The following is a 72089-nucleotide window of genomic DNA, read 5'->3' on the forward strand; positions in this document are numbered from 1 at the left end:
AGAGACGCTGGTGGTTTTGAACTGTGGATCTTGCAGAGCGCAGCCCAATCCATAACCACTGCACCACCAGTGCCCCTGTCATTGTTTCTACACTCTTCTTAATTATATTAGCTTCAAACCATCTTATTTTGTATATTCCTCTTATCACAATGTCTATTACCTCTACTTCTTAAAAATGAGCATCTTATCCAAAATGGCCTTACCCACATCCTCTCTACCCTCAACATTCAAAGACTATGAGTGGTCCCTCTGAAATAAGCACAATATTACCTCTGTTGGAAATCCTTCTGAAGATGATTTGAAGTTTCTACACCTTTTTTTTTAATGTAGTATGTATGGACTGACATCTTTAATCTTGAATCTACAGTGTGGTAGTTTGGCATTCTACTTCAACTTATATATATTGATCTTGTATTCTGGAATTTCATCTAGGCTGCTTAAAATCAAACAGTTTCCTGCCTAATTCTCATCTTGTCTGCTCTCTACTTTGATATTATACCTTCAAAATAAAATGTTATTGTTTAACACAAAACAAAAATACCTTTTCATCAGTTATTAAATCAATGGAATTGACTCATCTTGGTTATTATTTGGCCCTGTGTTTGATAAACCAGGGTTGAAATTTTGACTAAAGACACCTAAAGCATTACGAACTTCTTCCTCAGTATTCAGAATGGAACAAGCTAGACTAACCACCACATGGTATGTAACCACTTTGTGCCTTGAGCCAAATGAGTGCCCAACCCTTTCATTTTTCAAGCAAACTTACTATCAAAATTACAAAACCAGAACTGAGAGTAAAGGCTGAGAGTTGTACCTCTGTCTCCTTTCCGCCCATCAGTTTTCTGAGTTGGTGACAATGACAGTATGCTGGGCCACAAATGGTAGTTGTGCATCCTCATGCCACAATCCCAGTCATTTCCAAGCCAAAAGGGGGTTGACAAGGCACCCCCTTTACAAGTCTAATGTTTGTAAATATCCACCTAAATGATTTAATTCCGTCAACCACTGCTAGAGAAAGCTGGCAGAAAAACATGGCAATTAAACTGAGAACTGACAGAAACTGTTAACAGAATTCTTTGGCCCAAGAGTGTTCTATTAGTGCTTTATTTTAAAAAACAAGATTTCAGTACAATTAAAAATTATTTCTTAATTGAGACATATTTTATTTTTTTCTGATGAGGAGAGTATACAGAAAAGGAAGGAGGTGTTTAGTTTACCAGCACCTTCTTAGGCTCCGCATGAGTTCCTTATTTTCAGTATTATGAATTCTGAAATCAAAACACTTCCTTCTTCAAATATAAGCACAAATGACATCCCAAAGTTCCAGAACATCATGTAGTCAAGACTCAACTGTTTGTAGATCAATTGCCTGTAGGACAACAGTGCTGGGTTTGGGGTAAACCTTACAATGACAGGACTACATGAATATAACAGAAGAAAAATCCCATTTCCAAACAGGAGGACCTCCACAGATCCAAGAACCAGGAATTCAATACATTTAAGAGAACACAAATTCAATCCATAACCACACAATACAGAAGAACATCTACATAAGACTGGAAGTAGGGCCTAGTTTCATCATTTTGATGGGAACAATTTAATAATCCACAGAGCACTTAAGTGAGAAGAGTCATGTCTCAATGGTGTGAAACAATTAGCCTTTGACTTCAGCTTTCTCTGGAGCTGGGTGGTATGAGTCAGAATCAACTTGGTGGCAGTGGATTTGGGCGTTATTGGTTTTGTACTTAACCATTCTGAAAGCACAACTCAAAATGAGCTCTATTTCCCAGAAACTTTACAGATCAGAACAAAACTCAAAAATATTTATAGGAAAACAAAATAACTAGCACCCAACAAAGTGATAATCACAATTAAAAAACCCTCTCACTGCCATTGAGTAGATGTCAACTCATAGGGATTCTATAGGACAGGGTTGTACTGCCCTTGTGTGTTTCTCAGACTGTAACTCTTTACAGGAGTAGAAAGCCCCATCTTTCGCCAGTAAAATCACAAAGGCATGCATCAAATAAGAAATTACCAGGGATGTACAGAAGCAGGAAAATATGAACCACAGGAGGAAACATTAATCAAATAAAAACTACTGGAAACTTGGCCATCCGAGCCACAAGTGACCTCTATTGACCCCGTACAACTGAGGGAGGAGAGTCAGCAATCAGAGCAAGACAAACAAACAGGGAAAGGGTCTTTAAATCCCTCCATGAATGGCTGCTTCCTTTGCTGTGAGACCAGAACTAGATGGTGCCTGGTTACCATTACTGAACATTTTCCCCAAAGATGTTACAGAATAATTCTGATCAAAAAGGAAAAAGTACACAAAAAATTAAATTCTTCTGATATTCAGAATTGCTGGAGCCATGGAGGCTAGGTGAACCCCTGAAATTTTTGTCCTAAAATTATCTTTAAACCTTAAGTCAAAAATACTCCCCAGAGTCTTAAAACCAAACAATGCTTTATTTTAACTAGTAAAGAATGTTTGCCTTGAGCATCATGCCCTTTTAAGATTTATATGGAATCACAGTGACAAGAGTAACTTTATTAGAATAGGAGCTAAAAACCTGAGGGGACATTGAATTTATGTTAATGGGGAAGGACCAATTCAGAAAATGAGGAAGAGAATTATTGCACAACTTGCAGAATCTAAACAATATCACTAAATTTACATGTAAAAACTTGTTTGTGATAGCTGGGCACCATCAGCTTTCTTCACCACATTTTCTTATGTACCCATCTGGCTTCACCAATCATATCCGGAAGGTGAGTACATAATGATATGCTATTTTGTTCTTTGATGCCTGATACCCAATCTCTTCGACACCTCATGATCACACAGGCTAGTGTGCTGCTTCCAAGTGGGCTTTGTTGCTTCTGAGCTAGATGGCCACTTGTTTATCTTCAAGCCTGTAAGACCCCAGAGACTATATCTTTTGGTAGCCAGGCACCATGAGCTTTCTTCTTCACATTTGCTTAGGCACCCATTTGTCTTCAGTGATTGTGTCGGGAAGGTGAGCATCACGGAACACCAATTTAATAGAACAAAGTTTTCTTGCATTGAGGGTATCTGGGGGTCTTAAAGGCTTGAAGGTAAACAAGCTGCCATCTAGCTCAGAAGCAAAAAAGCCCACATAGAAGAAGCATACCAGCCTGTGTGATCATGAGGTGTCAAAGGGATCAGGCATCAAAGAACAAAAAATTTGTATCATTGTGAATGAGGGGGAGTGCATATTGGGGACCCAAAGCCCATCTCTAGGCAGTTAGACAGCCCCTTACAGAAGGGTCGTGGGGAGGAGAAGAACCAGTCAGGGTGTCGTGTAGCAATGATGAAATGTGCAATTCTCCTCTAGTTTTTAAATGCTCCCCCACTATCATGATCCCAATACTGCCTTACATATCTGGCTAGACTAGAGGATGTACACTGGTACAGATAGGAACTGGAAACAGGGAATCCAGGATAGATGATCCCTTCAGGACCAATGGTGAGAGTGACGATACCAGGAGGATGGAGGGAACGTGGGGTAAAAAGGGTGAACCGATTACAAGGATCTACATATAACCTCCTCCCTGGGGGGACAGACAACAGAAAAGTGGGTGAAGGGAGACGTCAGACCATGTAAGATATAACAAAATAATAATTTATAAACTATCAAGGGTTCATGAGGGAGAGTGGAGTGGGAGGGAGGGGAAAATGAGGAGCTGATACCAAGGGCTCAAGTAGAAAGCAAACGTTTTGAGAATGATGAGGGCAGCAAATGTACAAATGTGCTTGACACCCAATGGATGGATGTATGGATTGTGATAAAAGTTGTATGAACCCCCTGATTTTTTTAACCAAAGGGAAAGAAAACTTGTTTGTTCATTTTTGTATATGTACAGTCTCAACAGCAACAACAAAGTAAGCTAACCAAAAAGATGACCTAAAAGTAACAGATGTTAGAATCAGCAGACAAGGACATTAATATTTGTCATTAGTATACTCTATACATTCAAAAAGTAAGATATAAAAGACCTCAAAAAAGCATTTAATGAAAAAATTATCTACTTCTGATAAAATATTTCAACAAAACAGGGATAGAAAGGGTTTCATCAACCTTGTTAAGGGAATCAACAAAAACCTAAAACATCATACTTAATGGTGAAAAACTGCTTTTTCCTTAAGAGCAGAAACAAAAGAAGGTGTCTGATATCACACTTCTATTGAACATTGTATTGGTGTGTAATAGAGTAGGCAAAGTGGGGGGGGGGGTAGGAGTACATAGATTAGAAAGAAACATGGTATTCCCAGACAACAGCATCATTTATTTACATTTATGTAGCATAATCTACCAAAATACTACTATAATTAATAAAGGTGCTTAATAAGATTGAAGAATATAAGATAAATAAACATAGGTCAATTTTATTTCTATGTACTAGCTATACAAAATACAATTAGAAATAGAATTCTAAAACTATCTACACTAATGTCAGAAAATTTGAACTACCTAGGGTTACATCGGACATAGATATGTAAGACCCACATCTTGAAAATCACAAAACATAGCACAAATACTAGTTAAAACTTTACAAAATTCTAGAACGACATCCTGCTACACTCTCAAGCTACTTCTTTTGCTATTTTAATGCTGTTTTAATAAACAATGTATTCGTAGCTGCAGATATCAATAAATAATAAATGAGGTTAATATTATCTACCATTACAGAAATTCATGCTAGAAACTCACTCACTCATTGCCATCTAGCTGATGTTGACTCACTGCGACCCTACAGGACAAAGTAGAACTGCCTTGTGAGTTTCTGAGACCATAACTCTTCACTGGAGTAGAAAGTCCTGACGTTCTACTGAGGAGCAGCTGTTGGCTTTGAACAACTGTCCCCGAGGTTAGCAGCCCAATGTGTAACATTATACCACCAGCGCTCCTTCATATTAGAAAGAATTTTCAAAATGTAATAGGTATGGGAATGTTTCAAGTCAACACACAATTCAGTTAGGTTTAATTCTTCAATGAATACTTGGGTGACAAACATCCTATAATACAATGGGTAAATGAAAGATGCAGTGTCTAATTTCATAGAGCTACTATGTAGTAGAGAGAAAAATAAGCAAACAAACAAATATAAATCGTATAGAATGCATAATCAGTGCCATAAGAACAATACAGAACAGAAAACAGATGGTAGGCATGCTATTTGATTTAGAATATGACTGATCGAATGTCTAAGTGGATATTTAGACCCAAATCTGAGGAATCATAAAGAACCAGCTTGATAAGGGAATTTTGCAGTAGCCAAATGGGACATTTGTGAAAATCTTGGGTAGGAGGAGATGGGGTAGAAGTGTTCTAAAATCCAAAATTATGTCAATTTGGCTGGTGTTAGAAAGTATGGAGTATAGGGAAAGAGACCCTATTAGTCATATGGAGAAGTCAGCGGGGGAGGGGGGGTCGGATCATTTAGACTCGGGATTGTATTCAAAGTATGATGGGAAGCCATTTCACAATTTTATCCAGGTTACTGCCGTTAGATTTTAATTTTTTGTGTGAAAAGATTACCCTGGATGTTCTGGTGGAGAATCAACTGGAAATAACAATCCAAGTAGTCATACCCATCTTTTCATAAACATAAATACTAAATACCTAGTACTTTTAAAAAAAAGCATACATACATCAAACTTAAAAGAGATGCAGAAAGTAAACCCAAGGGCTGAAATTTTGAAGCATATGTGAAGATAAGATCCCTGAAATAAAATTCAAAGACAGGAAAGGATTATCGAACAGATAACCAGATCAGAACAAAACCGTGGCCTACTGATCTGGGAAGCGAAAGCAATAAGGGACCCTGCTATTTATAATAGTAAGCAGGTCTATTCTCTTTTTTTATTAAGCAGGTATATTCTTAAAATTACCCAAAAACTGGCACCTGAGGCCTATAACATATATGAGGGTGGGAACCAAATTTATATATTGCACGCTGGAAAATGTTTCCTAAAAATGGCTTAGGGCAATTGTAACTTTTAAGACCCAGCAAAATCATTCTGTAGAGCAAGGGTGAGGAATGTCTGACCCAAAAGGTGTCCATGGCCCACAGAATGATCAATATCAGCTCACATCACACACCTCCCTGAAGAGAAGTCGTCATTCCAATCATCACATTCAGGGTGAGGTAATTAAATGTTTGATCAAATAGAGCAGGCTCATTTTTCAGTTGATAATTTCATATGGCCTGTGAATGGTGATCATTCAAATGGCACTTGGTAGGAAAAAGGTTCCCCGTCCCTGCTATAGAGACATGCTCTTAACCAGGCTACCTTAAACACTCCTACAGAATAAAAATCCCTTTAAAGATAAACCCAGAAAATAAGATTGCTACTATGGAGTCAATTCCAATTCATAGCAAGCTTATAGGACATAGAAGAACTGCCCTACAGGGTTTCTAAGAATGACATCTTTACAGTAGTCCGCCACATCTTTCTCCTATGAAGAAACTGAAGAAAAGCTCCCGATAAAGCTTTATACAATATTTGAAGAAACTACTCACCATGAAGGAGTGCCAACAGAAACAGCATAGGAATCTTTTTTTTTTAAGTAGTTAATTAATTTTATTATTCTTATTAAAAGATCATTTTATTGGGGCCTCTTACAGCTCTTATGACAATCCATACATCAGTTGTATCAAGCATATTTGTACATATGTTGCCATCATTATTTTCTTTGTTCTTTTTATTTATTTATTTTTTCACCATTGTTTTCTAGACATTTATTTTCTTTTTTTTTCCTCTTTTCTTTTTTTTACATTTTATTAGGGACTCATACAACTCTTATCACAATCCATACATATACATACATCAATTGTATAAAGCACATCCATACATTCCCTGCCCCAATCATTCTCAAGGCATTTGCTCTCCACTTAAGCCCCTCGCATCAGGTCCTCTTTTTATCTGGAAATTATAATTTTATACAGATGAGTTTTATCATCTTTCACTTTATTTTGCCAATGCTTTGGTTTTCTTTTAAGGCCAATACAAAACATTTAAACACCATAATTTCCAACTTTGTTAAGATTACTAATTCTTGAAACTCACCTAAACTGAACTAAAGAAAGTTTATGTGTAAAATTCAACATAGGGCAGATAAGGTAGTTCAACATTACCAAGTAAGCTACATGACTACTGTTATCAGTGGGAAACTGCACTAAGTAAATGCCTCACCTTATGTGTGGGTCTAATCTATACCTTTACTATGTTTTGTCTATGTTCAAAAACTGGATGAGCCCTTCAGTCTTTTTGGATGGTATTTTAACTTTAAAATGCTGTAAGAAATGCGTCCACATTGACAGTAGAGTTTATGTGGCATCCCCAAGTTTCAGAAATCACTTTAATAGCTCAAAACTTACAAGGAAAAGTTCAGACTTCATTTACCTTTTTCACACCTAATTTTATCTTCCTTTTATTTCTCTTCTCAGGTATGGTTTGCAAGCAATCTTAAAGTCAGAGACACTTGTTATGTGTAAACGAACAGTCTGGAAATGGAGCCATAACTCCATTTTAGTCTTGTCATGAGAGTTGAATTTTAAAAGTTTCCTTTTCCAATAGCAGTCCCTCGAACCTTGATGCCGATCTAATCTTTTACCCTAAAGAAGACATTCCTTTTTCTGAGGTCCATCAGGCGCAGAAAATACAATCTATCTAAAGGATCTCTAAACTATGGTCAAACAGGTGCCAAGATGTGAACTGCTTGCCCAAAACATAACAAATGCTGGTGAGGCTGTGGAGAGGTTGGAACTTTCAGACACTGCTAATGACACTGTAAGTATGTGCAACCACTTTGGAAAATAGCATGATGTGACCTCAAAATCCAAGAATAGAAATTCAACAGGATGCAGTGTGGCAGTTACATAATCTGTCAACTTGAGAAGGAGTAGAGTCTAAGTTGTCCATCAGGGTACAGCTTAATGACCTCACTGAAGGCTAGACACACTCTCTCTGCTACACATTCCTGTTGACAAGCCATATGGAGTTATGCTGAAGGAGCTGGAGGAGCCACGTGGAGACCCCTGCCAGCACTGACATGCTTCCACCACCACTGGATTCACTACCTTCCACTTTTGCCCTGTGATCTTCCTGCTTTCAGCATCATTGCATGTGTTGTGTGAGTCTTGAGAGGAATTTATACATTGGTATTGGACATACGGGCTAATATTGGACTATGGACTTGATCTGGACTGGGCTGGGATGTTTTCTTAATATGTAATTATTCTTTATATAAAGCATTTTCTTATACACATGAATGTCTATGAATTTGTTCCTCTAGTTAACCTGGACTAACACATGCAGTATGGCCAGACCTATACACACACCCATGTTCATGCACATTGCTCAAAATAGCAAGGAGATGAAAACAACCTAAATGTGCATCAGTAGAAGAGTGGATAAAGAAACTTGAGTAAATACACACTAAAGAGCGCTACCTGTAGTTGCTTCACAGCATTGATGGACCTGGAGAACATTATGCCAAGTAAAATCAGCCAGTCACAAAAGGACAAATATCATACAAGATCATTGTTATAAGTAGAGAAAAAAACAACAACAAGGGAAAGACTTTGATATCAAAGGAAACAGACGTTGGAGATTTCCAAGTGGGAGAGAGAGCAAGGAGGAAAGATTTTTTAAATGGATTGAACTGTTGCCACATATTAACTTGGGTGGAATAGTCAAGAGGGAGAAAGGAAATTAAGGGTTGGGGAAGGGTAAAATATTGGGAGGTTTGATTAGTAGTTTAAACTGTTGAATACAAAGTGGATGGTCTGAAATATAACCCCCAGCTAAATTACAAAAAAAAAATTAAAAACCAAAAAACTTAAGGTACCACAGTTAACACTGTTTCACATTGTTATATTATCATTAAAATACATTTTGAGAAAAAATAAAAGATGTGAATGTTGTGCTAAAGGTTGTTGATGCACAGCATTATCAACATATCCTTATATTGGCCCCCAGAGACAGATGGAAGAAGAAATTTTACTAATTGGCATCAAGAAAGAAAACCTGTCCTGCCTCTTTCCAGCGGCTACCCTATAATACACGAAGAACCTTTAACCAATCACATAACACCAATTATGCATTATCTACCTATTGGTTACATTCCTGCTTCTACATATTTCACCTTTGTCTCCACTGATTGTCTTTTAGCCAATTATGATTTTGTAATATTTTAGTTGTTCCTCAAACTATACAGAAGTATGTTGTTGATTTTTCTCATTAAGGGGTGGAGGGGAAGGAGCAGCCAACACCATCTCTATCTCTCAATAAACATTCTACAGTGTTGTTCTACAAAATACTTATCTTCCAGCCTATTTCAATTTGTTGAAATACAAAATTACATATTCGAACTCAAAGTCACCAACGATAAGTACCAGAATAAAGAAAATGTTCTAAAATTGATTGTGATGGTGATGATTGTACAGCTCTTCTTGATGTGACTTGTGAATTTTATGATATGTGAATTATATGCCAAACTGTTGGGGGGGGAAGCTACATCTGAGATTTGCAGATGGACGCCCCCCCCAAAAATCAATTAAAAAATGCAAAGTGAAAACACATGGAAAAGGCCGCTCGAATCTGAATGCACTTTGGGAAGCCTCAAGTCTTCCAATCTCTGCAGATCTTGAGAGGAAAGAACAGAAGTCTTTGAGAGGGCGACCGTCTACAGCTGAACCAGAACCTCCCAAACAGGTTCCAGGCAAGAGGGGAGTGCGTTCGCATCTACTTCTCGATACAAAAACAGATAGGAGGGAAAAGGCTAATAAGATCTGTTCAGAGAAAGGCTGCACATTAGGGAAAACCATTCGCTAAAGAAACAACCCACAGAGAACACTAATCTGTGGGATTCTGTGGCTCTTCAGAGAACCCCTGTTAACTGTACAGGTCTTCTGCCCATTTGGTGGTGCATGTCAGCCCTCTTAAACATTTCTTCCTAAACAAAGATCGACTGCTTGAGACACCACGGAGAATGCTCCAGTGGAGTTAACTCCTCCAGTCAAACACCTGGCCTTGAACACGCCTCCCCCAAAGCCCGGACAGCCGCAGCACAGCTCCGCCCACGTGAAGCCACCGAGGACCCAGAGGCGAAATGGGACGCTTTCCCCATTTTTCCCAGCGACTCCCAGTCGCTTGTCAACTGCCTGCTTCTCCCCCACGCGAATCCCAACGCCATTTCCCCTTCCACCCCCAAAGCCACTGCCCCGCTGAGAATTAGACCAAAGGGGAGAGGAAGCAGCGCCAGGCCAAAGACTATTCACGTCCACGTGGCCAACGTCTCTCCAGGCGGCGCGTCGGGCGTTTCCAGAGGCAGCTGTGAGAGGCGGGACGCAGCGCGCGGCGGGCTTTCGGCAGCTCGGCGCTGATTGGCTGCCGAGCCCCGTCGGGAAGAACCCGGATGTGCCCGTGCCGTAGCGTTGGCAGTCGCGTCAGCGCAGGTTGGCCGCCCTGAGGTGAGCTATGTCGGGGCGGATGGCGCAAGGTTGGGCCGGCTTTTCTGAGGAGGAGCTCAGGAGGCTGAAACAGAATAAAGGTAAGGGCGCGTGCCTGCAGGGGTCCATTCGCACGTCTGTCCCGCGGGAAGGAGCGGGACTGAAGCGTGTGCAGAGGAACCGGGCGAGGGAAAGGACGTTTTCTGTGGAGAAGGGGCTTTTAGGAAGAGGGTGACCGGATTGAGGTGCCCGGGGGCGGGGGTGGGAGTTCGTGGAGCTGCGAGAGGAGAAGCAGGCTGCCCGGGGCACTGGGATCTACCTGTAGGATACAGGGTTAAGGGATCCGTTTCCATATCTGTCACTTTCTCCTCTGAGAGGGATGGAATTTGGGAGAGGACTTGAGCCTGAAAGCTGGGCCCTTTTTTAGACTGGTGTGAGAATTGGGGAAAGAGCAGGGGTAGACACCAATTAGAATACTTGCGAGAGACATAGAAGCAAGTAATACTGAGGGGGAGGGGGGGAAACTGGTATTTTACACAGTACACCTGGATTAGTGCGTTCATTTCCAGTTGCTAAGTTATTTTTTTTATTTTATTGCTAATAGGTGCAGGTTTACAGAGCAGATCATCAGTTTTACATTCAACATCTCACCAAACCTATTATGACTTGCCTTATTTCTATCATTTTTCTTATTTCCTTTTTTTTTTTTTTTTTTGCCTGTCTCCTGCTTACTGAATCTTGCCTTATACCTCTCTGCTTGTGGTCTCCCCTCCCTCCATCATTACTATCAAAGTCTGTTTCTTTGGGTGTGTAAACCTTTCTGGACTCTATGATAGTAGTTTCAGACAATATTGGCCATTTGTGCTTGGCTATTTTCACTAGGAATGATGTCGTCTCCCTCCCCCCCAATACGTGTTAAAAGGTGTTGGTTAGGTTTGTTGTAATACTTTAGAATTGCATAGCGTTTCAATGTACATTTAGGTTTCCATCATTTTGCTGTTGTGAATAGTCCTGCAGTGAACTTGGGTGTGCATATAGTTAGCCATATTGTGGCTTTTATTTCTTTAGAATATATGCTGTTTAGAGGAATTGCTAAGGAGCTCTGGAGGCATAGTGGTTATGCTTGGGACTGCTAACTGCAAGATCAGCAGTTTGAAACCACTAGGCCACTAAGGGACAAAAGCAAGGCTTTCTACTCCCTTAAAGAATGACATTCTTGGAAACCCACAGGAGTGGTTCTTCCCTGTCCTGTAGGGTCTCCCGAGTTGCATTCTACTCCATGGCAGTTAGTGTGAGGGTTTGAGAGTGTTTGCTGGGCCTTATAGCATTTCTCTTTCAATTTTTTAAGGAAATAACCATACCACTTTCCATACTCATATAGATTTACAGCCCTACCAGCAGTGTGTGAAAGTTTCAATGTCTCCACATACTCACCAGCATTTGCTGTTTGCTGTCATTTGTAATATTGCATTCAATGCTGGGATGAGGCTTTATCTCATTGTTGGTTTGATTTGCATCTCTCAATTGGGTGATGAGCATGAGCATCTTATCATATGCTTGTTGGTTGCCTGAATGTCTTTGATGAAGGGTCTGTTCATGTCCTTTGCCCATTTTTAAAGTGGATGATTTATCATTTTCTTGTTGAGTTGCTGATGTTTTCTACAGATTTTAGAGCTTAGTCTCTTTTTCCCCAATCTGTAGGTTCTTTTTTATTCTTTTGGGTGAGGTCTTTTGATGCACATACATGTCTTATTTTTAGGACATCCTAGCCATCTATTTTGTCTTCTGTTTTTTTCCAGTTATGGTTGATAGTGTGTTTGTGCTATGTATTGGGGCATATCAAATTAAATATTCCAACAAGTGGCTAAAGCATCCACCTGTCTGTGCAAGAATTTGGGAGAAACTGAAAGTGATCCATATTTGTGCCATTCCAAAGAAAAGTGATACAAGAGCACACAGAAATTATCCCCCCAAAATCATTGATTTCATTTTCAGGTAAATGTTGGGGAAGATAATTCAACAATCGTCAAAGCAGTACATCAGTGGGGGAACTGCCATAAATTCAAGCCGGATTCAGAAGAGGATATGGAATGAGGGATATCACTGTTGATACCAGATAGATGAAAACAGAGAATACCAGAAAGATGTTTACATGCGTTTATTGACTGTGCAAAGGTGTTTAATTGTGTAGACCATAACAAACTGTGGATAGCTTTTAGAAAAACAGGAATACCAGAACCCTTCATTGTGCTTTTGAAAACATGGACCAAGAGGCAGTTGTTTGAACAGAATAATTTTCATGGTTTAAAATCAGGAAAAGTGTGCATCAGGATGTATCCTCTCATCATTATTATGCAATTTGTGTACTGAGAAAATAATCAGAGAAGATGAACTATATGAAGAATGCAGCACCAGGATTGGAGGAAGATGTATCAATAACCTGTGACAGATATATAGTTAACATAACCTTGCTTGCTAAAGTGAGAACTTGGGGCAAATAATCAGAAAAGATGAACTATATGAAGAATGCAGCACCAGGATTGGAGGGAGGTTTATCAATAGCCTGTGACAAATACATAGTTAACATAACCTTGCTTGCTAAAGTGAGAACTTGGAGCACTTGCTGATGAAGATTGAGAACTTCAGGCCTCAGTATAAATTCAGTGTAAAGAAAATAAAACAATTTCACAACTGACCAATGAACAAAGTCATGATAAATGAAGAAAATATTGAAGTTTTCAAGAATTTCATTTTGGTTGGACTTACAATCAATGTTCATGGAAAGAGGACTCAAGAACTCAAAGGACAGGTTGCATGGGGGAAACCTACTGCCCAAGACCTCTTTAAAGATTGAAGTTGAATAAGAATGTCAGGTGCTTCTAATCCAAGCCATAGTATTTTCTATCTTCTCATATGCATGCAAGAGTTAGACAATGAATAAGTAGACAGATGAAAACTTGATGCTTTTGAATTATGGTGTTGGTGAGGAATGTAGAAAGCACATTGAACTGCCAGAATACCAAATAAATCTTCCTTAGTAGACATACAGCCTAAAAGCCCCTTAAAAGTGGGAATGGCAAGACTTTATCGTAAGTACTGTGGCATGTTATCAGGACAAACTAGTTCCTGGAAAAGGACCGTATTCTTGGCAAACTAGAGGACAATGAGAAAAAGGAAGATTGAGATAGACTGACACAGTAGCTACAATAGACTCAAATATAGCAACAGTTGTGAAGATGGTGCAGGACCGGGCCAACAGCCGTTCTATTGTACATAAGGTCACTATGTCTTTAATGCATCTTCAGCTCATTTTTTTCTTTGTGGAGTAAGGTGTGAGTTCTGTTTCATTCTTCAGATGGACATTCTGTTTTGGTATTGCCATTTATTAAAGAGACTATCTCTTCTTCACTTACTGTGTTTCAGCCCTTTGTAAAAAATCTGTTGTATGTATATGGATAAATTTACTTCTTAGTTTTCTATTTTATTGTATTGTTATATGTATTTATTATTATATCCAGTAGAAGCTGAAGAAGCTCTGGTATTACCAGAGCTGATAATAGGTTTTGAGATCAGGAAATGAGAGTTCTCCTACTTTTTTCATCTTCAATAGGGCTTTTCTTATCCTGGGTCTCCTTCCTTTCCCTATAAAGATGATGCTTAGTTTTTTCATTTCTTTAAAGAATTATGCTGTGATCTGGATTGGGATTGCATTATGTTTATAAATTGCATTGGATAGTATCTACATTTTCACATGCTCACAGTCCTATCCATAAGCATGGTCTATTCCACTTCTATAGTTCCATGTTAATGGGAATGATGCCTATCTTTTCAATAAGGAAGTATTTTGTAATATCCTTGTAATTTTTCCTCCTGAACTAATGAAGAAACTGAGTAGTAAACAACCATAAGATTATGTGGTGGTACATGTTGTAAACAGTTTGCTGCAGAGCTAGGAGGAATTTTAGTGTTCTCGAGGCTATGAGGAGCTTGGGAATAATATAACAAAGGTTATGTGTAACTGGAGTGGGTTTTTCAGTGGGAATAGGATTTAATATATAAAAGCATAAATTGTTGGAATGGAACTATATTTAAAAATAGGCACATTGCTGCTGATGCCATTTGCGTCTTGGCTGAAAGCAGAGAATACCAAAAAGACATTTTTGGGTGTTTTATTGACTACAAATTACGAATAACATTGCAAAGGATAGGAATTCCAGAAAAACTGTGCTCATGCAAAACCTGTACCTAGATCAAGCTGCTTAATAAACAAGGAAATACTGTGGGCTTTAAGGTTGTACCCTTTCACCATACTTATTTGATCTGTATGGTACACAGATAATCTGAGAAGCTGAACTATATGAAGAATTCGGTGTCACAATTGGAGGAAGACTAATTAACAGATACTTAGGTGGCAACAATTTTGCTTGCTAAAAGTGAAGAAGAATTTCAGCACTTAACTGTTGAAGATCAAGACATACAACCTTTAGTATTACACCCCTTAATTTTTTGTTAAGATTACACAGTAACAAATAACTTCACAGAACAATAAGCAGCACCATACGTGGAGAAAATACTTACATTCTGTAAGAGTTCATATTACTTGGATCCACAACCAATGCCCATGGCAGCAGCAGTCAGGGAATCAAACAAATTGCATTGGGCAGATCCGCTGCAAGAGACCCCTTTAAAGTGGTAAAGACTAAGATGTCACTTTAAGGACGGCAGTGTGTCCGGCCCAAGCTGTAGTGTTTCGACTTGTAATTATGCATGAGTAAAGAATGAAGAATTGATGCCTTTGAATTATTGTGCCAGAATGCTCCTTAGAAGCAAGAATGCTGAGACTTCATCTCCTGTACTTTGGCCAAATTATCAGGAAGTACCAGTCCCAAGAGAAGGACCGGATCTGAAGTAGAATGTATGTAAAAAAGAGTAAAACCCTCAATTAGATGGATTGGAAAAGTGGCTTCAACAATGACTCAAGCACATCAATGACTGTGAGTGTTTTATTAGGTTGTGAATTGGGTCATTGAGTTAAAATGGACTCGGTGGTACCTAACGTCATAGAAGGCGTCAACATTTTGTGTGGGAAAACTCCATTATCTTTTAAGTCCATTTTCCCACAAATTTTTTTGAAGCTCCCTTGTATTTTAAGAGAGCCTGAAAATGGGATAGAGAGATGATGAATAAGGACTTGAGTTTCAGGCTCTGGTTTGGTAGAGAGACTTCATGAATAGACGGCCACTGTGAAGGCAGAAAGCATTTTGCCATTTTTATATATTCATAGCTAGTGTTTTGCATATAGGCCTCTTAACACTGCTTTAAATCTTTATGCCTTGCAGTTCTTATTTGTAAAACAAGAAGAATTGGATCATTTAATACTTAAGGCCTCATCACCTGTTCTGCAACCCTAAAAATATAATTAAGCCATCTAGAAAGAGGGTTGCCAACAAAATCAAGGTTACAATACTCTAGAGAAACTCATGTGCATTGGAAAACATGACAAAGAAAGTTCTTGACAGTATTGTTTATATTGAAAAGTAGAAAGGGCCAAGCGTTCACTTACAAGAAAGTGGTATTATTTTGTGGACTGCTATAACTAATGAATATATGGACTATATTTACATGGATTAATGCATAATTATTTCATAGTTGTGTGAAAGTATAATTGATACCATTTATATAATATCACATGATACCATTTATATAATATCAAAAACATATAAAATTGATTATATTCTTTTAGGGATATAGGAAAATCATGAAAATCAAGAGAATGAAATACGAAATTCAGATTTGTGGAGAAGCTTCCAAAAGTTCTTGGAAAAATTCCATTGTCTTTTAATTCCATTTTTCCAAGAACTCCTTGAAGCCCCAACACCCCCTTATCTTGAAGATATTTGTAATTATGAAATAAAATTGAACCTAATGAATTTGCAGTAACATATCCCTGGACTACCAATGGTTTAAAAAAACAAAGGTTTATTTTTCATCCTCATTTCCTGTTTCGCATGGTTTGGCAGGTGACTCAGCTCTACATGGTCACTCCGCTGGAGTGGTCATACCAGAGTTCACCCTAACAGAAGGAGAGGAAGTTTGAGAATTGAACATTGGCAATTAAATGTTTCCATAAGTAAGTGATATATGTCACTGTTCTTAACATTTCATCAAACAAAAGCTAATCATATTATTTGTGAATCAGAAAGTGGAGTTCTCTTGTATGCTCTAAAAGGGGAAAGTTTCTATCCTTGAACAATAGTAAGTCATGTTTTAGTTCTTACATTTTTAATCACTTATGCACACGAGATATACGCATAAACATTTAAAGGCATTTATATATACATATGAAAGGGGCTTCAAAAAGTTTGTAGAAATTTTCCATTATCTTTTCATTATATTTTTCCATGAGCTTTGTAAAGCCCCCTCAAAAAGTATCAGTGAAAAAGAGGAAGACCCTCAAAGGGATAGATTGACGCAATGACTGCAACAGTGAACTCAAACCTTAAAATTGTGAGGATGGCACTGGACTGGGCAGTGTTTCCTAGGGTGTGTGAGACGGAACCAACTTGATAGTACCTAGCAACATGTGTAACATAAGTACTAATATATTATTAATAGCATACATATACTGAATATGTGTAGATGTTCATGTATTGTATGTATGATCTATTTCATAATAGAGGAAATTATAAGTAAAAATGATGGAATCACACTGTCAGCTTCAAGTTACAGAGAATATTCTCTATTTTTGGTAATAGTTCTTTGCCAGTTATATTATAAACTTCACTTTGGCATCGGTTCCTGAGGGATAATCTAAAACCTAGGAATTTGGCCATTGAGTTTTTGTTGCTTTATATGTGAGTGTTAGATAGATGTGGGCCATGCTAGAAAGATCCACCAGGTAGTAGCCCCTCTATCTCAGGGGAGGGATGCTGGAGCTTGAATGTAATCACTTGGATAATGAGCCACTCTATCATATCTGTGTAGTGAAACAAACAAAACTCTGCGAATGAATCTCAGTTTGATATCATAGCTTCCTGGCTAATACATCAGTACATAGGAAAGTTGTAAGTGTCCTCTGAGGTATGAAGTTGCAAGGGTGACCTTGCGAATCTTATCCTATATGTCTCTTCGTTTGTACCCATTTTGCTATAATAAAACTGTATTCGTAAGTACTGCTCTCCTGAGTTCTGTGAGTCACTGAACTCAAGCTAGAAGGTCAGAGATGAGGGTGTCATGGAGGATCCTGACTTTTTGACTGGTTTCTGAAGTCTTGGGCAAACTTGATTGTCTGGAGGACAGTATCTTTTCCTTTGTGAAGCATGAGCTAGCTCCTGCGGTTAAGGTCAGGACAATGCCCATTTGCTGTTGGTGTCAGGAAGATATTTAGAGTTGGTCTCAAGGCAGATAGATACCATGTAACTTAGTTTATTGCTTGTTTCACTTTTTCTAATTTATAAATTGTTCAATTATACTATGGACAAAGTTGCCAGTTTTTTTTAATATAGTCAACATTTCCATTATCACTCTTCTTCCATAAGATCTAACATATATTCATATTTATTTTTACTGAAACTACAACCCAAACTCACTGCCATTGAGTCAATGCTAACTCACAGTGAACCCCTGTGGGTGTCCGAGACTATAACTGGTTTAAGGGAGTAGAAAGCCCAATCTTTGTCCTTCAGAGCTGCTGGTGGTTTTGAACTTCCAACCATGCTGATCGCAGCACAACACCTAAACACTGTGCCACCAGGGCACCTTACTTTTTAATAAGAGGTTTTAAAAATCATCTATAAGATACAGTGGATTCACAGACTGCATAAAACAATATATTTTATCTAAGAGATTTAAGATGTTAATGTGATGTTTAAGTCCTTAATCCATGTAAAATGTTCTTGTGGAGAAAAACCCCAGATGGGAGTGTGATTGGAATTCCCTTCGATCTGTAGATTGATTTGGAAAGATTTGACATTTTTATATTGTCTTATGCTTTACCATGATGATTCAGGTCTTCATTTACTTAGGTCATCAATAATATCTCTTAATAAAGTTCTAGAATATTTCCATTAAAGATCTTGAACACTTTTATGTTAAATTTATTCCTAGATTCTTCATAGTTACTGGTATTGTAATAGTCACTTACTCATTGCCGCAGAGTTGATGCCGAATTCTAGTGACCCTATAGGACTGGGTAGCCCTGCCTCAATGAGTGTGCAAGACCAAATCTTTTTGGAAGTAGAAAGCCCCATCTTTCTCCCATGGAGCTGTTAGTGGTTTTGAACTGTCAGCCTGGCAGATAGCAGCCCAATGTGTAACCCCTATGCCACCAGGTCTCGTATTAAAATGGTTTTAAAAAGCAAACCAAACTCACTGACTTCAAGTGTATCCTTACTCACAGTGATCCTATTGGACAAGGTAGAACACCTCGAAAGCCCAGGCTTTTTCCCACAAAGCTGCTGGTGGTTTAGAACTGCCAACCTTTCAGATCACAGTTCATCTTGTAAAGCACTACACCACCATGGCACCTGATCGCAATGATATCATCTCCTTAATTGTGCTTCTAATTGTTTGTTGCTGGTTTGTGAAAAGCACAACCCAGAAAAAAATAAAAGCCATGGATACTCCATAGAATAACAGCATCAATGATAGAGAAATACAAATAAAAGAGTGCAGTGAGATTTCACTTTACACCATTATTTATTTGGCAAAAAGTGAAGAAGCCTGCCAATAGCATTGCATGAAAAAGTGCATCCTCTGGCTATCCTACATTTCTCAAGGGGATGATACATTTTTGGAAAGCAATGATGTTTCTTCTAACGTTATACTTTATGACCTACAAGCTCTCCATTTTAGATGAACACCCATTCAGGTACAAGAGGGGATATAATAGCAAAAGTCATCTGGAACTAACCTAAATGTCCCACGTTCGCACATTGCATCATTAAACAACCTTGAGAATGAGTGGCTACTATACAGATTTGAACATCATGATGCAGTTTGGCAGTATAATAGTAAGTTTTAAAAAAGTAATTACATGCAGTCTGATACACTTTTTAAAAAAAATAATTTTATTGGGGGCTCATGCAACTTTTATCCCAATCCATACATACATCAATTGAGTAAAGCACATTTGCACATTCATTGCCCTCATCATTCTCAAAACATTTGCTCTCCACTTAAGCCCGGGCATTAGCTCCTCATTTTCCCTCCTTCCTCCTTGCTCCTTCCTCCCTCATGAACCCTTGATAATTTATAAATTATTATTTTGTCATATCTTACACGGTCCGACGTCTCCCTTCACCCACTTTTCTGTTGTCCGTCTCCCAGGGAGGAGGTTATATGTAGACCCTGTAATCGGTTCCCCCTTCCCACCTCATCCTCCCGGTATCACCATTCTCACCACTGGTCCTGAAGGGATCATCTGTCCTGGATTCCCTGTGTTTCCAGTTCCTATCTGTACCAGTGTACATTCTTTGGTCTAGCCAGATTTGTAAGGTAGAATTGGGATCATGATAGTGGGGGTTGGCGGGGCTTGATACACTTTTAATAAAGTTTTAAAAAGCTAAATCAAAAAATCATTTTGTAAATATTTTCAGATGCAATATAGTATATAAAACAGGAAGCAAAAGAATGATAAGCTCATGAATAGTTGCCTTGGGTGTGGGAAGCAGGCCTCAAAATGATACAAAGCAAACATAGCAGACTCATAGTCTACTGGTTTAATTTGATCAATTAGAATGAGTATGTTATTTTTGGTTTTTCTCCCTCTTTGTTTTTTTTGCCATTTATCCGATCTTTAAATTATATTGAAATCTTTTTAAATTATATTTAAAATTTTTAGAACTTCTCTAGTCTTAAATTAATAATGATGATAATTATTAATGAATTTTGCCAGATGCCTCTGGTTCCCTCTCCTTCCCAGGCCTGTGCATTTCCCTCTGTGTGTTTAGGATCGTTTACTAATATTGTCAGTGAATTGTACATAGAAATGACATGTCATTCTTGAGTCAGAGCTTTTAATTACTGTCACAGACCCTGAGTGGACAAGCCAGGACCCTATGTGTAAGCTTATGTGTAATTATCACTCACACACACACAGAAAAATGGAAATGTAGGAAACAGCAGTTTTAGAAGGACAGGTAATCATTCATCCCTGGTGATGCTGTAGGTTAAACATTGGGTTGCTAACCACAAGGTCTGAGGTTCAAACCCACCAGCTGCACTGTGAAAGAATGATGATGTCTGTTCGAGGAAAGATTTACCATCTTAGAAAGCTTCAGTAGGGTCGGTATGAGTTGGAAGTGACTCAGTGGCAGTGGATTTGATTTTCAGGATTTATAACTCAGCTAATAAGTTGAACTGCAAGTAAAAAGACGGATATTTTCAAATAGTGGGCACATTTTGACTCTGGCTGCAATCAATAAGAACTCTTTTAATACTATTGCTACCTTTACATTTTATCCCTTAAATATGTGTTTTTTTAACCTTTACATTAGCTATATAAATTAAGTATTTATCACCCAGTTTGACAGACGGGAAAATTGAGGTCTTAAATGCTTGTTTTGCCTGGGGCCATTAAGGTACAAAAAAGCAAGATCAGACTATCACTGCAGAAATTTTAACTCTTATGAAATTTAAATTGTGAACATTTTACTTCCATGCTGACTTATACAGAAATTGAAAGTTCTTTTTGAATTTTTCATTTAAGAGGATGTATAATTTCCTGCCTCAGCCATTCTACAGAGAATACCATTTGCAGGTCGTCCTGGATTTACAAAATATTCAAGTTAGATTGAACTGTAATTATAACTATCTATTTTTGGATTTTTTTGTACATCTTATTGTTGATATGTACCATGTACAATGTTGGTTGCTATGTGGAAACTGCAGATGCCACTCTATTAGTATGTTTATATCAAATGATCCTATCCCCTCCAAAGAAAATTGATTAGATTTATAAGGATACCAATAATAAATAATAAAAACTAAAGCCAAAAAGAGGGGGCAGTGGGAGATTTGATTTATGTCAGAAGCAACTATCATTGGCGGTGTCAGAATGCAAACCTGACATGTCAAAAATTGAGAAGTCCCTGTGTAGATGTGTTAAGCTGGGGTTTCTAGAGAAATAAAACCAGTGGCGCTCAAATGTGAACTTTCTATCAAAGCAGCCTGGCTTCCTTGTCCATGAGTTAGATGCTAGCTAGAGGGCCCTCCAGACTCAAACAGCTTCTGGTCAATGAAGCAGGAAGGAGAAATGGAAAATTGGAAGAGCACAGTCCAGTGGGGCAGTGTTGCCAGGCTCCATGGTAGGCAGGAACATGGCGCAATGGCTTCTCCCAGGGTTGGCGGGCAGCGTGGCCTGCTAACTCCAGAGCCAGACATAATATCCAACCAAGTAAGGAGTGGGACAAGAGAGACAGACCAATTATCCACACGGTCTCTTATAAATAGGCCAAATTCCCAAGGAGATAGCATTAGGCCGTGACCTAATTGGCGATTTACACCACCTGTATCTTCTTACAAGGGCCAAGTTGACAGATCCTGACCATCACAATAGTTCTTACTAAGTGTAGGATGACCGGGAGTCACATTCTCTACTTGTATGCTCTGAGAGTTAACACTGACATAGACAATCCAAAAGGTAGCAGAAAATTGTGGGTTTTTTTTTTTTAGCCTTATAATAGTTATTTTTCTTCTTCCAGTTTTATGTTCCTATGTTTTACTTTAGGAGCCCTGGTGGTACTAAGGGTGAAACATTGGGCTGCTAATCTCTAAGTTGTCAGTTCAAACCTACCAGCTGCCCACAGCAGAAATTTGATGACTACTCCCATAAATGACTAGTCACTATGCGTCAGAATTGACTCCTGGCAGTGGGTTTTTGTTTGATTAATGGTTACTTTACTTAGTAGAAAGTTTTCATATGTTAATTTGAGGCTGATTAGACTTTGGAAGAATACAACCTTTGATTGTTCCAGGAAGAGAAAAGGAGAAGGATTCAGGGTTAAATAACGTTTTCTAGATATATGACTTCATGCAATTGTATTTCTGTATAGACAGTATCTACCTATGTATCAAACTGCCTTAAAGTCTGTTAAGGTTAAGAAAGAAGCCCATTTGAAAAGTCAACTATCATTTTGTTTTAAGATTGTAGACAAAACCATGAATGTGAGGCAAAGTTCAAGTATTTATATAATTTTGTCAAAATTTTCTGTTTCTTCTAGCAAAGATCAAATCAAGTTAAAAACAGGAACTTTGTTTTATATCCTAAAGCCTAACTTACACAGACAGATTTATTTCCTCTAAAAATAAATTTAGAGTTGGGGCAATTCTTATTAAATATTAACAGCATAAATTTAGAATAGTTGAAACTTTAGAACGATGCCTGTCTTTCCCCTAAATGTTTGAGATACAGAAGGGAAACAAACAAACAGCCTCTTGAAGGGCTTGTCAGAGTTTGGTATTGTTAATGCTGTAGAGAAATTATAATTTTTGTTTTGATATAAAGGAATCTTTACCACTTATCTCTATGTTATAGATCCATTTGAATCGCAGCGGCGGCGCCCTATGAACAAAAGTCGACAACAACTTCAGAGAGAAAAGGCCCTTCAAGAGCAAAGCCAAAAACTTGGACTTCAAGATGGATCCACCTCATTACCTCCAGAGCAGAGGCTTTCTGCAGCAAAACAGAGTGGTACTCCTCAAAAGCCCCATCCCGCTCTTCCTTCTCCTGGCACACTCCCCGCTGCTGATAGCCAACCAGTGGAACTGGGCCGTGAGAATTCACATGATGGAAACCTCAACAAAAAAGTTGAAGTTCTGTCTCCAGAGCCAGGTTGCAAATTGGAAAAAAAGAAAATGGAATTGTTAGTAAGTCTATTTATCCACGAGAACCTTCGCCCTCCATTTTGTCTTTGTAAAATTTTAATCCCTGTTAGGCTTTAAAGAAATAGAGGTTTTCACATTTCTTTTATTTTATATTGAAACAGAAATCTAATGAATAAACTATCAAACTATAACCACCACCTAAATGTGTCATATCTCAGGTACTATTGGACATTTTATATGATGTAATTTAGTCTTCACAACAGCCTGGATGCATGCTTATTCTCATTTACAAATAGTTATCTGCGATTCACAGAGTATAAGATCTTCCCAAATAGAATATATAGTTAGTAGATAGCTGAGCCATGATTCACGTGTAAGTCTGCCTGGAGCTAAAGTTTGTGCTCCCTCAAGGACCAGAAGCTCTTCTCATATGCATAAGCTCTCTCCCCATACTGAACCTATCTTCAGCTTCTAAACTGGAGCTCTGTTGGCCCCCAAATGGGAAATTTGTGTAGAGATAGAAAAGGGGCTGTCATGAGAAGGAATGTAGGAAGCTGCAGGAGCTAACTATCAAATTCATTTGCCTGATTAGGTTTCTTTTTAGTGTATATTTAATGTTGAACTTGTACTAGCAACCACTTGACATTAATAGGTTAGTTACTGCATTCTTGAGGAGGATGCTATTCCGTGACGTGTGAAGTCTTGCCATCAGAAAGCTGTGTTTTGGAGCATGTGTTCTAGTATCCACTCTTGTTTTCTTTATGTTCTCCTAGTTTATCATTCATAAAAGAGAGAGGATAATACTCGTTTCTGTTTTCTGCCTCCTGAGTCTTTTTTTCTCACAAAGTATTTTGTATAATTTTTTCAAATCTCTTTGAAAATATTTTTCATGTTTTTCTAATATCTGATGTATGAGGGGACTTCAGAAAGTTCGTGGAACAATGAAGCCCCATCATATTTTTAAATCTCTGTACAATGAGTTTAAATTGTTTGCTGTCCACATGAGGTTTACAACTAAGAAGTCATTTTGATAAGAGATAGATACTGCGTGGCATGTGAAGCAGACATTAAGTATGCTTATGCAACTATATTTTGTTGCCTTTAAGACTAGTTAACCAGCAAAGGTGAATTTACTTGAACTGTACAATTTAAGCAGAATGTCTTTAAGAAATTAATCCCTTTTTTAAAAATTAATCTCTTTTTAAGTACTTGGGAGGTTTCTTATTAAAGATATAAAATTTGAGGAACTGTTGAATGGAGAAGGTAAATTGTGAAGTTGTAAGCTGTATTTCTTAGAGATGCTGAAGTGGTATCTGACTTTTGGTAGAGAGGCAGCAAATAGACCAGAAAATAGTAGAGAATTAGGTAGTAAAGACTTGTAAAGCCTTGCCTAGATAGTCCTTTGATGTAGCAGGATCCCACCAGGGCATCTGAAGGAAAGATGTACAGATCAAAAAAATGGTTACCGAAAACTCATATGTGCCTAGTGAGATACCTCATTACAGAAATGGCCAATGCCAGCAGTAAACTGGAGGCTGCAGGAATGAGTAGCAAAAGGCGAGTTTTGGAAGTGGTGACTGGATTTGGGAATAAAGAGCTTTGCTGTAACGGCTATAAGAAGTGACAGTAGGTGGAGAAGATGGCTTTGCCATTGCCTTGTTTAACTTGCAATGCCATAATGAGAATTCAGAGCTGAGCAGATTTGGAATTCACGTTTTCAGACCTTTGAGACTAGCCCAGTTTTCATTCAAGTTGTACTTAGCAGTGTTCAATCTGCTTAGAAGTGTTGAAAAGTTGGAAAGAAATGAACAAATGGAAAGAAAATAGATGTAATAAGCACTGGTTATTAGCTGAAGGATTTTAAAGTGGCAGAGTTTTGTAAAGAAAACGTTTGTAAAAAGTAAGACTGATACTTCTACAGTACAGACTGATGCAGTTTGTTCTCCATTTAGCATATAATACCTAATTAATTTGTACAAGTTTCTTTGTAGTCCTAAAAAAACCCACAGTGCTCTGGGTTCCAATTTATGAGTTCCTAGATTATATACATAAAATGCCTTTTACAGGGCCAATTTTTGTAGGCCTTCTTCACTTCAGATTATAGCCTTTGACTTGTTCTTATTAGAAAAAAATAAGGAGGTACAGATGAGAATTTTTGAAAAAAGAATGTGCATAACCTGGCTGGTTAAATTTTATACATTGGAACCTGTAAGACATGGGTTGGGGTAGCAAGAAATCTCTTTTGTAACTTCCCAAAAAACACTTTTTTTGCTCCCTAGGCAAGAAAAATCTCGCTGGGAAATCCTCCAACAGGAACAACGGCTAATGGAAGAGAAAAATAAACGTAAGAAAGCTGTTTTGGCCAAAGCTATTGCAGAAAGGTGAGGCACATAAACTGGGAGATAATTATAACCTGAAGTCAGCCAGTCATGTTTCTTATTTATTTATTTATTCATTCATTCATTCATTCATTTATTTATTTCATGTCAGTTCTAATAAACTGATAGTTTTCTCTAAAATTATTTAAGGCTAATTAAGTTATTTGTGCTTTATAAATAAAACTAAATTCTGGTTTTCTCAACTTATTGAGGAGGACTTTTAAGCATAGGTCACACTACATTTATGCATAGAGATGTATTTTCAGTGTTAACCATCTGTGCATTCAGAAGGGAAGGAGCCAGTTGATGTAAAGATGTGTAACTGACAACAAAAATTTTCCTTTTGACGCAGGGAATCTCTAATCACTTGGCATGTGGCAGAATAAGGGATTACATATAATTGACTGACCGTCCCACACTTTTTATTTTCTATGACATTTTCTTAAATGATTTACCAAGCACCCACTTATAATAGGCTGGAATTTAACTGTTTGCTGATGACTGAGGTTCCCCACCTCACAGGGTCTGTCAGTGATCCCTTTCTCCTTGACCTGCTGCTGTTGCGGCCACTTTGAGCAACAACACCCTGTCCTGCCCCAGTTCCACTGCCGGCCCAGTCTTCCTGCCCATTTTGTTTGTATTTCAACCTGCTGTGGCCCTAGGAAATGAAAGTTAGTTAATAAGGTAGTAAGAGTAAGAATAGTGAGGACTCAATGCAAGCAGGTACTCAACAGTGTTTGCTTTTCTGACCTCTGGAAAATTCTGGCAAAACTATTGCGGTTGGAAGGATCCTGAGAGAGACAGCAATGAGAGCTTTTGAAATTTTATTTTCCAAAAGGATGCATGTACTTGAAGTTTTTTTCTTTTTGCACCTTTTGTTGCACCTTGATCTTTCATGAAGTTTGCTTAATAAATATAGCTTGCTGGCTTTCTTTTGATTTGAAAAATGGGACAGCATATAAAAATCTAGTGCCTTCCATGTACACCAACTCCTCCCCCCCTTCCACCTTACAAGTGATTCTTGAAAAGCATTTTAATATTCTTAGCTTGGAGCAAGGAGAGAAGCTGTTTGGGGAAAAGGTCATTTGATAATGTTTAGGTCCAGCACTCATTCCTACCAAAATGCTTTTGATTTAAGAGAGCATTAATATGGGCAAGAATATGGACAATGAAGGATTTGAAGTATAAAAGAATCATCCTGAGAAATGAATTTTTATATGCAGGAAGCAAAAGTAAATGCATAGTGGAGTAACACTCAGGAGAATGATAATGAGCATTTTGTGACCAGACAGAACAGAATGAGGAAATGTTAGTGGGTCGTATTATTCAGTATTTTCTTTTTAGTACTAAAAAGGGACCGAATTCATAAAGTAAGTTGCAGTACAGTGGTTGATGTGAAGGGTTTCTTCCCCTCAAGAATGTGTCTGAAATTTCGAAATGCATGAAACGCTAATTAAAGGTTTGCTTTTGTATTTGCTTGTTCTGTTCCTTAAGTGTATGTTGTGCTTAGAGGGTGGCAAGGAGGAGAGAGATAATGAGGATGAATATGCTTTTAAACAAGAAAGGAAAAGAGTGTTTGGTTTGAAGCCCCACAAATCATTTCAGAGACCTGTAGTTTTGTCTAGAGGGCAGGAATCAAAGCAATGAAAGTTTGGGGAAATGAATCCTAAAAAGTAAAAAACACAAATAGATGTTTTCAGGCGTATGAAGAAATACTGTTTGTAGGCATCTCTTTTCTCAAGGGTTCACTAAGTACCAGAAGAATGAATTTAGTGTTAGAAATTCAGAAGGTTGTACTGGATATTTTGATGAAAAGGGAATAGAGATGTGCCATTTATATATATTATCCTTACATAATGAGTATAGATCACAAATGAGCCATTTATTTTTTAAAAAACTTATTTTCTCCTTGATGTAAACACATAATAAATGCTAATAAAAATTTAGAAAAATAGAAGGGGAGAATCTCAAATATTTAAATTGGAATTGACTCACTGGCAGTGAGATGTGTACCAATTTATTATGTGCATTTACCGTATATAATGGAAGCTGGCTTTTTCAGCACATTTTTAATGCTGTTTTTGTGGTAAAATTAGGTGCCTTGGCTGATATTTGGATCGGCTTATACTCACTTATATATGGTACTTTATTTGTTTTTCTAATTTTTTGAAAAAAAGGTTTTTAATGTTCCATTCTACTCCTGATTCTAGATCTAAAAGAACTCAGGCAGAGACCATGAAACTAAAGCGGATCCAGAAGGAGTTACAGGCTTTAGATGACATGGTGTCTGCTGACATTGGAATCCTCAGGAATCGGATCGATCAAGCCAGCCTAGACTACTCATATGCCCGGTGAGTTGGGGAAATATCAGGGAGTCCAGTTTGATTCATGTCATTGACTAGCCAAGTAAGGTGCTTTCATACATATCCTCATTAAAGCTTCAGACCTCATCATGTGCTATATATATTTCTCCTTTTCTCATTCAAGTGCCCCTCTCTTGTCAAGTCATCTTAACTCTGTTCTGTCAGCTTACCATGTAATGTATCTGTTAGAGCATATCTTGTAATATTTACCAACATTTAGCCGTTCCTGCTAAACCATCAGCTATTGAATGCTTGGGACTTTTTTATATTAACCATTTCGAATCTAACAAAGTAAATGCTACATAGCCCACATAGCAGACTCTCCATAATTACTTCTTAAATAAATGGTAGTATCTGAGTAACTTGCCCCGAAACACATAACTATTATGTCTCAGAACCAATAGTAATACTCTGTTCCTTTCTGCTCCCACTTTGTGCCCATCTCAATAACAGATTCTGATGGACTGGTCATTAGGAGACTGACTGAAGCCTAGTTCTTATTTCAGTATTTACCAAGTAAGCATGCTCGCACGCGTGTGTGTGTGTGTGTGTAAGCTTATGAGTAAACAAAAAATACAGCTCCATCTAGGAAACTTGAACTGTTGTCTTCATTCTGTCCTATTATACACTGCACAAATTAGTTTGATGTTTATTTTCTTGTTTTCAACCGTTGGCATTTTTTCTAAAGAGAAACAAAAATCAGCATGGAATATTTTAAATGAACTAACACATGCAAAGAATTATATGGGCTTTGCAAACAGATAAAAGGGCAAAAAAATAAGTTCAATTTCAGGGGTTTCAGCCCTTTCAACATTGCTTTAATCATCCTAGTTTGTCTTCTTTCACGAGGGACCGCTGTGTTAATGACTCCGTTTTGCATCTTTCTCTGTAACACTAGAAATCAATCATAATGCCTCATTAGTCCCGGGTAAACCACAGCATCAGAATGTTTACACAACAATTTAATAAAGCGGAAATGCTTGATTGTGGTTTTCGGTTCACTGTTTGGTGTTTATGAAAGAGGGTGGTGGTTGTCCTTGTGATTTTTTGAATGTTGTTTGACCATATGCTATTAAATTTAATGTGTTGCTTTTATTAATTAACTTATGAGTCAATGCCATCAGTAGCTGATAACTAGAGGTTCCAGATTTCTATTAATGAAGTCATTAAAGAGGTAATCAGGATTTTATTATGAGTAAGCTAAGCCTTTTTAGCACACTTTCTTCTCTGTACTAATGTTCGCCAGAGGAACATTTTTATGCCTGTATAGTTCTTCCTGTAATTCATTCAGATTACAAGATAGGGTACTTGTAACCTCAACTGAAAACCATGGATCATGTGTTCGTGTTTTAAATCAGCCCTGGTGTTGGCTGGAGAAAGATGCCTTTGCATGACCAGTGTTACATAGCGAGCATCACAATTTAGCCTTCAGAGACCCACGGGGACAATGGCATTACTAGTCACAGAAGCAAACAGCCAGTTATATGTGACTATCTTCATAAAATTGCAGTAAACGTTGACATAGTTGAAGTTGATTAATAAGCTTACGATGTCAATTTCTCTTGGTACTGACACTGTATGTGGATGTTGTGTGAGACCATTTTAAAAGCCTCAGCTGGTGCGTTATGTCCAAGAGAAGCCAACTGTGACTGGAACCAGGGCTGTGTCTTCTTTTCAGGTGTAAGATTAAGAGCACATTTCCTAAATTTCTCTGTGTGTATTGAGAAAATGTAAATAATATTGTGGTACAGATTTCTTGTCAAAGGGGACCCCCAAGGCAGACAGTTTTTATGGGGAATTTATTTAATTTCTTTTGAAGATAAAAATTATAATCTTGGTTCTATAGCACCTCCAAAACCAGACACAAATGCACTGCCATCGAGTGGATGCCAACTCACAGTGACCTTGTACGACAGTGTAGAAGTGACCTGTGAGTTTCTGAGGCTGCAATTCTTTATGGGAATAGAAAGCTTCATCTTTCTCCCTTAGACTTGCTGGTGGTTTCCCACTGCTGACCTTGTAGTTAGCAGCCCATCATGTAAGCACAACTCCACCAGGACCCCTTTTGGCATCTAGAAACTCATAGACCCCCCAAAAAACCCTACTCATAGTGACCCTATAGGACAGAGTAGGGTTTCAGGAGAAATACAAATTTATTGTCTATTTTTCTAGAAGAAGCTGTTTCTTTGTGGAACAGCTGGTGGGTTTGAACCTTTTGGTTAGCAGCCCATCATTTACCCCACTGAACCACCAGGTCTCCTTCGGAGGTCTTTAGGTACAACAAATAGTGAGTGCTCGATAACTAACCAGAAGGTAGATGGTTCAAATCCATGTACTGTTGGCACTACACAAGAAAGGTTTGGCGATCTGTTTCCATATAGTTAATAGTTAAGAAAACCCTGTAGTGTCAGTACAATCTCGCTCTCTTTCTCTCTCTCTCTCTCGTTCAATCATTTTGTTAGGGGATCTTACAGTTCTTATCCCAATCCATACATCTGTCCATTGTGTCAAGCACATTTGTTACCATAATTTTAAAAACATTTTCTTTCTGCTTGAGTCCTTGGTATCATCTCCTCATTTTACCCTTCCCTCCCCACCCAACCTACCTCATGAACCCTTGATAATTTATAAATTATTATTATTTTGTCATATCTTACACTGAGCAGTGTCTCCCTTCACCTACTTTTCTGCTGTCCGTCCCCTTGGGAGGGGGTTATATGTAGATGATTGTGATCAGTTCTCCTCCCACCTTCCCCTTCCCCTCCTGGTATTGCTACTCTCATTATTGATCCTGAGGGTTTTATCTGTTCTGGATTCCCTGTGTTTCTAGCTCTTATCTGTACCTGTGTACATGCTCTGGTCTAGCTGGATTTTCAAGGTAGAATTAGGGTCATGATAGTGGGGGGGAGGGCATTAAAGAACTAGAGTAGTGGTTCTCAACCTTCCTAATGCCACGACCCTTTAATACAGTTCCTCATGTGGTGACCCCCAACTATAAAATTATTTTCTTTGCTACTGTTAAGAATTGGGCAACCCCTGTGAAAGGGTCATTTGATCTCAAGGGGCTTGTGACCCATGTGTTGAGAACCCCCAAATTAGAGGAAAGTTGTATGTTTCATCAGTGCTATACTGCACCCTGACAAGCTCATCTCTTCCTTATGACCCTTCTGTAAGAGGATGTCCAATTGTCTGCAGATGGGCTTTGGGTCTCCACTCCACACTATCCCTTATTCACATTGATATGATTTTTTGTTCTGGGTCTTTAATGCCAGATTCCTGATCCCATCGATACCTCATGATCACACAGGCTTGTGTGCTTCCCATGTGGACTTTGTTGCTTCTCAGTTAGATGGCTGCTTGTTTATATTCAAGCCTTTAAGATCCCAGATGCTGTATCTTTTGATAGCTGGGCACCATCAGCTTTCTTCACCACATTGGCTTATGCACCCATTTTGACTTCAGTGATCATGTTGGGAAGCTGAGCATCACAGAATGCCAGGTTATTAGAACAAAGTGTTCTTGTGTTGAGGCCCAATGTCAGTCTGCTACCTTACTGTTTAATTATAAATATATGTATGTAGATCTATTTCCCTATCATTATATATAAATATATTTATATATGTACATGCCTGTGTTTAGATCTTTATACATGCCCTTTGCCTTCTAGTGTTTTCCTCTATTTCCTTTTACTCTCTTGTCCCACTATCATGTTTTGCCTTCATTCAGATTTCAGTAATTCTTCTTGGTTACACTGCCCTTGATCAAGCCCTACCAGGCCTCCTACACCCTCCTTGCAGTCAATTTTAGATCACTTGGTGTTCCCTTGTCCCTGGTTTGTTAACACCCACATTGTTTCCCCTGCCTCCTCCCCCTCTCCTGTGTCCTATCCCCCTGTCTGCCCCACATCCCAACCCGACTGTCGGTCCCATTATTTTCTCCACCGGATTGTTTATCCCACCTCTCTTACCTAGATAGACATGCAGAGACAATAGTAAGCACAAAATAAGACAGAGCAAAACAAAACAATAACCACAAAAAAGCCTATAAATTGTTCAAGGTCTGTTTGTTGACCTTGAGGAATGTTTTCTGGTCGAGTCTGATGGGGTGCCACACCCTGACCCCAAAGTCTATTTTTGGTATTCCATTGTTTTGCCCCCCTTGCTGCTTTGTTGCACGTCCTTAGTGTTTCGCCCCAGTCTGGTAGGGTCAGATCAGGCACAGTTCCTGCACTGTGTCTCTAGTGTTGTACCCTGTAGTGCTATGGGTCCGTGAGGGAAGTCATGTCTTATGGTGGCACTGGCCCTGTTGACTTTGCTGTGCATTAGCTGCTCTCAGCAGAAATATCGTCCTCGGGGCTTGGTGGGCAGGATGTGTTCCACTACTCTCCTTCCCAGAGTAGCATCTCTTATGAGACCAGCAGTTTGTGCTACCATGAGAGAGTTGCTTCTGCCATTCACAGCTATAATTACAGTGCCACCATGTGCTGTGCAGACCATGTATAATATTTGAGTGGTCACATTTAGAATATGCTTATTTTTAGCTCTCATAATTCTAGTAATTTTTAAGTGGCACAAGTAACCACATGGAACAACTCATGAACAGAGTAGGCTATAGGGCTAGCTCCAATCAGAACCAAACTGACCTCCTTCCTAGAAGTATGTGCTAGAGGACAACACTAACCTTCAGGTTGAGGAGAGGGGCTGGTGTGCCACGCTCACACTGAAGCAAACCAAGAAGGAAAGAGAGAGATTCCATAATGGCACTCCAGGACCTGAGGATGACGTCCATCCCTGCACGGAGCTGCTAGGGCACAGAGAGGACTGTAGGGCCAACAACAACTCGAGACATGATGTCCCCTCGCTGGAGCACACTGCAATAGAAGACAATACTGGGGACATAACGGAGAGTGCATCCAGTCTGAACCCCCCACAGTAGAGCGAAACAGGAAGGTAACATGGCAGCTCAGCAAAAGGAGCAAAGCCAACCCACAAATCCCCTAAGGAGCAACAAAATTAGACTCCAGGTTAGGAGGAGCAGTTTCCAGAACCCCCCAGGACCAGCGGGGAAATTGTCATACAGGTCAGCGGACAGACCCAGAATTCTAAATGCTTTTTAAAAATTTTTTATTTATTCTGACTTTATTCTATCTTTTCTTTCCTTTTTGTTTTGTCTCTGTTATTGTTGCCTACCTATATAAGATAGGCTTGGGAAGCAAGCGTGAGGAGAAAGCAAAAGGACCAATGGTTCTGAAGGGACTTGATGGGAGAAGGAGGCAGGAGAAGGAAGTGGTGAACAAATAGTACCATAGACAGGGGAACAACTAGGGAATTAGTCTCAACAACAAGGATGATGTAAGATCCTGGGGTGTTGGAACAACAGCAATCTAGCTGAGAGGAATTACTCAACAACATAAGTAGGGTGTGCATGATAGTGTGGGGTAGGAAGAAGGTAAAAGGAAACAGGAAAGATCTAAGAAGCAAAGCTATGGATATAGCTATAAACATAAGTGTGTACATATGTAAATATATTACTTCATTAAAAGAGGTATTGACCTATGTACATATGTTTATATGGCAAAACATTGAGGAAGTGGACAGACTTTGGGTCTCTGCTCAAGCCTTCCCCCCATCGCAAGAACTCCTTGTTCTAACAACCTAGCGTTCTATGATGATCACCCTCGCAACATGACCACTGAAGACAAAATGGGTACACAGGCAAATGTGGCGAAGAAGCTGATCAAAAAATAGTGTCTGAGGTCTGGCCATCTAGCAGAGAAGCAACAAGCCCACATGGTAAAAGCACACCACCAGCCTGTGTGATCATGAGGTGTCCACCTGGATCAGGTATCAGGCTTCAGAAGACCCCAAACAAACAAATAAACACATTGCTGAGAATGAGGGCGGTCGAACCAGAAACCCAAAACTCACCTGTAGACAATAGGAAATCTCCTCACAGAAGGGTCACAAGGAAGGGATGAGGCAACCAGGGCGCAGTACAGCACCTATGAAACATTCAGTGTTTCTCTGGTTCCTTGAGTCTTCCTCATCCTCCACTATCATGAACCCAGTCTTGCCTTTCAGTTCTGGCTAGACTGGAGCATGTGTACTGGTACACATGGAATCCAAGTCAGATAACCCCCTCACTAACAGAAATGGGAGTAGCAATCCCAGGAGGGGAAGAGGAAGGTGAGGAGAGAAAGGGGGAACCAATCACTATGATTGACATAGCCACCCTCCCACCCCCCAGGAGAACGAACAACAAAAACCATGGGGGAAGGGAGACAGAGGTCTGCGTTAAGATATGAGAATAACAATAACAATTTATCAAAGGGTCACGAGGGTGGAAGGGGGGAGAAGGGGAAAAGAGGAACTGATAACAAGGGCTCAAATAGAAAGTAAATGTTTATAAAATTATGATGGCAGCATGTAAAACAGTGTTTGATGTAGTTGATGTATGAATTGTTATGAAGTATAAGAGCCCTGAATAAATTGATCTTCAAAGAAAAAAAGAACAGAAAAAAACAAACATTGTTAGGTACCAGCAAATTGATTTCAACTCATAGCAACTCCTTGTGATAGAGTATAACTGCCCATAGGATTTTTATGCTATAATTTTTATAGGATCCAGGCCGCTCCCATAGAGCCACTCAACTCTTAACATTTAACCTGCTAACCAATAAGTTGGCAGTTTGAATCTACCAAGAGGGACTTAAAAAGAAAAGCCTGGTTATCTCTTTCCAAAAAATCTGCCCCTCAACTATTTAGGAAACACAGGTCACTTGCACTCATGGGATTGATTACCTTGAGTCAGAGTTGCCTTGAGAGTAGTTAGTTTAATTGCATTAGGAAAGAGTAGTTCATATATTTATATATATATAAATGTACTAATTTAGAGAAGTGAGGATAAACATCTCTTACTGCCAATGAGTCCATTCCAACACTTAGCGACCCTATAGGACAGGGTAGAACTGCTCCTGTGGGTTTCTGAGACTGGAACTCTGTACAGGAACAGGAAACAGGTTTTCTCTTGCAGAGTGGCTCATGGTTCTGAACTGCTGACCTTATAGCTAGCCTCTTAATGCATTACCACTGTGCTACCAGGACTCCTGATTGGAAAACAACTTTGTTTGGAATTGTAATGGAATGTAAGCCTAATGAACTACTTTGAATGATGTAATTCTGACTCACAAACATAAAATGTTGGAAGAATACAGCCCTATCTTTTTAGCAAACCAGATCTCACCTCACTGTCATCGAGTCGATGCTCACTCACGGTGACCATATAGGACAGGGTAGGACCGCCCTTGTGCGTTTCCCAGACTGAACCTCTGCATGGGACTCGGAAGCCCCATCTTTCTCAGAGCAGTGCCTGGTAGTTGCGAAACCTTGCAGCCCAACCCATAACCACTGTGCCACCGGGGCTCCGGATGATGAGTAAAATATTGCATGAGTAATTTCTTCCTATTGAAATGATTAACTGGATGGGAATATTATATTTCCTTTTTCCTTAGACATATACATTTCACTCATTAGTTCTTGAGTGTAGAGTATCTGTTTCTGAAGACTAAAAATCTGATTTATTTCACTATCTAGAGTGTCTGTCTCTGTGTCGGAATTCATTTCCTAAGGCTGGCAAAACAAATTACCATAAACTGAATGGCCTAAAATAACGAATTTATTCTCTCACTGTGACAAGCCAAAGTTCAAAAGCAAGGTGTTGGCAAGGCTGTACTCTCCTGGGCCCTCTAGGGGAAAATCCATACACTTCTCTGTCTTCTAGGGACTGCAGGTGTGCGTTGGCTTGTGCCCGAATCACTCCAAAATCTGAATGGTCACCTGGCCTCCTCCTCTTTTACAATTCTCTATGCCTTGTGTTTTATATCATGCTTGTACTTAAGTTGTACAGGGAAAATCCACAATAAACTCCTCTCTAAATCCTTGATTTAATCACATTTTTTGGCATATAAAGTGGCAAAACCATACGAGGTAATATTCACATCTTCTAAGGGCTAGGAACAGAAAACACCTTTGGGGGTTGTTTGTTGAGTCCACTCACAGGATCCTTCGGATATGTCTCATAGCTGTCAAACTCTGCAAATGTTCTTCATTGGGCCGTTATTAGCAGAAAGTGGAAAAGTAAGAATTCCCAACTGTGTTCAGTGAAAGTGAAGTGCAGATTATCGAGATGGTATCTCAGGTCTCTTATGCCTCTTTTAGGATGATGAGTCCCTTATTCCACAGTAAGGAAACCAAAAGATAGTGATTTATTTCACATACTTTTCAGTACTTTAGTCATTCTTCATGATGTTGTTTTAATTGTTTAGCATAGCAAAATTGGTGAATAATGAAGTAGTTCCTGAAGTGCTGATGTGGCAGTGTGTTTCAAGATTCAGGAAAGAAAAGACTTCTAAAATAAACATTAGATTTGCCAATGTGGTAATTGCAAAATATAAGTAGTTCTATGAAGTTCTCCCTTTTTTTCCTCTGGAATATACTATTACAAATGGACTAAAGCCAACATTTACAAATAGAAAAACAAAACAAAATTAAACCCAATGCCATTACCTCGATTTTGATTCATAAAAACCCACTAGGATTGACTAGAACTGCCCCAAAGTGTTTACAGAGTTGTAAATCCCTACCGAAGCTGACTGCCACATCTTCTGTGGAGTGGTTGGTAGGTACATCAGCTTTTCTATTTATAGCTGAATGCTTCATCACTGTACCACCACGACCTACTATAAATATTTAGAACTTCTGAAAAGGAATTCATGAACCAAATTTGGCCCCATGGGACCTGAAGGTGTACTGACCATTAATGATTGAGGTTTTTGAAAATTCAGGGATACCAAAACCATGTAATAGTTTTAAAACCCTTTACATAACATTCATCAAATCATTCACTGTCCTTTTAAAATAACAATTCTCTAATTACATTTCCAGTTCAATTTGCCTTACTATGTTATATATCGTACTCTTACTGTTTTGTCCCAAAATAAGCTTTCATGTGTCATGTTCTTATTCACTATTACCCATCTGATCCCCAGACTGGTAGTGAAATATAAATCAGTCTATGCAAGAATGTATATGTATGTTTTTGATCAGTGGGTCTTTAAATAAACAAACAAAATGCAATGTACTCAGTGATATACCCCAGGTGAAAGAATGGTGGGAACAGTGGGACTTATTTGGGAATGTTAATTTCATTCCAACAGCCAGGGAATCTGTACTCACCGACTTTGGGAGGCCACAGACTTGCAGAAAATGGCAGTTTGGGGAAGAAGGATGGGACGAAGCATTATCTTTAAGGAGAAGGTTGCGAGAGCTCTTCTACCGGGTGCAAGAACATTCATAAACATAACAAAGTTTGTAAATAGCAGGGCCAGGTGTTCAACAAAGCTTCTCTGAAACAATTTTAAAACAAGACATTATTGGCAAAGGCTAGTTTTTAAATGAACTGTATGCGAATAAGAATTTTCTAGATGAAAACAATCAGGTCCCATAATGTTGCATACGTGTAGGTCTACTTAGTGATAGACTAACAATCCTTTTTTATTCTGGTCCTCTGAAGGGGAAATTTTTTTCCTTGACTGTCTGCCCAACTCTGATCTATACACTTTGCTTGTTTGTAATATTTAATCACTAACCAGAATTTTTATAAAGCAGTTATCACTATCGCAGATAAACCAAGATGCAATATAATAATTACTGGGTCACTATGCTGGCATTGTCACTCACTGCATACCTTTCCTGCAGCCCTTTCCTCAGGAATCTGGCTGTGATTTATGTTCATGATGCTGACCCGATGACGTGCCTGAGGAGAATAAAGAAGGTTTACTGATTCCAGGTTGAACAGTGTCCAATGACATGACCTGGCAGTGTGATCTTTTTAAACTGAAAATGAGCCAGGTCAACCCAGTTCTTTCCTCTGGAACTTTGGAATTGAAACACTGAGGGATGGAGCGGAGGGGATTTGCTGTAGAGCCGCAGCTGGAGGCCATATTGGGCTGTGAGTGTGATGGGAAAGCAGAAATGAGAGGAACTAGTTCTAAGCACTGACCAGAGTAGCTTTTGATTTGGATAATATGCTTGTGAGATTGCCTCGTATACAGTAAGACCCAGTTTTTATGTGAGCTAGTGTGGCTGGATATCTGTTCTTTGCATCTAGAAGGCCTTGGCCCAAACACCAGTGAGTGGTGAGTGAGTGTAAAAACCCTGAATCTCTAAACTCAAGACCTTTTATTTTTTTCCCTATTTACTTCATTCTAATACAGATAATCTGATATTAGAAGAACCTGTTTCTTTTTGTGAATAAAACTTAGTGGTTACGCATTGGACTGCTAATCACAAAGTCAGTAGTTCAAAACACCATCCATTCCGAGAATGATGAAGCTTTTTACTCCCATGAATAATTATAGTCTTGGAAATTCACAGGAGCATTTGTACCCTGTCGTACAGGGTCACTGTGAGTCAGCATTTACTTGATGGCAATGCGTTTAATATTAGTTAGGGTTCTAGTAACTACTTGGGAGCCCTGCTGGCACAGTGGGTTACTATTTGGATACCGACTATAAGATCTCACGCCATCATTTCCCACTCATAGCGACTCTGAAGGGGTCTCACTGCCGTTGAGTCTGTGCTAATTCATATTGACTCTATATGTCAGGGCAGACCTGCCCCTGTGGTTTTCAAGGAGTGGAACACCTCTTCAAGGATAGTGGTTCTAAACCACCAGCCACTTCACAGAAGAAAGATGAGATGGCCCTGCTCCTGTAAAAATTTGCAGCCTCGGAAATCCAAAGGGCCAGGTCTACTCTGGCCTATAGAGTAGGACTACTATGAGTCAGTCAACTTAATGGCAGTGAGTTTAGTTTGATTTGAGTAACTGCTTACTACTTTAAGATGATGTAGGCAGTTAGAACAGATTAAACAACATGACCTTCACAAGTTTTTTTTTAATAAATCATTTTATTGGGGGCTCTTACAGCTCTTGTAACAATCCATACATCAATCGTCTCAAGCACAATTGTACACATGTTGCCATCATCATTTCCAAAACATTTTCTTTCTACCTGAGCCCTTGGTATCAGCTCTCCCACCCCTCCCTCTTCTATCCTCCCACCCTTGGGAACCTTTGATAATTTATCAATTATTTTCATATTTTATACTGTCCGCTGCCTCCCTTCACCCACGTTTCTGTTGTTCATCCCCTTTGGAAGTGGGGGAGGTTATACGTCCATCATTGCGATTGTTTCCCCTTTTCTCCCCCTTCTCCTCCCATCTTCCCCCCTATCCTCACGATATTGCTACTCAGTGTTGGTACTGAGAGCTTTATCTGTCCTGGATTCTGTGTAAGTGTGCAGATATTTTTGGTTGTCACAGTGTGTGCTTTTGGCAGCTAGTGGGTCAAGGCCGATGTGTTAGTCAGGGTAGACTATAGAAACAAATTCATAGAAACTCATGTGTGTAAAAGAGAGTTTTATATAAAGGGTAATTGTACATTAAGAAAACATTCCAGCCCAGTCCAGATTAAGTCCATAAGTCCAGTATTAGCCCATATGTCCAATACCAATCTATAAAGTCCTCTTCTGACTCACGAAACACATGCAATGATGCTGAATGCAAGATCACAGGCGAGTGGGTGGGAAGTCTTGTAAATCCAGTGGCATTGTAAGCATCTCTGCACTGGCAGGGGTCTCCACATGGCTTTTCCAGTGCCCAGGGCTACATCAGGGGAGGTCCATGTGGCTTCTTCTCAAGAGGAATCAGCCTTGTCAATTGAGCGTCTCCAACAGAGTGAGCGGAGAGAGTATGTCTCCCGCCTCTAAGGAGGAAAATCTAGCGTTCCCAGAATTCTCAGAAGGCCATGCTCACTCAGGCCTCATTGGGTATATCTTGATTGACAGGCCAGGCTCCACCCCTTCATGCGTAATCCTCTCACATTTACACCAGATTATGTAACTACCACAGTCGGTCAGCACCGGATAGGCCCCGGGACAACTCACATCTAAGAATCATGTAGCCTAGAATGTCAGTTCTGCCAGGGATAGGAAATGCTAATTAACTTGGTCTAACCTTGAAATTTACTCCTGTACTTGATGCTTGTTACCTGTCCTCACCCAGTGTTTTCCTTGCTCTGTTATGTTCTTCTGTTTATCTTCATTTCTCCCAGCCACTGTTCTTATTCTTTCCGGCCACCAGATCTTTCCCTCTCCTTTTCTAATCAGTCAAGAAATAGATTGACTGGTTTATCTAGTTAATGTTTTGCCACTCATAAATGTAACTAGTTGTGTATTCGCTCAAAAAAGCTGATTTTATACCTTTCTTGGAGTAATGGTTACAAGTTGGTCTGCTAACTGCAACGCTAACAGTTTGAAACCTCAAAAGAAAGTGAGACTTTCTACTCCCGTAAAGAGTTATGGTCTTGGAAACTCACAGGGCAGTTTTACCTTGTCCTATAGCATCACTATGAATTGGCATCCACTCAGTGGCGGTGAAAGCTTCTCAATCCTGGGTTCAGTTGCTATCACACGGTGTCTTCCTTTCCTAGTGTTGCTGTGTCAGAAACACCACATATGCGGTTAGTTGCCATCCAGTCGGTTCCAGGCCATAGTGACCCTTAGCACAATAGAACAAATCACCGCACGGTGCCTCCCTCAGCATCGTTCCCACGCCCGAGCCCATTGTCGCACCCACTGTGTCAATCCGTCTCATTAAGGGCCTTCCTCTTTTTGCTGCCTCTCCACTTCACCAGACATGATGTCCTTTTCCAGTGACTGACATGCCATAAAAATGTGTCCAAAGTATGTAGCACGAAGCCTGTCACCCTCGCCTTTAAGGAGTATTCTGGCTGTACTTCTTCCAAGAAGATTTGTCGTTTCAGCAGCCATGATACTTTCAATATTCTCCAGCACCACAATTCAACTGTTTTGATTTTTTTTTTTGGTCTTCCTGTTCAGTGTCCAACTTGCACAAGCATATGCGGCCGTTGAAAATACCATGGCTTGAGTTAGGCACACCGTAGTCCTCAAAGTAACATCCTTGCTTTTCATTACTCTAAAGAGGACTTGTGCAGCAGATGTGCTTAATGCAATATATATTTTGATCTCTTGACTGCTGCTTGCACGGGCATTGATTATGGACCCAACCAAGACAGAATTGTAGACTACTTCAGTCTTTATTCCATTTGTCATGATGCTACCTATTGGTCCAGTTGTAAGGATTTTGGTCTTCTTTACATTGAATTGTAGTCCATGCTGAAGGCTACAGTCTTTAATCTTCCATCAGCAACTCCTTCAGACACGACAAATAAGGGCAATAAAGACAGAAATTTATTTTCTCACATTCCAGGAGGCTAGAAGTCTGAATTCAGGGTGTGGCTCTAGGGGGAAGGCTCTTTGTTATTTCAGCTTCTAGAACTCTTGTAAATACTGTTGTGTAAGTGTTGACCTGCTAACTTGAAGGTTAGTAATTCAAACATTGGCCACTCTGTGGGAGAAAGATGAAACTGCTCTAGTAAAGATTTACAGCCTCAAACTCCATATAGGGTCACTAGGAGTTGGAATGGACGCGATGGCTCTGGGAAAGCCAGGGATCTTTAAATTCCTGGGGTTGTGAGTTTTGTGTCTCCCTGGTTGTCAGGTTAGATGGCCTCTGCCCTCTTCCTGCTTCTGTGTACCTCTGTCTGTTCTCTTCGGAACCAGTGGGTACATGTAGGATCCACCCTACACACTGATAGGACCTCATCTGATTGATTGGTTATATTGCATTAAGTTGCATTGTGGAAGATAATCTATATTACATTACATTACACAGAGATGTAGAAGGGACACAATTCATAACACATTGGTAGTGTGAAGTGGTTAATAGTGGTAGTATTTACACCATAGCAAATTGGGAGATATTATGAACCAGGGCTCCCTGCCAGCTGGCACACCACAACATTATCCCTTTTTAGCCTACCTTCACTAAGTGTAGAGGAATGTTGTTATAAAACCAAATGAGGATAGTGTGGAAGTTTCCACAACTACAACCTAATTTTTCTTAGGTATAGATAGTATTAGTAAAGTATTAGTAAAGTATTAGTAAAGTATTAGTAAAGTCCCTGGTTTTGGACTGTAATTAGCATTTTTACACCATGCTTTGAATTTCTTCAGTGGGAAACTGATGGACTTGCGCTGGTACCTCTACTTACAGGAAGCGGTTTGACAAGGCTGAAGCAGAGTACGTGACTGCAAAGCTAGATCTACAGCGCAAGACTGAAATTAAAGAACAACTCACTGAGCACCTCTCCACCATCATCCAGCAGAACGAGCTCCGGAAGGCCAGCAAGTTGGAGGAATTGATGCAGCAGCTGGATGTACCGGCTGATGCGGAGACTTTGGGACTTGAGGTAGAGGTGGAGAGATTGCTGCAGGAGCAAGAAGCAGAATCAGGAAAACAAATGGTTCCTTTAGAGAGGCCGTGTCAGCCTTCAGGGGACAGGGTGACATTAGAATTTTCTAAAGAGGACAGAAAGCATCAGGAACAGACTGTTTCCTCAAAGGATGAGCAATGTGAAAATTACAAAACCAGTTCCCTTAGTTCAAACTGCCAGAATCAAGACATTGAAACGACTGTAAGGGACATTTCGGTTACTCTGCCAACATGAAGTGCCAGTGTTTGTTCTTTTCAGCTATGACGGCACATGACAAAGTATACTTTCTGCTGTGGATTATGCGTTGACTACATGGGAAAAATATCATCAAAACTGTCAATTTTTGAATTCATGACTTTTTAATTTTTAGTATTTTGATAAGTTTAAGCATTCTAAAGTCTCAAATTATAACAATTTTATATTCGGGATAGTTTACCTTGGTTGTATCTAGTTCCTTCAATGTATCATTAATGAGTGAAAGAAAATAATTTAAAAGGATGGAAGTAAAACCTCATTTTTGAAACAGTTTTTAGATCTGGTAATAGAGAATATAGAAAAATAAAATGAAGATAATAATATCTAATCAGGTTACATGCTTCTCGGGAAAGTGTTGAGAATTACTACTAAATGTAATTAGTTAAAACACACACACAAATTGCCATGTGCAAAGTGGGAGGCAAAAAGCAAATTTGATGTATTTGTACTTAAGTAGATTATAAAATACAACTTAGGTGTTTTTGTTTTTGTAAAGAAACAGGCAAGTCACTTTGCCTTAAATATACCTTTTAAATAGTTTTAGTTTACAACCAAGTTGAATTTTGGTATGTGATGCTTTTAATGCCCACAACCTGACCCTTCCCACCCCTCAATGAAAAAAAACAGAAACAAGCTCCTACCCAAATTCACATTGAGTGTGTCAACTCATAGTGACCCTATACGACATAGGTTGCCAAATTTATTTGGCCTTCTGCCTCCTTTTCAGGAAAAAGTGTTACACTTTTCAGGAAAAGAAAAACCCTATCTATATATCTATATATGTATATATTTAACACTCCCAATACCAATTAAAGGCTTTTGTACGGTAGACCATACTCCAGGATAAAGTGTAGGTAACTGCTTTTACAGTCCCACTGGATTATTCCGGTATCCCCCAGGGAGCAGTATCACCTACTGAGAAACACTACTATAGGACAAAGTAGAATTGCTCCCTGTGGTTTTTGGAGATTATCAGTCTTCATAGGATTAGACAGCTTCATCTCTCTCCCTAGCAGCTATTGGATTTGAATTGCTGACCTTGCAAACCTAATGCATAACCTACTGTGCACCCAACGCAAATCACTGCCATCTAGTCGATGCTGACTCAGAGCGACCCCTGTGCGTTTCCGAGACTGTAACTGTTCATGGGAGTAGAAAGCCCAGCCTTTCTCCCAGGGAGCCCCTGGTGCCTTCAAACTGCTGACCATGCAGATCACAGCCCAACATGTAACCACCACACCCCCAGGACTCCAGGTACTGTGCCCCCAAAGTTCTCCAAACAAGCACACACTACCAACAACCAAAGGAGTCAAATCCTCCCACTCTTGGCAACCTCTTGTGTTTCAGACCAGAACTGTACTCCACAGGTTTTCCATGCTGTGATTAACTTGCAAAAGTAGCTCTTCATGTTTTCTTCCGAGTTGCCTCTGAGTGAATTTAAAATGCCAACCTTTCCGTTAGTAATCAGTTGCATTACTATTTGCACCACCCAGGGAAGCCTGCAGATACTAAGCTTATATGTAATTTTACCATTACTACATTGCCTTTTCATTGATTAAGTTATTGGTTAGCAAAAATTGATCCAAAATTGATTTTATTTAAATAAGATTAGATCATCAAAAATTGGTGATTTCTTTCTAGCTGTCAATGTGTTTTATATGTTAGTCAAATTTTGTCATAAAGCATTTAACTTGTAAAAATGTTGGTGTTTCTTAATAAAAATTTATTACCTTTTAAATCATGATCAGTACATTGTGCTATATGTAAATGTGTAAATAGAAATTACAGTGTCATCACAAAATCTATGGATGTCAGTTAAAGTTGTAATCTATCAGAAACTCTAAAAATTATAAATGTTTTAATGTTTTTAAAAAATTTTTTCAAAGGATAAATATACTCAATAGTTTCTGTAAAAGTTTTTACCTTCCAAGTATCTGGTGTAATCTATGTTTTTATATTAAGCAATCTTAGTTAAAATTATAGCTATCTAAACAGAAGCATTTATGTAAATAGTTGTCTTTTATTTTGAACCACACATAAAAATTGAAATCCTCAGTGAAAGCACTCTTATTTTTCTATGGATTAAAGGAGCCTGATGTATTGATACTGTGGTTGTTTACTCTCCATTTTTCAACCATTATGTGGCTGTTGCAGTCGTTTTTCTTGGAGCTACATATTTTAGATAACATTCCTTATCCTTTAATGGTCCTTGATTAAGAAAAACTCATCAATAAATTGATTATAATAGTTAAATACAAAAACATATACATGCTGTATTTTGTATCAGAGATATTTATGAGCAAACGATAGACAAGCCAAAAGTATTTAGGAACGGGGAAACGAGTTTTGCTCATTTGTGGTTTGGGTTTCTTAGATTAACAGGTCATGGTGGTGGTTTGGGGTTTTTATTTTGGTGGGTTTTCTTTTTTTTAATCTAAGCCTATCTCAAGGTACACGGAGAAATGAGGACATCGATGAATTGGATGGGACTTCAGAGCTCATCTGATTGAATTTGGCTGTTTTACAGAGGAAGCATGTGAGCGCCCTAGATGGAGCCGGCTTGTTGCCGACTTAAGTGCTGGTACAATTGCACTTCTATACTCTTGATGTGCCTCTTATGTAGCTCAAGCTATGACGTTCACTGCATTCCTTCACTTAAAAATTTTGGTTTATAACCAATTTTGGGATTATGTGTGTGTGTGTGTGAAATGCTTTCAGATATGGCTATAAAAGGTTACTGAAACCATTATTTCGAAAAACCTTATCTTACTTGGTTTTCCCAGGGTGGTATCCGAGTGCTCAGGTGATGATATAAGTGACAAAATTATATTGCATCAGTTTTACGCACAGGCAGCTGTAGCCCATGTGTGGGAGGAATGAGCAAATGAATGAGAAATGGGGATCATTGGTATGTGGACCATATGCACTGGCTTTCCAGGAGAGCCCTGATATACATACAGACATACACAGACATATATATAAATAATGAAATACATTTGAAAGGCTTTTGATAGGAATTCATAAATCCACAATTGTTAATTTCTTTGACTAAATTACTGGTTCAAAATCACCACCACCAGTTTACTGGGGAACTTTCTGGAACTGACTCTAGTGTTAAACTCCTCTTGCTTCCACTTCTCAAAGTGCTTAAAGCTTGAGGTTATCAGGACCCCTAATGATATGTAATTTGGGAGTTAACTGCATTGGGTTATCTCACTTAGTAAACTTAAAAGTAATTTTGTAGCAAAATGCAGTAATTTCTACTTACAATGGCTTGCTTTTACTTAGCTAACCTGTAATTCCGAATTTAATTAAGGGTCCTTAACACCTAGATTTGCTGCTGCTTTCTTGAAATTAGAGCTATTTTTTTAATAGATTTCAGATGCAGAATTTTTAAAAGCACGCTCCTTGCATTTAAAATGAGTTTTCTCAAGGTACTTCACCTCCACATAGTTCTGCTGAGTTGCAGCCCTTGCAGGTGGTGAATCTGCACTCATTGTGAGTCCAGCTGCTAGAGACTTGACTTTCCAAGACACGATAACAATCTCTGATTGGAATCCTCAGAACCTATTTCATTGCTGAATTGCCATGTGATTGTAGCATGAGAACTTCGTTATAAAACTATCTTGTTCTTTGCATGGAGTTAGCAAACGGCATTCTCAAGGAGCTTATCTAAGTATTCAGTGACTTCCTCTCCTGTGGCATTGGCACAAAACGAATTCAAGTTATTCTGACCGAGGCCATTCCCAGCGACCTTTATAAATTAAGCTTTGGGTTTTGTACTTCTAAGGAGCCAGGTCAGCATTTTAAAAGGCCCTGATAGATATAACTCAGTCTGCCAGAAAAGACCTGGGGCCACTCTGGATCAGGGTAATTATACTGCCTCTCAACATAGACCCACCCCAGGCCTGACTTGAGTACTCTCTGGAGGGATGAAGCAGGACTATTCTCCCGTCTGCCTTTGCCTTAGTGTCAAACTACTGCCAAGCTCCTAATTCCAAACAGCTGTCTTGAAAAGTGCAGTATCAGCTCTTTATGCAACTGATCAAGCTACATACAGCTACCTATATGGACAGAGATCTATGAGGCATATGATCTGTATCTTTTGTACCAGAAAGCTTAGTATCTAATTGTAGGGCTAAAATTTATGCTGGACAAAGGCTGCTAAAGAACATCATGTCTTAATAATGGGAGGCCAATTAAGTAGTTAGAACAATGAACCTGGATGAGCCTCCAGAAGCTCCTCTCTAACTGGTCAACTGTGTTTAGGACCGACTGTATCTTTCCGTGTGCTCTTAGCACCGGGACAACACGTGATTAAAAAGAAAACAACAAAGCCAAAAACAAAGGAGGAAACTACCAGCAGAAAGTCTACATTCTAAGAAAAGTACTGGGACAAGAGGGAATTGGAAAGAGGGAGTTTTGGAATATCATTGATTTAAAATAGGGTCCCTACTGCATTTATTGGTGGGAAAAACCCCTACTAAGCATTAGAATAATTAAGCCTATATTGATATGTGAAAGGATTGATAGTATCTATTTTTAACACTTTTATTGGCATTTAGATCTCATCATATAATTCAGTAGTTCAATCACATCAAGAAGAGTGTGAATAGCATAAATATGAGTTTATTATAATTATGCAAGGTGTTTCTGAACCAAGTTAGTGATGCCTGCCCAACCCCAGAACAAAGCAGAAAGGGAACAAACTGATGTGAACTTAAGAATAATTCAACTCAGAGACATGTTCAAAGATCATAAAGATATTTATAAGCTAAATGACTCTAGGAGCCTAAAATAGAGCCCTAATTAAGCAATAAGACATGACAGGCAGCACATTTCTCGGTGATTATAGCATGCCTCAAGGGATAAGTCACCAGGCCAAAGGTTCATATGAGGACTGAGATAATAGCTCTGCCAGGTATCGTGTCACTACTGCTAAGAGAGGGAGAAGGAGAGGAAAATGAATGATGGGAGTTAGAAGAGTCATTTCATGAGCTCTTATTACACTTGCTGGGTGGTATTACCATGTGTGTAGTGCAGGTGGCTATTTTAGCTAATATTCTGAAGCTGTGCATTTATATCAGAGCCTTCACTTACTTTAAAGTGGCAGAATTGGCTATCCACCTTTTCCTTACCTGGGGCGGGGCGGGGGGTGGGGGGAGCAGACCATGAAAGTAAACCAATCTTAAGGTTCATAGCCATCTGAAGATCATAATGACAGGTGTGCAGACCTGGCTTCCATAAATGAAAAATAGCAGAAGCAGCCACAGTGGATTTTAGTTATAGTCAATATTTATGACTCATGTATTTCTCAAAAATGTGGCCCTGGTGTCAACATTCCAAACCCAATGTGACCAAGTCAACTTGAGACAATAGTGAGTAGAACATAAGATTCCCAAGGCTGTAAATCTTTACGGAAGCAGACACCTTCATCTTTCGTCTATGGAGCAGCTGGCGGTTTTGAAGCCTAGACATTTTGTTGAGCATCCCAATGCTTACCCCACTGTACCATCAGTGCTCCTGTGCCTCGTAGGTCTAGAAATAGCTCCAGCCTGTTCCTCAGCTCGCCCTTCCTCACTGCTAGGCTGTTGGTGAAAGTGAAGGAGTACTCTAGTCCTGCTGACCAACTAAATCCCACACTAGGGCAAAGACAAGTCTTCCTTTGACCAAAATAGGAGCTGATCCAGAGAGGGATGTACAGAATAGGATTTCAAATTCTTATGACTCCGAACTTTCGGGAGCCATGGAGACAAGAAACCTTAATTTCATGCCCTGAGATATCATTGGCTCTTGAGCCAGTAATGTCACCTGAAGTCTTTTTAAAACCAAGCAATGGTTTGCCTTAACCATTAAAAAAGATCCTTGAACATTATGCTCTTTCAAGATCTATCTATGTTAGATAAAATTGGCAATCTCAAATTGCAAGATTACAGAATGAAAATTAGGAAGCAGTGAGCTAATGTTAATTGGGGGAACAATTCAGATACAGAGAGTGAGAATCATTGAACAACTTAAATTGTGTAACCAGTGTCACTGAATGTACATGAAGAAACTGTTGAATTGGCTCGTGTTTTGCTGTGTATATGAGGGGGTCTTCAAAAAGTTCATAGAAATGGAATTAAAAGGTAAAAATATTATTTCTCAATGTAAACTCCATTAAGGTTAATACACCTTGTAAACAATGATGCCAATCATTTGTTCACCCTTGAAGTACTGAAATTCTTGGGAATTTAACTGTTTCTATGCAATCTTTTTTTTTACATTATTAACAGGAAAAATAGGTGCCTTTTGAATCATTTTTATAATTAGGAAACAAAAAGAAGTTAGAGGAGCCAATTCAGACCTGTAAAGTGGATGCATAATGCTTTCCTATAGAACTTTCACAAAACTGTCCTTGTTTGTTGAAAGGAATACACACACAGTGTTTGGTAATAGAAGGACTCTCTGGTGAAGTTTCCTCTGGTGTTTTCTGCTAAAACTTGGCTTTCTCCAACACTCTTATAATGAGCAGATGTTAGTGGCTCCCAAAAAGTCAATAAGCAAATTCCTTGAACATTGAAGCTCTTGCTATGACCTTTGTCCTTGACTGGTCCTCTTGTTTTGACTGGACCTTTTCTACCTCTTACTAGACTTTGCTTTGATTGTGATTTGTCTTCAGAATTGTACTGGTAACGTCATGTTTCATATCTTGTTAGAATTCTTCCAAGAAACGCTTCATGATCTTGATCCCGCTTGTTTAACATTTCCATGAAAAGCTCTGCTCTTTTCTGCAGTTAATCTGGGTACCTTTTTGGCACCCATCAAGCAGAAACTTTGCTCAACTTTACATTTTCAGTCAAAATGATGTAAGGGGAACCAATTGAGATGTCTATGGTGTTGGCCACTGTTTCTGCTAGTTGTCAGTCCCCTTCCGTTATGGCACAAACAAGGTGGCTTCCCCACCAATGGAAGTGGGTGGTCTGTTGTTACGGACTTCATCGTCAGCATTATCTCAATCTTTCTTGAAATTAGTTACCCATTTGTAAACGGCTGATTTCTTTGGGGATTGTCCCCATAAACTTTTCATAAGGCATCAAGGATTTCACCATTCTTCCATCATAAATTTGATATTCAGTTTTGTGTCCAATTTAACAGAATTTTGTTATTTCATAGGGCCTCTTTTCTTTCTTTTTAATATTTTATTGGGGGCTTGTACAACTCATCACAATCCATACATTGTGTCAAGCACATTTGTACATTTGTTGCTATCAGTATTCTCAAAAAAATTTCTTTCTACTTGAGTCCTTGGTATCAGCTCCTCATTTTTCCCTCCCTTCCCCATCCTCCATCCCTCACAAACCCTTGATAATTTATAAATTATTACTATTTTGTCATGTCTTACGCTGTCTGCTGTCTCCCTTCATCCACTTTTCTGTTGTCCATCCACCAGGGAGGGGGTTATACGTAGATCATTGTGATCAGTGTCCCCTTTCTCCTCCATTTCCCGTTACCCTCACTGCTCTCATTATTGATCCTGAGGGGTTTATCTGTCCTGGATTCCCTGTGTTTCCCGCTCTTATCTGTCCCTGTGTACATCCTCTGGTGTAGCCAGATTTGTAAGGTAGTATTGGGATCATGATAGTGGGGGTCAGGAAGCATTAAAGAACTAGAGGAAAGTTGTATGTTTTGTTGGTGTTAGCTGCACCCTGACTGGCTCATCTCCCCATGACCATTCTGTAAGGGGATGCCCAGTTGCCTACAGATGGGCTTTGGGTCTCCACTCTGCACTTCCCCTCATTCACAATGATAAGATTTTTTGTTCATTGATGCCTGTTACCTGATCACACAGACTGATGTGCTTTTTCCATGTGGGCTTTCTTGCTTCTCAGCTAGATGGCTGTTTGTTTATCTTAAAGCTTGTAAGACCCTAGGCACTATGTCTTTTGATAGCCTGGCACCATCAGCTTTCTTCACATTTGCCTATGCACCCGCTTTGTCTTCAGCGATCAAGTCAGGAAGGTGAGCATCATGGAATGCCAGTTTAATAGAACAACGTGTTCCTGAATTGAGAGAGTACTTGAGTAGAGGCCCAATGTCCATCTGCTACCTTAATACTAAACCTCTAAATATATGCACATAGATCTATTTCCCCATAGTCATATAAATATATTTACATATGGACATGCCTATATAAATGCCCATTTGCCTCCTAGTTCTTTCCTCTATTTCCCTTTACTTTCCTCTTGTCCCACTATCATGTTCAACCTTTATTTGGGTTTCAGTAATTCCTCTCAGTTACATTGCCCTTGATCAAGCCCTGCCAGTCACCTATACCCTCCTCGCCATCGATTTTAGATCACTTGTTCCTTGTCCCTGGCTTTGTTAACACCCACTTCCTTTCCCCACTGCCTCCCCATGTCCCACATTCCCCTGGAACTATTAATCCTATTGTTTTCTCCTCCAGATTGTTTATCCTGCCTATCTTATCGAGATAAACCTGCAGAGATAATATGCACACAAAAAATAAGACAGAGCAAAAACTAAGCAACAGAAGAGAACAAAACAACAACAACCAAACCAACGACAAAAAAAGAAAGAAAAGCCTGTAAATAGTTCAAGTTCTGTTTGTTGCCCTTTGGGAATGTTTCCTGATTGAGTCTGATGTGGTGCCATGCCCTGGCCCTCTGCTCCCATTGCTGTTCTGTTGCATGTCCTTAGTGTTTTGCCTCAGTGTAGTGGGGTCAGATCGAGCATAATTCCCACACTGTGTCTCCAGTGTTGTCCCCTGTAGGGCTATGGGTCAGTGATGGATGTCGTGTCTCCTAGTGGGGCTGGCCATATGGTTCTCTCTGTACATTGGCTGTTCTGAACAGGGATATTGTCCTCAAGGCTTGGTGGGCCAGGATGTGCTCCACTCTCTCTTCCTCCCCCTTCATTTGCCCCCGTGTGCTCTGATCAGACATGTCCCTCTCCCAGAGCTGTAGCTTCAGTGCTGTCCTCTGAAGTGAATTCGTCTGTGGGGATGGGGGGGGGGGGGTTGCTGTGCATGTAGTTGGCATAGGGGCTCTTTTCAAACTCATGTATTATCCTCTTTAGTGTTTCAAACTAGATCCTGTTCAGACATTGACAAGTTTACATGAGTTTGTTTTGGTGCAAGAAATATTTTAAAATTTGTGTATAGGTTTTTCTAATATACATATTCCACGAACTTTTTGAAGACCTTTAATATTCCTAACAACAACAACAACAAATATATATATAGATTACTGTCAAGAAAACCCTATGAGACCGTTCTACTCTGTCATTGGGGGTCACTGTGAGTAAGAATCAACTTCATGCCATCTAATATCAACAATGGAAGTCTTAATCCTTTAAAGAACTCTCAAGTATCAAAATGCATATGTGAAAATGAGGTGGGTAGCAGTGCTTCCTGGAGAGTACTTGGGAACATCCTGACATCATATCTCACTTCAGGAAAAGTGTTTTTGAAGCTTACATAGTCAGTATTGAAGTAAATCCCACTAAAGGGAAGTGGCCCCAACTTGTCCTCTTCCAGCTTCCTCTGGTGGAGAAGTGAAGCCGACTTGGTCATTCTCACTGCATAGCAGGGGGCTTCCAAAATTTCATGGGAAAATGAAATAGACATCTGCAAAATTTTTGAAGCCACCTTGTATTTGTTATTTATAGCTGCATAACAAACCCCTCCACAAGTTATTTTCTTATAACAATAACCACTCTATTTGCCCCTGATTCTGCGGATCAGCAATTTGGTGTTGACTCAGCTTGGAAGTCCTTCTGCTTGTCTTTCTGAGGATCATAAGCGTGGCTCACCTGGAACTGTCTGGTCTAAATGGCTAAGGCAGCCCACTCACGTTCTGGCAGTGTGGTTACTTATCATCTCAACCTTCCTTTCCGTGCATTAGCTCACCCTGAAGTAAGAGAGCATGAGCTTCTATTTGTGGAAGTCCCAGACTTTCCAGAGGCATAGGTGGGATTCCTTCCAGTGAAGGCTCAGCAGACGCCACCATCATTGCTCGTTGCATTTTAATGATCAAACAAGTCGCAAGAGCAGTGATTCAAGTGATGGGAAAGTAGACCACAGCCTGGCGGAAGGCGCCGGAAAGTCACATAGCCAAAGGACATTTACTCATAATGGGAGGGATGAATTGTGGCCATCTTTGCCAAAAATCTAAAAGAATGAACACATTATACCTTCGGCTATCATAATTCACATCTATGCCATATATAAGTACATTGACATTATTCCACACACGCACCCCCCAATTTTTTATCTCATTATGGTTTCAAGTTTAAAGTCTGGGATTTCATCACCTAATTAAATCCAAATGGGAAAGAAACTCCTAGGTATACTACCTCAAATGTGACTCCTCTTAAGGCCTGGATGGTGCAGGGAAGTACTTAATATGACCATTCTGACCACAGTCTTTGTAAGTCTCTCCAAATGAGTAGGTGGTGGCATGCAAATGAGGTGCTTGTGGCCCACAAAGGGGATTGAACAGTTTGCTAATAATATAAACAAGGTGATAACAGCGTGCAGGGGTCAGATCGTGGAGATCAGTATATAGACGCTAACGAGGGGATTGGTCGGTTTTTGCCATCCACTTGGCTTCCAGTGGAAAGCAGACCTCCTGATGACCAAGCCGGAAGAACGAAAAGTGGAGCATGGCCTTAGGGTTCCGGGTCCCTGTGCTGAGAACTTTCTGCACGCAGGAGACAGAGAGAGTTGTAACTCCTGACTGACATCAGAAAAGATGGCGAGAAACGGTGGTAGCAGAACCAGGAGTCTTGCAAGAGACAAGCAGAAAGCTGGTGGGAGATCAGCAGGAGAAAACGTGATGGCCTGGGTTGCTAGGGCAAAGAGTTGAGTACCTTTGGGCTGAGGCTTACTGGGGAAATAGGATGCCTCTGTTCACTCATCAATGGCACTAAAAGAGCGTTGTAAGCCTTGCCCGGGCAGAGCAAAGGCCAAGAGACCAGGGGCAGAGAGGTTGGGGACCAGAGAGAGATGTGCGTGTGGACCCTATTGAGAAAAAGCTGTCGAGATGGAAGAACTGTACCCTGAGTTTTTCTGATCCTGAATTGTATAACCTGTTACTTCTCTTCTAAACCCCATACTGTGACTATTGTTTGTGAGTTCCATGTGGCCATTGCAACCAATTATTGAATCTAGTGCAGCAGTGGAGAGTGCCGTGGGATGGTCGGTTGGTGTCAGAATTGGTTAAAAAAAAAAAAAAGGTTGGAGGGTGAAGGCAGATCTGACGTCTGCCTCTTAGAAATCAGCTTTGGACTGATGATGTTGAGCCCCATCCCCCAAGTCTCCCACTCTTGTGAAAGTAGAGGAGGTAAGACCCCTCTGCCGTGCCTTTTTTATAGCTCCGAGGGAGACAGACAGCGCTGTCTACTCCCACTGTGGGCTACAGTCTCAGAAACCCACAGGGGACCCATTTTGCTTCTGGAAATGGTTTCATTAAGGTTCTCCATAGCTCGTGGCTCCACACTCTGAGCTATCTTTTATATTATCCCCCTTTCAGCCTATTTTTGCTCCTGAGTAGTTTTTTCAGTCTGCATCATTCCCATATAGACATTAGCACCCAGATGCCACTTTTAATTTGGAATATCTTGGTTTTAGTTTAAGGTGTTAGTGTTTTTGTCCTAGCAACTCTCTTGAAAACGTTGTAGGTTTCCTTTGAATCTTCTCAGGGTTCACTCATCATCCCAAAGTCACATTCATAATTATTCTCCTATGAAGACCTCTTTGGATTTTTAATTGTGAGACAATGACTTCAAGATTCTGAGAAGACCTTGTTTTTAATTGAGGGGTTATCCTATAGACACCTTTTAAAATACTTTTAGCATCTTAGCAAAAGTTCTCACAGTATGTTATACTTGCATAACTTCTGACAGTTGAAGAGCCTGATGATGACTGTTTTAGTTTTCAATCCAGCAAGTCCTACACCTTTATACTGTCTCTAAATTCCATTTGCAAACTGAAATATTACCTCTGTTCCTGTAGTGTCTCTCTTTCATGGTAGCTTCATAAATGTGCCTAAAAATGAGTTGCCTTTGAGTTAATTCTGACTTCCAATGACCTGATGTGAGTTAGACAACAGCTGTCCTCCACTGGTGGAGCCCTGGTGTCATAGTGGTTATGCCCTTGACTTCTAATGGCAAGGTCAGTGGTTCCAAACCACAAGCTACTCCTCCAGAGGAAGATTGGGCTTCCTACTGCTATAGGGAGGTACAGCCACGGAAACTCACAGGGACAGTTCCTACAGGGTCACTATCAGTTGGCATCAACTCAGTGGCAATTAATTTTGGTTTGGGTTTGCTGCTCTTTGGGATTTTCAATGGGTCATTTTCCAGAAGTAAATTACCAGGCATTACTGCTGAGGCCCTTCTGGGTGGACTCCAGCCACCATCACATATATCTAGAAGCATTCAGTTGATACTTTTAACATTCAATCTAGAAATTTCCTTACTTATGAAGTTATTAGGCATGCTTTCTGTTTTTTCACTTAGGATCCCTGGTGGCATCAGGTGAAGATTTTGCCAGTGATTCCTCCATTAGATACATGAATCGACTGTTCCTAGGCCTAAAGGAGGCCTGGTGGCCCAGTGGTTATTCGTTATGCTGCTAATCACAAGGGCGGCAGTTTGAAAACACTAGCTGCTCCTAGGGAGAAAGATCAGTCTTTCTACTCCTGTTAAGGGTTGTGGTCTCATAATTAACAGGGGTCGGTTCTGTCCTTTCCAGTAGGGTCACTATGAGTCAGAATTGACTCGGTGGCAGTGAGTTTGGTTTTGGTTTCCTATGCCTGAGCCCAATCAGAAATTCCATTTGGGGAAGTATTCTGTGCTGTACACAGAGGTGTCGGTCACACGGGTGCAAATGATTTCCTGCTGGGAGGAGATCAGGTTACTTTCCAAGCATTATACAACGTCACCAAGGTCTGGTCCTTGGTTATATATCCATCCAGTGTCCACTCTCTTGTCTTTGGCACCATGTGGTCTTTGCTACTCAATCAATGTGGATCACATCTCCTTCATCCCTTAAACTGGGCAGTGGGATCCCTCCAGGTCTCATTCTATTTTGGTTAAAGCTATAGGGCCACAAGAAGTATTAGACCAACTCTCTTACATCTCTGGCACCGTAGAAAACTCTGGAAACCCCAATCTCTTTTGTTCTAGATCAGCCAGGCAGCTTATCTGGAACAATGGTGGTGGTAGGAGCGCTCTCTGAGGTTTGCCATCTCCTTGCCATTCCAAGCAGGAAGCAAGGCATGGATTCCTTGTTCTCAGAATCCTTCCACATGCCAGAGCTCAGCCTTTGAAGGTGGCAGGAACTCCTCTCCCACTAGCTTTTAACCCTCTTGCTTTGCCTGGGAATTAATTGCCGACCATCTCCCAGCCAGGGGAATTTTTATCTCACATGGGCATGAAAAACAAAAAGCAGGCTCAAATTGATCTTTCCAACTTATCCTTCCAAATCTTTTTTTTTTTTTGGTCTGAATCTTAGCTTTTTAATCTCAAACGCCAAAAATTTGTCGTTTTTTTTTCTCTGTTTCTGCTGTGACAACCCTCCCCGAAGGCAATGGTTGACTCACAGTCCTCCTGCCAGAATGGGGGAGGTCAAGAGTAACAGGAAATCAAGGGGGAGCAGATGGGATACACTGGTTAATATGCCAAAAATGATCTGGCTAAACTAGGATGTCAAACCTCTGTTAATTATCTGCTAAATGAAAATACCTTCATACAAAGCCTTCAGCATTAGACAAGGTTCTTTGGATGCAACTCACAGAAAACTCATTTTTGCCATCCCCTCAGGAAAAAAAAAAATGTAAGGGGTGGTGTGTTAGTCTGGGTTGACTAGAGAAACAAATCCAGAGAGACACTCATCCGTGTATAAGAAAGAGCTTTATATACAAGAGCACTTGAATATTGAGAAAACAGCCCAGCCCACTCCAGATCAAGGCCATAAGTCTAGTATTTGCCCATATGTCCAATAAAAATCTATAAATTCCTCTTCAGACTCATGAAACACATGCAATGATGCCAAATGCAGGATGATCACAGGTCGGTGGGTGGAGAGTCTTATGTATCCAGTGGCGGTGTGAGCATCTCCGCGCTGGCAGGGGTCTCATGTGGCTTCTCGCGCTCTGAGGGCACCAGCTGAATCAGCATAGTGCCATGTGTCTTGTCAGTAGAGCATCTCTCGGGGTGAGCATGTGTCCCACCTCCAGCGAGCTAGTTATCTCATTGGTGCCTACAAATGAGGCACTGAGGTGCGATCTGATTGACAGACTAAACTGCACCTTTTTACTCTCAGTCCTGAAATTGACACCAAGCTATGTAAGTACCACAGGTGGGAAGGAAAGAAGTCTGATACAGAATGATAATCAGTCTTTATGAAGGTACAAGAGATCTGAATTTCCATCAAAACCTTACTTTCCATGGTTTCTGCTCTTCTCTGCATGCCAACTTTCTTTGTTCTCTTTGATTTTCTTTCGTTCCTGTGTGGTTTCTGCCTAAATTGGTATCCTTCTTCTACCATTCTGAGACTCACATCTCCTGTTTGGACTTTTAAATTCTAATGAAAGAGCCTCTAGTTGGATCAATGCAATCATTGAGCAATCAACTGTAGCTGAAAGAGACTGTGTATGGGTGGACCAAATTACAAATGACAAAATTGCTATAAAGTGCCCACAAGCGATAGAAATAAATCTGGGAAAAGTAGAGGCTGATGCAAACAGTTTTTTAGGTGTCCAGTATACCATTCCCTGAACGCAAGTGATTTCACCTTTACTGAATTACTTGAACAGAATGAAACCCTGCTCTGGTCATGATGACAGCACAGACAAGCCCATGGAGCAGTTCTGTTCTGTAGCAGGTGAGACTCCTGTAGGTCAGAATGAACTTGATGGTCGCCAGTTCCTTTTTGGTTAAGTTACCTTAGCACTCTAAGTGTACCCTACCCTGCCAGACTCATCATACTACTTTCTTTTATAGTTATTCCTGGATCTAGCTTTTCTAAAGGACCATCAGCACCTGTGAGGTAAAAGCACAATGCCTGGCACACACCAGTAGTCAAAAGTAGTCACTGCGTGTGCAAATGAAAAGGCAGACAAAGAGAATGAACTGAATTGATAAGGCTCATCAGTCAATTGACACTTCTACTACTTACTACCATTGAGTTAATTCAGACACGTAGCAACTCTATAGGACAGAGTAGAATGACTCTGATAGAATCTAGACACTGGAACTCTTGATAGGAGTAGAAAGCCTTATCTTTCTCCCATGGATTGACCAGTGATATTGAACTTCTGACCTTGCAGTTGGCAGATGAACACATAACCCACTACTCCACAAAGGCTCCCTCACTGAAAACAATGAAGGGGGAAGTATGTGACATTCATATACTAAGTATAATTTTGAAATGCTATACATGAATCTTCCATTAGGTATGAGCACTTTGCATTTTCTGTAGGCAGAGAAGGAGTTAAGCTCTTTTGCACTCTGTTCACGGACTTCTGACATGATATAAAACACTACAATTTGGGCTTTTCCATTTTAGCTGACATAGTTTAAGTTGATGAATATTTTGATTTGTGCCAGTCTCAGGACATTTTAAATACTATCCCTGCAGGAGCCAAGCAGCCCGGTCATAATCATAACAAGATGCTTGTCAGTCAAAAGTACCGGAAGATTGTTTAGGTGCAAAGAAAGCATTTTCCCCTGAAAGGAAACAGGGCAATTGAAATCACCTACTTTTCAAGGCATTGAAGTCAAAACTGTTACCAGCTTCATGGTGTGAAAATCCAGGTCTCTGCGCCCCTTTGGTCAGATTCCAGTATGTCCTGCGGCTATCCAGCAAGAAAACAAGGTACAGTCTAAAGTTCAGAAGAAATTAGACTAAAGGAAAAGGCACAGCGATCAAGGTTGATTTCCCCATCATTTGCAGGTCACTATTTCAGCAGGGAATATATAATGAAACCCCCTCCATCTCCACAGCCAGTGCACCTTGGGATATATTTGCAGAGCCAACTGAATCAGGGAATTCATACAATTACACAGCATCTAGACCCCAAAAAGTGATTTTTATTTTCCTGAACAGATGGAGCAATTAATATGTAGTATGACCTGTAGGCCATACCATAAGAAGCATTTGCACTGTAATCGGCGGAAGGTAAAGAGCCACATAGAATAATTTCATAATAAAAGAAAAAAACGGGAGTGGGGGGATAAAAGCCAGAAACCAGAGGGCAAGTTTTTAAAAAGAGAGAAATGAGCAGTCTGGAGAAACTAGCTTTCAAAATTGGAGGCTGCCCAGAATTATTCAGAACTTTGGGTATGTTGATGTCAGGGCCTTGGTTTCCAGTGTTAGTGTGACCTTAACAACTCCAGCTGCTTGACCAATTTGCTCAGCAAGTTCGCCCCTCGAGGAGAAACTGAAAAGGCAGATCTGGCACGGTATAGATAGGAGCTGTTGCATGGATATGAACTAGTTAAATACAAAGTTACTGTAACCGAAAGAACACCTTTCACCCCCAAATAATTCTATATACCCCATGCTGATATCAAAAGAATCTCCTCATGGGAAAGGGCAATGTGGAAAGCAGAGGGAACAAAAATCTGGTGTTCAGAGTCCTCTGGGAGCTTCAGCCAAATATGAAACAATGACTTCATGTGGAAGATACATTTCTCACATTCTTCCACCAGTTTTGTTGGATAAAAATTCGTGTATCTAGTTATATGAGCACCAGTTCACCAAAAGAATCTAAGGGGGTATTAGAAAAGCTATCCAGCGTGAAAAGTCTCTTGTCTCCAGCAATTTCTGATGTTCTTATTAGTTGGCCTTTCTTAAAGTTATATAAAATATATTCAACATTATCCCCTATCTCACACTTAATGAAAAGGAAGAGCATCTTAGAAAGACTAGTCAGGAGGACATTTACAATAATGATGTCTACATCTCATATTCTATATATTCTACCAACCCAAAATGCTTTTCACACTTTGGGTCCAAAGCTTACCATCCTTTGCCCCAGATATCCTTCATTGGCTGTTTCCTGAGTCTCGTCCTCACCCCTTTAATGCCTCACAACATTTTTAGGAAGAATTTATAATTATAATTGGAACATACAATTTGGGGATTCATGACATACCTAATTTATGCACATGTTTTAGGTTCAGGAGAAGCAAGAAAATGGATAGTAAAACCAAAATTAGGAACATCTGAAGATGATGTTAAAGATTCCCAAGTCTTTTCACAAACAAACCTGCCTGGTCTCTTCTTCAAGCCTGTAAGCAGAAGAAGGATGAAATAGCATGGGTCTTTAGAAAGTACTTTAAGTTGTGTTATTTCAAAAATATTCAGATTTAGAGGTGATTATCTAAATCACATCTGATAAGGTCATTAACTTCTCCATTTATTAATGAACTAAGAACTGAATTAAGTATTTGGAAAAATGTTTACATTAAAATGGGAAGCACCCCTTTAGACAAAATCCTTAAAGTGGCTGAACATTTTGAGGAAACACTTGAAGCTGGTAAAGGGAAGAAGACAAAGTGCTGCAATCACAGGCAAACCCAAAAGATAGTCCCAACGCAGAACTTTTTCTTGTAAGTCTTTGCCCCCCCATCTTCCTATGTCCCTAGCACAAAAATATTCCGTAAAGAAGAATGGCTGTCTGCAGCACAATGTACTTGGACTGTTAGGCCTGAAATGTTTACTGTAGCACTTTCTTATGTCCTTCAACCCTTACATCAAGATCTTCGTGATGAGCATTTTCTGATGGCTCAACTCTCTCATCCTCTTCACTCCTCAGCAATACTATCCCCTGACCTCCGCTTCCTCCTGTGGGCCTGGCAGCCTGCCTCACAGGCTAGGCTGTGCTCCTCTGCTCTGTCTCATGGTCAGGTTTTCCTTTAAGTTTCTGAGTTGGCTCACTTCTATACTTAGTGGAAAGGCAAAACTGACCTCAAACTTCACAGGATAATTTTCTTCATTTGGGAAGATAGGGTCCTGGTTTTGTGGAGCTTTGCAAATAATGGGCTTGATACTTGCGTTAGGGTTGCTGCTCTGCCTCCTAGTTTATCGTGTGCTTCCCGAAGTCTTAAAAGCTTAACATAAGCCACCTCGATTCATCTAGAACAACAAAGGAAAAGAGAAGGCCTTGATTCAAAAGAATTCAACCATACAAAGCAATCATATGCAACACTATAAGACTAGATGGTATACAATTACACATATTGAACTTTTTGATCAAAGATTATATATCAGAATATGATTCAAAATGGGGGGATGTTAAGATCAAAATTAAATTTCTCACAGATTTCAGAGTTTCTGAAGCCTCAAGAGCAATAGTCTACAAATCATTGCCTTAACCTTCCTACTCAAAACTTCAAACAATTTCCACACATAGAAGTTTGAAATAGATGGTTGAGTAATAAAATATCACAAATAGGAGGAGCTAGTCCTGAGAAGATAACGGTTTAGTGGTATAACAGTGCTCGCCTTGCTTAGACATGCATGGTTCTCCCAAAAGAGATATATGCACTGTTTGTTCTATAGAAAGTTCTCTTGATCAAATCACAGTTCTTAGGAGAATCACTCCTAAATCAGATATATAGCTTCTTATTCTGTACCTAGCTATTCATAATCTATGTCTTTACTGATTCAATTATAAAAACCTGTGCAAAATCTCTTGAGTATTCCTAACTTTGAGTGGAAAGCATCTCTCTGGTTTGAAATTTCGATAAAAATAAACTAATCATTTCCTTAAATTTTAGCTCAATCTTAGTGTTAGGCTGGGTAGACTAGAGAAACAAAGCCATAGAAACTCATATGTGTATAAGAGAGTTTTATATAAAGGGTAATTGTACATTGAGAAAGCATCTCAGCCCAGTCCAGATCAAGTCCCTGTCTGATATTAGCTCATATGTCTGATACCAATCTACAAAGTCCTCTTCAGACTCCATTGCATTGCCATAACCTTCCTACTCAAAACTTCAAAAAATTTCTATAACCAAATCACATAGAACTTTGAAATAGATGGTTGATTAGTAAAATATACAATGATGGCGAATGCAGGATGATCACAGGCCAGTGGGTTGGAAGTCTTCGGATCCAGTGTTGTTGTAAGTATCTCAGTGCTGGCAGGGGTTTCGATGTGGCTTCTCCAGCTTCAGAGGACTGATTGCATCAGGATAGGTCCATGTGGCTTCTCCAACTACCAGGGTGTAGAGCCTTGTGTCTTGTCAGTAGAGTGTCATCTCAGGAAATAAGCAGAGAGTCTCTCCCACCTCCAAGGAGGAAAAATGAGATTTCCCAGAGTTCTCAGGAGAAAGCCATGCCCATACAGAAGCCTTATTGACTATGATCCTATTGACAGACTAGACTCCACCCCATCACTCTTAATCCTCTCAAGTCCCAAATTGACACCAGATTCTGTAACTGCCACAACCTTCTATTAATTTTGACAGGTTGATTTGTGTACCCTGAAATATATGTCGGAATTTAACTCTTGTACCTGTGGATGCTATATATTTGGAGTAACATCTAATTTTATGTTAATGAGGCCATATCAGTATAGGGTGTGTCCTACACTTGTAAGATACAAAAAGAGGAGATTAGACACAGATGCAAGGGCACATTAAATGTCATGTGAAGATATCAAGAAATGGATGAATGTTGGAATTACAGAATTTAAGCCAAATATCTTCGTATACCTGGTCCCCTTAATTTGGATGCCTGCCCTTCTAAACTCTGATAAAACAGCTTTCTGTTTTATCTTTACAGTCACTTGCTTGTGGCATTTTTCTTATAGCAGTACTAGGAAACTAACACTCCTCAAGCTAAATCCATTGCCGTTGCGTTGATGTCAACTCATAATGACCCTATATGACAGGGTAGAACTGCCCCCAGTGAGTTTTTGATATGCAAACACTTTACAGGAGTAGAAAACCCTGTCTTTTTCCCAAGGAGGGTCTGGTGGTTTCGAACACAGTCTTTTGCCATTGTAATTGGTCAGGATGAAATCCTCCTAGAGTAGTGTGGACTTTAATACAAAAAGAGTGGAGCTCGGTACAGATGTGTAACAATGATGTGAAGACAGAAGCAGTCAGTAAGAGTTCTGCTGCCACAAGGCCAGGCATGACTGAAACCACTAGCAGCTAAGAGATACAGGGATCCTCTGCTGGGGACTTCATAGCCCATGGCCCTGCTGTCCATGGACTTCATAGTCCATGGTCCATGACACCTTGCATTTGAACTGTTAGCCTTTAAACTGAGCTGACACATTGTTGTTATTTTGTTTGGTGGTACCTTGTTGTAGCACCCTAGGAACAAAAGACTTTTTTCTTTCATTTAATCCATTTATCCGTTGCTCCTGAACAAACCAGGCACATGGCTGCCTCGGCTACGTCGTGTTCGTAGTGCCTCTCATTCCCTTTTCTTCCCAGAGCTCCGTCTGTTCTTCAGCCACGGTGCCTCCATGAAACTCACAACCTGCCCCAGCCCTTTGCCAGGTCTCTTTTCCAGTTACATCTCAATGGGCACCTAGTTTACCTTGCCCTCATAGTATTTCTTAGGATTTCATTAGTCTTAGCAGACCATGTGATATGATAGTCTATGTCTAGACTTTAGAATTAGACAATTTTTTTAGAAATCCAGGCTTATTCCCTAATGAACCGTGATAATTTAACCTCTCTGAAAAATGTTTTTTCTCATGTGTACATGGGTCATAATGATGTCAAGTTTGCAGAGTTCTTGGGAGCATTAAATTAGCTTACATAAAGTGACTAGTCATTTACACTATAAAAGAAGGCAGGGCTTTTGTCTTTTGTTCACTGCTTTATCTTTGATATCTAGATGAGTTCCTAGCACATAGCACGTGCCCAGTAGAGGGTTTGGGGATGAATGAATGTATAATGCTCAACAAACTTTAGATTGCTCCATTAGCCTGCCATGTGTTCCACGGCAGGGCTCCCACACGTGTCCCTGGATGCACTCACTGTTTGGAGGCTTGATGGATGTCTGCCCATGAGTCTTCAGGAGTTCCCGATCTACCTGTTTGCTAGATCACCCTCCAATGACACTTACAGGTCTGTTCATACTAATAGTTTTTCTCCTTTGTTTATGAACTTCGATGCAACTTTTTATGCATGGAAACAGTAGTCGAGTAAATAAAAATCGTAACCTTAGAAGCAAACAGAGCAGGGAGCCAAAAGTGGACATTTGAAAAATAAGGATCATTGATCAACCTTTCCCAATAGCCCAGCCATCTGAAAAGTGTACCATTTGACTAAAAAATTAAAGTCAACTATCTACAATAAGGGTATTCAAACAGAGAAGAAAGGAATGGAAAGAGAGAGATGGAGAGAGGAAAAAAACAAGAAGAAAACAAAATCATGACCATATTGCTACTGCCTCAAAATTGCCTATTTTGTGTTTGTTCCCAGGCCTCTCGTGGAGTTCTGAAGTCTCAGAAGGACAGCAGGCGCTAAAGCCCAGAGTTCTCATCATTGAGCCTCTCCTTCAGAGACCACACCAAGCCACCATGCATTTCCCATACCGTCAGCGTGTTCCCTCTCGCCTTCTATCAGATTATAAAGCAATCTGTGATCCTAGAAATACCCTTTGTGATTTTAACCCTGGGACTGCTCCAGATTTTTAAAAATATATCAGCTTTTTCAAAGGAGAGTCTATGATGTCATACATCAGAGAGACAGTTTGAAGCAGTTGGAAACTGGCTTTCCCTTGGCATAATGGAAACCACATGCTCCATTGTGGATCTCTAATGTGCCATTGAGGTGGGTACATGTTGCTTTGAAGAAAGGAAGCCATGTCCGAGCACATTTCTCCTGATTTATGCCCCGGGCTCAGAAGGTCCAGACAGGTTGGAAAAGCTTTGGTAACTGGAGAAGTGACAGGGGTTAAGAAAGTACACTTTGTAAAAGACTGCAAACTTGACTCTCACTTTAAGTCCTTGCCTTGGGCAAGAAGTTCATTACAGAGCTTAAATCATGTTAGTAGTTTAAGTCAGATTGAGGGTGAAAGACTACACAGCTCTACGAATTAGGACTGAATCATTTTTGTAAAAACATTTTCTAAGGTGGCCAAACATAAATCACTCTTAATTACGCCCTTGCAATTACACGAAGATTTAATGCCCAGAATCACTATCCTCTCATTCTCATTGCTCTGCCATTTGCATTTTTCCAACCAGAAAAGCAGAAAGCTATGAAGATGACATTTACACAAACATATATGTTGTATGTAGCCACAAAAGAGAATCGAATACTCCAGAATGATACAGACCCGAGCACAGACCGATTGAGTGATCAGGAACAGGCAGACTCACATAGGAGCTTTGCATCAGACAGGAGGAAATGGAATTCCTAGAGGTCAGTCTGCTGGCTGGAAACACATCAACTGTCATCTGGCAGCAAACATTCCAAGTTTCTGCCCTGGGGCCTCCACGACTGTGCTTATAAGCTCTTAACCCTGACCAGTGCCTCCTTTTCTTCCTCTTACTGTTTGACCTAGAGATCTCCTTTGCTCAGGGGGTTCTAGTTGCTCACATTCTTTAAAAAATCATAATTATTTTCTCCTTAAATCATTAGCAATTATCTTTCCTCTTCAAATCCTACCAGAAACAGAAGAATAATGACCCTGAAAAGACATTAGGATTATTTTGTTCTTTAGAAAACATTTAAACTGCTCAAATTTGTTGAAAACTGTCTATTTATTATCTCCAGAGGGCCTAATAAAAACATATAACTGTATTTATGGCTTCTATTGCTTTTTAACTTGATTTCAATAGTCTGTCCTTAAGTTCTGCTATTGGAAACACTTTTGCCAATGAATATAACCTTCTTATTTTTATTGTTTGTAACTGGTATTTAACCAGTTGTTCACTTTTTCTATTGATTATGCTGTTTAAATATTCCATTGGCACTATTGTTCAGCTTGGTTGCTGATTTTTATGATTTGATGTAAAATGATTATTCTGGATTTGAGTGTCATGTGACCAATTTGACTTGACTGAGTGCAATTTCTTGGATTCTCTTGGATCTCGTGATCAGCCAAAAACAGATGGTGAGGTGGCTTCATCTTTAGTGAATCAAAATAATTTGTACTATGTACTTCACTTAGGACACGATAGTTGTTATGGATTGAATTATATCTCCTCAAAATATTTGTTAAAAATTTTAACTTCACTGTCTATGGTTTTAATTGCATTTGGGAATGGATTATTTTGTTGTATTTAAGAAGCAGAGTTAGTGCAGGCTGTATTTTGAGTCAGTTTCTTTTGAAATAGAAAAAGAAATTAAACAAGTGAGCAGAGAGATGAAATATGATAGATGTCAGAACACATGCAGGGTTTACAGAGAACAAAGAAGCCAAAGCTAAAAAGGGAAAGCTCTTCCTCCAGGACTGAAAGAGAGAGAAAGCTTTCATGTAGACCTGTCCATCTAAATTTAGATTTCTGTCCTCCTAAACATTAAGAAATTTCAGAAAGCAAGTTGAGAAGAGAAAGTAAAATAGCATAATGAAATGTGCAAAACCAAAAAAGAAGAGCATACGTAATATATCTTAAGCTGATAGAGCTCGAGAAAAAATTCAAGCTTTGAGGTGCAATACTGAAAGGTTCTATGGGCTAAATATTGAATGATGCAGGAAGCATGAAAAGAAAATGGACAAATGTGCTTGACACAATGGATGGGTATATGGATTGTGATGAGAGTTGTATGAGCCCCCAATAAAATGTGACTTAAAAAAATGGAAAGAATACACAAAAACCACTGTACAAAAAAAGAAAATGGAAAGACTACACAGAGTGAATGTACCCCAAACAACTAGTCAAGATTCAAACATTTCAGGAGGTGGCAGACAAGCAAGAACCAATGGTACTGAAGGAAGACGTGCAAGCTGAGGCTGAAGGAATTAGCCAAAAACAAGGTCCAGGAATTGACGGAAAACCAATGGAAATGTTTCAACAAGCTGATGAAGCACTGGAAGTACTCGCTTCCTATGCCAAGAAATTTGGAAGACAGCTAACTGACTAGAAGGCATTCATATTTGTACCCATTTCAAAGAAAGGTGACCCGATGGAATGTGAAAATTATAGAACAATAATATTAATATCACCTGAAAGTAGAATTTTGCTGAAAATCATTCAACAACATTTGCAGCAGCACATTGACAGGGAGCTTCTAGAACAGTGGTTCTCAACCTTCCTAATGCTGGACCCTTTAATACAGTTCCTCATGTTGTGGTGACCCCAACTATAAAATTATTTTCATTGCTACTTCATAACTGTAATTTTGTTACTGTGATGAATCATCATATAAATATCTGATATGCAGGATGTATTTCATTGTTACAAATTGAACATAATTAAAGCATAGTAATTAATCAGAAAAATGTAATTATAATTCATGCAGTGTCATTTTACCTCCAACACTACTGCTTTCAACATTGCAGCTGCTTTTAACAGAGTAGCTGCTTTCTACACAGTAGCCGCTCTCTACAAAGTAGCTGTTCTCTACACATGTATGATTGGTCCACATAAGTACATTATGGCACCAACCCTATTACATGCACTTGTATTTGTACTGGGTGTATGTGATGGGTTTGGCACAATGAAGTCATCACCGTGGATACTCATATGTGGGCGTATCTGCATGTGGGCAGACCCACCCAGAGACTGATAGAGAAACAGTGTCTCGGCTCCCCCAAACCATCAGAAATATGTGTTTTCCGTTGGTCTTAGGACTTAGGCGACCCCTGTGGAAGGGTCGTTCGACACTCAAAGGGGTTGCGACCCACAGGTTGAGAACCGCTGTTATAGAAATTTGGGCCAGATTCAGAGGAAGACATGGAACAAATTACATCGTTGCTGATGTCAGATGAATCTTTATTAAAAGCAGGGAATACCAGAAAGATATTTATTTGTTTTACTGATTATGACAAAGCATTCGACTGGGTGGGCACAACAAACGTTGGATAACCTTGAGAAGAATGGGGATTTCAAAACACTTCGTTGTGTTCTTGAAGAACCCATACATAGATCAAGAGGCAGTTGTACACACAGAACAAGAAAATACACATTTTAAAATCAGAAAAGGTGTATGTCGGGGCTGTATACTTTTGCCATATTTATTAATTCTTAATGTGGAGTTAATAATCAGAGAAGCTGGATTATATGAAAAAGAATGTGATATTGGAAATGGAGGAAGGGGTATTGACAACCTGCATTATTGCAGATGATAAAACCTAATTGCTGAAAGTGAGGAGGACTTCAAGTACTTGCCGATGAAGATCAAGGATTTCAGCCATTACCAATCAGTGTAAATAAAATACAAATTCTCACAACCAGACAAAAAGAAAGACCTAATGACAGAATTGATACAGCAACTGCAACAATAGGCTCAGAGCGCAACAGCTGCGGAGATGGCAGAGAACCGGACTATGTTGTGTTCGGTTGTATATGAGCTCACCCTGAGTTTGAGCAAGGAGATCCGGTGGTGTAATGGTTACATTTAGGGCTGCTAACCACAAGGCCAGCAGTTTGAAACCAGCCACTCCATGGGAGAAAGGCTTTCTACTCCCATAGAGTTACAGCCTTGGGAACTCATAAGGACAGTTCTTCCTTCCCTTTCAGGTCACTCTGAGTTGGCATTAACTCAATGGCAAAGGGGGGGGGGTGACTTTGAGTAAATAACAACAGCATTTGTGGTGTGATGCCTCATCTAAGCCTGAAAGTGGCAGGAGGGGACCGAAACTTTGGGCAGAAGCGTGTACACTGGGGGGAGAACTTGGCACTTGCAGGGCAAGAGGCTGTTCGGCCAGTGAGCCACCAAAACAAGTAAAAGCCGACAAAGCAAGAGGTGAAACTCTGGAAGGTGGGTGGCTCCATTGTCATCTCAAGAGATGCCCAGACTGCGCTGGGTGTCTTTCCGCACACACATCTATGTTGCCTTCCCTCTCCCATCATGTGCTTATTTCAAATCCTCACTGTTGGTGTTATTGGTTGCCATGGCTGATTCCCACTGAACGTGCCCACGCGTATGCAGAACAGAATTGCTTTAAGGGTTCTCAAGGCTGTGACCTTTTAGAAGCAGATGCCTAGGCTTGTGCTCTCCTGAACATCTGGATGATTTCACACCAACAGCCTTTCGGCCACACAGGAACTCCTCAAAATTCCAGTTGTGGTGGTTATGTGCCACGAAGGAGATCTGACTCACACTGACTCGTGCAGTGGAAGGAGCCATAGCTGGGTTTTGTGTCCTCCGCACACTATATTCAGGCCCGTTGTAGTAGCCATTGTGCCAGTGCATCTCCAGAAAGGTCCTCTTTTTTGTTGACCCTCCACTGCTCTTTCCTGACAGCATGTCCAAGATGCGGAAGGTGAAATCGCACCACCCGCCACAGCAAGGAGGGTCTGCATTCCGTCTGTACTTCTTCCAAGACCCATTTGTTTGTTTTTCTGGAAGCCCATGATACAGTCAGTGTTCCTTGCTCAAAATTTCTAGAACCCCTACTTGTGAACAACAGTTGGATTCTTTCAGCGTCTGTGCTGCATCAGTAGTCCATACATGCTGACAAAGTATGAATTCACTGTCTGTATCCTTTTTGACTTCAAAGCTAAAGGACTAACATGAATTGAGTATGAATTGTCTACCTCATGGGACTTGTTACAGTTGTTCTTTAAAGATGAACAGGGAAATACCTTGTGTCTTGTAAATAATCAGGATAGCACAATGAAACTGCTAATATAAATAAACTAGAAAAAGTAATTTTCATCCTGAAAGTACCTCTGATTTCTTTAAAGGGAGGCAAAATGATGCCTAAATGTAAATAAAGTAAAATAAAAACCAACACACCCCGAGGGATGAGATTGTTTAACTCACACAGTGGAATGAAAAGTGGTTTGTGTGTGTTTGGGTCCTTTTCGTTTGTTACATTGTTATGACTTTAAGTTCTCCATGGTTAGGGCTGCAACAATTTTCTTCTTTTCTATTATAAGTTGCTGGTGGGCTGGTAAAGATTTGGTTTCATCCTAATGTTTGAGAAAAATGATCTTCCTGTTACATATTCAAAGATAAAAAATATCTCCCAGCTAAAGGCATTGTCAATACCAGATCCAGGTTAGTTTTCAGGAATTTCCTCCCTGGACTTAGCCCTTCAACTTCCAAAATAACAATTGTTTTTCAGCTTCTCTGTAATCCAAATATTTACCAACAGGGTTTAGTTTTATGACTTAGCATCTCTTTCTTCTGCTTGTTGTGATTGTTGCCTCAGACCTGCTGACATTGAGCAAGGAGGAAGGCAGAAGAAAATCTCAGTGGAGAAGAGGGAAGGAGACTAAGCAAGATTTAGGAGCAAGTCTTGACTATTTGACATGCACGTCAGAATTTCCAAACAGGCCACAAGGCCAAGCATCCAAACAGAGAGGAAATGTGTATCATATGAAGCTCTCACACTTTGATCTTGTTGAGAATTTAATTATTTTTGGCATGAACCCTTCTCCTTCGAGCCCAGTACGGAGACTACCTTGTTGCTGCCATTCAACAAGGATGAAACAAGCAACAGTAGTAATCGTAACACCCACTAATGGCAAAGCAATTTTTGGTAACTGTGCACAGTCTGCTTTATATTTTTAAAGGACTTTGGAAAAATAAATGCTTTTATCTACTTCTACTTATCCCTTTATTATTGATTGAAATATGTATTGAAGTGTTGGACCTGGTACTGATGGAAGGAATCCTGTTTGAAAATAGGGTTTTCTTTTGTTCTTTTTAGAATGTCAAACTAGAGTACGGTGGTCCCTAAATCTAATCCCTTTTCAGTTAAAAAAACAAAGAAAGAGCAAAATAGATACAGGGGGGAAATACCTGTTGTAGTTAGATGATTTTATGTCAACTAGACGCTCCTGGTTAGGGGTGGAGTCAGACCTGTCAATCAGGTCACAGCGTGATGATGCTCCCTTGGGGTGGGCTTCTTATAAGGAGGTCCTTAGGAATCTCCTTCTCACTCTGCCACTTCACCTTCCTGCTTGCTGGGTCTCTGGTGGCTACACTGATAACTACCGATTCCCTACCTTGAATCCATACAGCTCTGTCCCCACTAGCCTATGATCTTCCAGCATTTTGCATCACTGCATGTGACTGCATGGTCAGGAGAGGGACTTGTGGTCTAGTATTGGACTTATGGAATTGCGTTAGACTGGGCTGGGACACTTTCTTGACATAGAATTACTTCTGGATACAAAGCTCTTGCTTATACATATATGAATGCCACTGGATTGTTTCTCTAGTCAACCCACAATATCATATGAAAAAGAAGATGCACGTGGAAGATGCATGTCAGAGCCAAGAAGCATCTAAGCTCCAAGAATTGCAGGCTACTAGAAATTGTACTAGATAAAGAAGGACTTCGTTATAGAGCGACATCCTGAGTTTGAATGTATAGCCTCTCGAACTGTGTGAAAATAAACTTCTGTCCTTTGAAGCTAACTGCTTGTGGTATTCTTGACACTCTTGATATGGTTAGGTATCCCCAAGCCAGTTTCAACTCATTGTGTCCCTAGTTACAAGAGAACAAATTATTGCCCAGTCAAGTTGTTATGCGCTACCAAGTAAGTCCTGGCTTATGTACAACAGAATGAAACACTGCCCAGTCCTGTGCCATCCTCACTGCGGTTGCTGTGTTCGAGTCCATTGTTACAGCTATTGCGTCACTCCATCTCACGGAGGTTCTTTTTCTTTTCTTGCTGACCTCTGCTTTATCAAGCATGCTGACCTTCTCCAGAGACTGCTAGCTCCTGATAACGTACCCAAAGTACATGAGATGAAGCTTGCCATGCTCACTGGTAAAGGAGCATGCTGGTTGTATTTCTTTCCAGACAGATTTGTTCAGTCTTCTAGTAATTCATAGCTTCTTCAGTATTCTTCACCAATACCATAATTCAAATGCATCGATTCTTCTCTGATCTTTCTTATTCATTGTTCAGTTTTTACTTTTATCGGAGAGGATTGAAAATACCATGCCTTGAATCCTTATTCCTCAAAGTTTCATCTTCGCTATTTAACACTTAAATCTTTTGCAGCAAGATTTACTGAATGAAATACATTCTCTAACTTCTTGACTGCTGCTTCCACCCATGAGTGTTAATTCTGTACCCAAATAAATGAAATCCTCCACAACTCCAATATTTTCCTCATTCATTGGTCCACTTCTAAGGGGTTTTGTTTCTTAACATTTAGTTGAAATCCATACTGAAAGGTGCAGCCTTCCCCACGCTGCCCCCCCCTCCTCCATTGGTTTGGGGCCTGGCAATTTATTTTCCTCTTAAAA

The 72089-nt window shown here is 39.8% G+C and overlaps 1 protein-coding gene across 2 annotated transcripts; it reads left to right on the forward strand.

The window, feature by feature from the left end:
• Positions 1–10447: 10447 nt before the first annotated feature.
• Positions 10448–44832, forward strand: GORAB (golgin, RAB6 interacting). 2 transcript variants are annotated; one of them, XM_075564785.1, is made up of 5 exons: positions 10448–10589; positions 23024–23351; positions 25593–25694; positions 27902–28042; positions 42250–44830. In XM_075564785.1, the coding sequence occupies exons 1-5, from the start codon at positions 10517–10519 to the stop codon at positions 42701–42703; spliced, it is 1098 nt and encodes a 365-aa protein (XP_075420900.1). In that variant the 5' UTR covers positions 10448–10516; the 3' UTR covers positions 42704–44830. The 2 variants fall into 2 exon arrangements, with proteins under 2 accessions (XP_075420900.1, XP_075420909.1); XM_075564794.1 differs by lacking the exon at positions 10448–10589 and adding an exon at positions 16513–16618 and having other exon boundaries at positions 42250–44832.
• Positions 44833–72089: the final 27257 nt, after the last annotated feature.

This window comes from Tenrec ecaudatus, chromosome 1, assembly GCF_050624435.1.
Source record: "Tenrec ecaudatus isolate mTenEca1 chromosome 1, mTenEca1.hap1, whole genome shotgun sequence".
Classification (NCBI taxonomy): Eukaryota; Metazoa; Chordata; class Mammalia; order Afrosoricida; family Tenrecidae; genus Tenrec; species Tenrec ecaudatus.

What these genes read in the sequence shown, in the direction of transcription:
- GORAB (XM_075564785.1), top strand. Translation starts at nt 10,517, where the DNA reads ATGTCGGGGCGGATGGCGCAAGGTTGGGCCGGCTTTTCTGAGGAGGAG. An exon ending in GAAAAAAAGAAAATGGAATT is followed by an intron (nt 23,352 to 25,592) that starts GTTAGTAAGTCT and finishes TTTGCTCCCTAG; the next exon opens with GCAAGAAAAATCTCGCTGGG. An exon ending in CTAGACTACTCATATGCCCG is followed by an intron (nt 28,043 to 42,249) that starts GTGAGTTGGGGA and finishes CTCTACTTACAG; the next exon opens with GAAGCGGTTTGACAAGGCTG.